The sequence below is a fragment of the Anomalospiza imberbis genome, chromosome 2 (assembly GCF_031753505.1).
Source record: "Anomalospiza imberbis isolate Cuckoo-Finch-1a 21T00152 chromosome 2, ASM3175350v1, whole genome shotgun sequence".
Taxonomy (NCBI): domain Eukaryota; kingdom Metazoa; phylum Chordata; class Aves; order Passeriformes; family Viduidae; genus Anomalospiza; species Anomalospiza imberbis.
This window is the reverse complement of record NC_089682.1, coordinates 8,010,981-8,082,595: the sequence shown is the minus strand read 5'-3', so window position 1 is coordinate 8,082,595 and position 71,615 is coordinate 8,010,981. Positions and strand designations below refer to the sequence as shown.

The window sequence follows — 71,615 nt, the reverse complement described above, 5'->3', positions numbered from 1 at the left end:
TCCAGAAAGGCTGAGTAGTCACAACAGGATATTAGGTTTGTGGGGCTGCAAAACACAAAAGGTCACAGCAGAGAGGGCTCATTAACCAAAAGTGTAAAAGACCACCTTTGTCCTTCTCAGTTGGAGAAGTGATGAAGGCAAATTTCAGAAGCCAGCTCTTAAACCTAATAGCTATGGAGAAAGAGTAAATTAGCTCTACCCTTCACTGAAATGAAGCCAAAGCCCTGCCCTGCTGTCACAGCTGTGTTTGAGTACAGACACAGGCAGTTATTGCTGAGTTTCTGACCTGCTGGAGAGTCACTCCCCCACTTACTGTGTGGCAAGTGGCTGACAGGCCTACACCTACAGGCTCAAGCTGGGTTTTGATGTTAATATTAAGCAGTTGTGCCAGAGAAGGGATAATGTTCTTGGTATTGCTCTTGCATCCAGAGAGGAGATAATGCTCCTGCTCTTCTTTTAACTTTTGGGTGACTAAGGTACCAGCTTCAGTCTTTAACAAGAATTAGGAACAGAGATGTCAGCTAAAGTGTGCTAATCTCCGCACAGTGCAGCTTATGAGGTTTTGCAGATTGTCTGTAAGATGTAGCCTGGCACTACTGAAGGCAAGTTCCCTCATAATAAGCTAGTAAACTGTAGAGAATTGCCTTCTTACCTCTTATGAAAAAATGTAAGCTCAAATGAGTGGGACAGAATAACTTAAATTCTATGCTGATATGGAAGGAAACAGCAAATCCCAGTTTCATCCCAGTTCCCACCAACAATTGGTGGTTCCTTGTTATGATGCTCCTCCCTTAACGGGAAGGGAGCATCCAGGATCTGTAGATGCTTGCGGTCGAACGGAATGACATAAGTCAGAGGGAACCTGCAAAAGCTTACAAAGTTTTTTTTAACAAACTACACACTTGGCATGGAAATTGGTGTGTTAGTCCCAGACCTCCTGGTATAAGCAGTGCGTTTTGGATTAAGGGATAAGGTGAAAGGGAAGAGGGAAAGAGAGATTAATTGAAGAGGGAGAAAGGAGAGGACAAGAGATCACCAGTCCTTGTTCCAGAGCTGATCTAGCTGTGGTGTCCAGGGTCCTGGGATGCAGGTGCAGAGCAAGTGCACTGGGCTTTGTGGGGATACCTATTTATAGGTAAGTTTTTTCTGCCCTAGAGAGAAGTTTCTAGCTTTCCATGCAAATTAATTATTGCTGCCCATTCCTACAGGCTTTTTGGGAAATGAATCAGAGGCTTTGGGGTCTTCAGTGGTCTTGATCACCCCTACAGTTCACACCTGTTTCTCAACCTCATTGCTGTGCTTGCACTGTGGTGGGCTTATCTCCAGGAACCAGAACAAGGGCATTTGTCCAGAAAAACGCTGCCCTGACTCTGCAGGGCCCCTTCTCCAGCCACAACGTATTCCTAGGGAGCTCTTGTCTGCTATTACCAACAACCCTTGGTCGGCTCCACAGCCATCTGGCTATCAGTGTTTGAGACATACACATTAGCCCTTTATCTTCTGGGCTTCTACACTTCTGACTCAATTCCTGTCACCCACTCCGTGCGTGCTCTTAGCCACTGTTTCCCAGAAAGGGTGGGTAGCGGGATACGACGGGCATCTGTGGAGGGACAGCAGATGAAGGGCTCCCAAAAGTTGGAGCTTCCTTTAAGTTTCGGTCCTCGGACGCGACACAAGCGCAGCGAGGCTGCAGGCGCAGCTTAGACCACGCGATGGTGCCAAAGCGCCCAGGTTTGGGATGCGCGTTCCCACCTGCCCGGGCGGCCGGGCCAGCCTCACTGCCAAAACCACCGGGAAAAGGCGAAGGAAAAGGAAACGCACGAATCAACTACTATTCATAAGCACCACACACATGCGGATTTCTCTCCGCAGTTTCAGGAGTTCTTTCTCACAGATTTCGTTCCTCATTAGCGCTACAATGTCAACATAGAGAAGCTGAGTACCTTTAATTATATCAATTACCCTTAAAACCATACTCATCCCCTATCTTAAATGACATTAAAATACATTAAAATGTGTTTTGATTAAGTAGACTTAACAAAAAATAGTGTTTAACCTGACTTTGAAACCACTAAGATTAAGTGAATTACAGATGACCATCTTCCTCAGAACTGTTACACCAACATTACGGTCTCAGCAGACTGCAGTGTTATGTTCTAGAACAAAATGTAAATTATATTTCTAAAAATCGGCTGTGATTACTGAAGGCAGAGAACAGCTGAGAGGGCAGAACAGGCTGAAGTACAGGTCACAGAGGAAAGGTTCTCCTTGTCTTCCCACCGACCTGCTGTAGGACCTCAGGTGAATCAGTCACCTCATCAATACTCTGGTCCAGCCACTGCAAACTCTGCAGGACTGGGACTGCTTATGACAAAACGCGGGTACAGGGGCACTCTCACCTCCAGTGAGCCCACACGTGCAGGCAAAGTCACAAACAAGACCATGGGGAGAACTGTTAGAAAATGCCAGAAGTCTACTGGACCTGCATCAGACGATCACAATTTTGACCTTGTGACATTTGTACTGATACACGAAAAGAGACACACAGTTTTCTTTATATGACGTGCATATAGAACCTAGCAAAAAGGACCCTAAAATGGGCTTCTTGTGCATATTTGGAGGCTTTAACTGTAGCTTAGCTGTACAGAGAGAAAACTGGCAATCCTCTTTAAGACAGCTATTGACTGACTGAAGTAAAAGAGAAAGGCACTTCTTTCAAAAAGGAAAAAAATATAGAAGACAAATCTGCCTTTTAGAGAGGGCAGAACTCACATTTTGCCTATTTTTTGAGTCCTCAGGAAATCAGCTCTGACACAGCCTAAGATTTGGCTCAGTAACAACAGGTTTGATGTGGGTTTTTAATGGTTTTTGAGGGTTGTTTTTGAGTCCTTTAGAAATCAATTGAGCTGTCTTTGATTTATTTAGCCTTGGTATCCACATTTACAAAAAGAACTGTTTCTGCTTACATAGATGGAGTGTGCAAATGGGGATAGGAATGAGGAGATCACAAAGCAATTCAGCAGCAAGGACCAACAACTTTTCACATGAGACCTGTATAAATTCCACCCAGTATAAATCACCAAGTTGGGCTCAATTGTCTCACCTCTCACCTCCCAGGATATCAGCAAACTAACTGCCCCCAAACTAACTGCCCAACACAGTCCCCTTGTCCCATTCCCCCACCACACCAGGACAGGGGTTGCCCAACTAACTGTACTGTTTATTCACATTCAACCAATGTGTCCAGGTCAGAAACATAATAGAAAAAAGAGTTTTGTCTGCTCCATTTTATTTTAAAATCTTTTTCTTAACCTCTGTGTATAAATTTCCTTTGAGACTGTAAAACCTAGTACCAAAAGCGTCATTTCTCACCCTGTGTGCTTCTGGAGCTGGTAACTCCAAGTGGCACCTGGCACTGGGATTTCATTCTTTCCAGTAGGATACAAATGGCTCGGTCATCACAGCAGCCAGAAAAATATTTTCCAGTTAAAGCATCATTCTGGAAATGATGGTTGAGACAACTACTTTGCTAGCAACCAGCCTAGATTTAGTAGTACCACAATGAAATTCAGTGATCACACAGCAGTCCAGTTTAGACCAATGGTGGGCTCTTTGACTCAGCCTTTTCCTCATATTCCCTCTTCTACCATCATTTCACCCATAACGCTGTTGGTACAGACAGGGCTGGAGGCAAAGGCAGCATCCAAGTGCCACGTGAGCAATTCCTGCCGAAGACATTTCTGCACAGCACACTCCTAAAACAGCCAGGGAATGCTGGTATTTTGCCTGCAGCTGGCATGCTGATTTTGTGACTGCTACTAGCACTATATGGCTTTATAAAAATTATTTCTGACCTAATGTGCATGTTGTCTCATTTTTTCGCTTGCCCTGAGCAGAAGCTCAAAATGAAATCAGTTTAATAGAATAATTTTACTGCATGTAGATTTTGTCACAAGTATTGCTTACAGGATTACAAAACTCACTCTCTTCAAAGCACAGCTGGGATCTAAATTAAGCCTAGAGAAAATAGCTAGAACTCTGCCAGCCTACAAAGTGATGGTATTATTCTCTTATATTGGGCTTCACTGACATACAGATATACCCAGTGGGCACTAGAAACCAGTACAGAGTTTGTGAGACTTGACTGTTTCATAATAGAATTTATTGCTTCTATTTATAATTTTCCCAAAGAAGAAACAAAGATGAGAACAGGAAAACATAAGATAGAGAATTCAGAAACCATGTTTGCAGTGTGATTTCAATAAGAACAGCAATTTGAGAAGCAGAGAAGGAATATAAGACTCTTCGAATACAGAACTCTGATTTGTCTTCTATTTCTAGAATAACATTATAGTATTCCTAGCACCACAAGTTCAGAAAAAGAAAATGAGAATGCGAATGCTAAAGTCTCAAAAATACAATTCCTTCTGCAAATGTGAAAAAAAAAAGAAAACATTATACTCTTTTGTTGTGGTATGACTTTTAGAATGAATGCTTTGTGCAAAACAGTGTCAAGAGATTAATTTAAAAAATTGAAATGATTGCTAACACACAGAGATATGAAACACAGAGATAGTGACAGTTATAAGAGAAATAACTTTCTCAAAACAGTCTTATTCACTCTGGCACCTTCTTTTCCACATCACATTTGTAAGAAATCCTTAATTTAGATGAAGAAACTTCTTCCTTCATATGATCCTTTTCCTGTTCTGTGCTTCCAACTACCTTCCCATCTAAGATACAACCACATCCACCCAATGCCCTCTAGTAGTTTCAGAAACTTACTGCTTTGATTCACTCTTCTTGCCTTATTTCTATGCACATTTTGGGTGTAGACACAATCTGAAGGGAAGGGAGGGTAAGGTAAGCATACCTGCAGTTCATCTGTACTTCAGACTACACGGTGCAGGAACCAGGTTTTCCTAGACAGGCAAAACTGTGAAATTATGCTAAAATATACGCAGTAAATGGCACACTACACTTGCAAAGTCAAGTGCCCAAGGGACGGCAAATGCCAAAAATAAGGTAACCCACATAACCTTAATCCATGGGCTTACACGTTGTGGCAGCATTATCAGTTTACAATACAGAATACTATATTTTCAAAATCATCATGCCTTGCTCACTGCACAAACCAGCTGGGCTCACTGTAAAGCAATCATTCAATATCTTTGTTGTTCACTGATCCAGGCCGTTTCTCCCACGTGTTTTTCTAATCCTGTTCTGAAAGCAGAAAAGCCCATCAGGAAACAACTATTTTGATCATATCTTTGCCACAGTATTCAGGTAATCTCACAAACCTTTTTTTTTTGCATTTATTTCACAAAAGCTATTATGTAGTGCAGGTTTTGTGACACACAATACAGAGTAAGAAATGAGTGGGTATTAATTTGAAGTGCTCATAACTTGCTCGGCTGCTGAGTTTTAGAGTACCCTATGCATCTGGCATGATTTTCATATTCAAAGTGTAGTTTCTACCCAGCAGCAGGATGAGCAGGAGCTCCTCCTAATTTATGCAAAACAACTCACTGACAAGGGAAGGATTGTTATTGCCACCTATGAAAAGCTGAGTTTAAGTGATTTGCCAATTGTCACATACTATCATGTGGCAGTGACAAGGATATAACTTTACTCTCTTGAATACTGTTTGCTGTAAACACACTTTCATTTTACTACCTGCATTCCTGTGCCCACTCACTCATTCTTCTAGACAACTTTTTTTTTTCTCAGTACAGAAATGTTGCTCAGGCACATTTTCAAAGTGTTTCTATAGTTGGCTGGAATTTCTAAATACACAGAAGAATAGCTGTGCCCAAATAGTTGCATGGGTAGCAATCCTTGGCATGTTCTGCACATAAATACAGTCTTACCACATGGATGTGACACAGGTGCTGTCTCCCAGCAAAGCAGATAAAACATTCCCTAGCACTGATGCATTTACTGTGACCTCAAATACATTGCTTCCTGAGGAATCCAGGACGAAAAAGCCTACCAGAAAACAACTGTTTTGAATCAGATAATCTCAAGCATTTATTTGCATTTATCTTACAAAAGCTGTTTGTGGTGCTGGTTTTGTGATGCATGGTACAAAGTAAGGAATGAGTGAGTATTAATTTGAAGTGCTCATAACACAATTTTACTTCCAATGCACCGGGAGGCCTTAACCTCCCATCCTACATGGTAATTCACCCTCAAAGCCTGGGTTTGTCTGCTTTTACTTGCAGAGAGCTTCATCAAGATCCTGGAGCCTAAAAATGTAAAAAGACCCTGAGAAATACCTGCAACTTCACAGAATCACAGAATGGGTCAGGCTTGAAGGGACCGCAGTGCACCACCTGGTCCCACCTCCCGGCTCAAGCAGGGTCATCCCAGAGCACACGGCACAGGATTGTGTCCAGATGGTTCTGGAATATCTCCAGTGAGGGAGACTCCAACCCTTCTCTGGACAATCAGTTCCAGTGCTCGGTCACTGCACAGCAAAGAAATTCTTCCTCATGTTCAGGTGGAACTTCCTGGCCATCAGTTCCTGTCCCATTGCTGGACCCCACGGAGCAGAGCCTGGTCCGTCCCCTGGCCCTCCCTGCAGACACTGGCAGACAGGGATGAGGGCCCCTCTCTGCCCTCTCTTCTCGAGGCTGGACAGGCCCAGCTCCCTCAGCCTTTCCTCACTGAGATGCTCCAGTCCCTCCATCATCTTTGTCACCCTGCACTGGACCCACTCCAGCTCCATGTCTGTGCTGTCCTGAGGAGCCCCGAGCTGGACACAGCACTCCAGGTGATCCTGACCACGGCTGAGGAGCAGGACCACCTCCCTTGATTGTGATGATCATGGCATATTACAGGAATATTAAACACACACTGACCGAAGTGCCCCACCAGCCTGTTCCTATCACTGGCAGTGACAGCTGAAGTGAGATGAGCATGGCTGGGGCAGTCACTGAATTTGACACTGTGGATATTCTCAACAAAATTTAAGGAAGAAAGCACTGACAGCGGGGGCACAGACAAGGGGAAGGACGAGGACAGCCCCAGGGCCAGAAGCAGCCCCTGACGGCCCCACGGCCTCATCCAAGACGCCCTCGCCACACGGCTGCCGAGAGGGCGGAGCCGCTGCTTGCTCTCTGAATGGCGCGTTCGCCTGTCAGTCACAGCCTTGCCCCGCCCCATCGCTGGCAGCCTGACGAGCGTGGGCGGAGCAAATCCGCTACTCCTCGCGCTCCGATTGGCTGAGTCGGCTGCCCCTTGGCTCCGCCTCCTCGCCGCTCCCTCTGGGTTTACAGTGCGGGGAGGAAAATGGTGCAGGACCTCTCGCGATCTGATTGGCCAAGTGGGAACGCCACTCAAACCAAGACTCCGCCCCCCAGCTGGGCAGCTGACTGCTCAGCTCCGCGACACGGACGGCGCCGCGCCGGCGATTGGTCAGCTCTGCCGAGTCCCGCCCATCCATGCTGTGTACCGCTCGCCGATTGGCTGCGGCGGCTGTCCGTCAGGCGGCGGGCGGGGCGCTCGGGTGTCTGTCCGCGGCGCGGCCCGGCGGCGGCTGATGGCGGACATGGGGCGGCGCGGCGGGGCCGGCCGGGCCCTGGGGCTGGCAGCGCTGCTGGCTGCGGCCTGTGTCGCCGGTGGGTGAGCGGGGACGGGCCGGCGCGGGGGAGCGCCGGGGGGAGCGGGGAGGGCCGCCTGGCCGCTGCAGGGGGAGATTGCGGGAAGGGGGCCGGGCCGCGGCGCTGGGCACGGGAAGGGGGAAGGGGGAAGGGGAAGGGGGAAGGGGAAGGGGGAAGCTGAGGGGGACTCTCTGCGTCTGTGGGTGCCGGGTTCGGGACCGAGGGCTGGCAGTGAGGGGCTGTCAGCGTGCGGCAGCTCCCTGCCCCCAGCCCCCATCCACCTCCAGAGACGGTGCTCGAACCCCTTTATCCTGTCCCTTTCAGTCCAAGGACTGGTTTATGTTAAATTTTACCTTTCTATAATTGTATTGTGTAAATTCCTTGTATAAAATGATTTTTGTCATTACGTCACAAAATCATTACATGAGTTTAGATAGTATATTGTGTATTTTTATAATGCACATGTATAATCGTGTGTAGTGTGTTACTTTATTAAATTAATTTATATTGTGTACGCATCGTATTAACATTCAGTTCTGTAAGCCGAGACGGAGGGGTTCAGATCAGAGACTAGAAGCACTGTTTCACTGCCAGGGTGAGGCATGGAATAGGTTGCCCAGGGAGGTGATGGGGTCACCACGCCTGGAGGTGTTCAGGAGGCATCTGGACCTGGCACTGGGTGATCTGGTTTAGGGGTTACAGTGGCACTGCTGAGTTGATGGTTGGACTTGATAGTCTTAGAAGTCTCTTCCAACTCTGATGAGTCTGTGATAGACACGCATAATTTTGTTATTTTGTACGAATTTTCACGTTTTGCTGAGCTGTTTCTGTGGTCACTGCAGCCTCTCTGTTACCCGCTGTGAGTCAGGCTCGTGATGGCACTTCCAGGCCCTGTCAATATCTCCCACTCGATGTTCCTTAGCCTTCCAGGTTCACAAAGGCTTTTGAGAACCTGAGGTACAGCTTTGGCAGGGTAGGAATTAGGTTTACTATTCCACAGGCAATTGGAGGGAATCTGCTGATGTTCCTAACTTCAGATTTAGTTTTAATCGTTGTAATCTTGAACAAGTCTAGTGAGGGAAATTCAGTTGTGATGGGTTAATGCTCTGATTTTATCCACCTGAGCAATCTTATCCTAGGTAAGCTAGTTTGCCCTAAATAATGTGACTGTGTAACAGCCTTGTGGAGAGCAGCATGTGAAATTCTATGGATTTGTAGCCATTTTGTAAACTCTTACTTAACGAAATTGGCCTGGAAACATTTCTGCCTTCAAAATGTGGGCTGATCCACCATTAAAATTGGTAGCAGGCCACCCAAGGAACACATCAATTAAAATAAATTCTTCAATTTAAATAAATTCAACTTAAATAAATTCTTGACTCTCCATGAATATCACTTGTTTTGGATTTCCTTCCTTTTGCCCCCCTCCCCAGCCTGCATCTCAGAACTTTGTCCTCTGGTGTGTTTATCATAACATAGCTCAGATTTTACTGTCAACATTTGTATGCATGATCGTGAGCCAGGCTTTGGAACAGCATCTTCAAGGTCACATTAGTTAATTTAATATTAGGGAAGTTTTTAGCGGTACAGCACATCAGTTTACTGTTGCATTGTTTTTGTAAATAGCCTTTAGATTTGTAGATGCCCTGGAAAACTATTTTATATCACTGCTTGGATTGGTAACCAATTTTCAGTGATCATATGAATAAATACTTCTATTTTCTTTAGACAGTTACCTTACTTGTGTAATTTTGAGGTATGCAGTCAGATTTATTGTATAATTCGAATTTGAGCATACAGGCCTACAAATAGTTATTACTCTATTACTTGATTTTCTTGTATCAAATCAGTTTTCTGGTGGCAACCTACTCAGATTGCTCATTGGGGAGCATATGCCTGAAATTTTGTGCATGGTGCATGTTACTGCTTATATACACCAGAGAAGTTTCAAAATGTATTTAGATAAATTTTGGTGCACGCAGTATTGCAGCTGTGCCTGAGTGACTTTAAGATAGGAAGCCAGGTTGGAACAAGCCCTTCTCTAATTTCTGTGGAGTCCTTTCTGACTTTTATGATGCAGTAAATTGCTGTCATCACAGAACAGTTTAGAAATATGCTTTTAGTCAACTTTGCTATTCAAGGTAATGGGGAAAAGAGTGAAGGGGGATCCTAGAGGAGTGGAAACCCAGTGTTGCAGGTTGTGGCTCCACACAGTCTGCAGTCCAGTGCTGCGTGCAAGGAAGACAAACATCTCACGGTGTCATGAGGTGGAGGAGGCAGAGCAGGGACACCAGAGCTGTTCTGCAGGAGCCAGGTTGTCCTGGCACTGCCTGGTTTAAGCCAGCGCTGACAAATTCCACTGGACTTCCTTGCTCTGGGCTCAGTGGCTCTGGCTGTTGCCTGCGTGAGCAGAGGTGGTGTGCCAAGCAGTCGTGGAAGCAAACAGAGCTGTGTTGGTGCTTTGTGAGCTTGACAGGATTTTGGAGTCTGCCTGGCTCCATTGAGTTCACTTTACTGGGTCTGAGCTGTGAGACTGCTTGTAGCTTGTTACACAGAACTGTGTTCTGCTGTTGTTTGAATAATTGTCCTGCTTTTGTTAATATGGATCTGCTCATTCCTAGTCATTGCTGTATAGAAACCTTATTTTGTATTCCAGAGCATTAAAATGAGCAGTTCTCATTCCTGGCTTTCCATAAACTGATAGGCATGGGAGGGAAGAAGGGATGAAAGCTCAAATACGGTGTTTTTCCTGTTATGTAAAGGAAAAGATTGCAGGAGCTCTGACAGCTTCTTATGTCTGTTTTTAGGTGTCTGTGGTGGTGAGTTCAGTATCTTGCGATCCCCTCAGTCGGTTGTTTTCCGAGATGGAAGTTGGCCAATCCCGGGCGAGCGGATCCCAGATGTTGCTGCACTGACCATGGGCTTTTCTGTTGAAGAAGTACGTTCCAGGTCTTGATTGTGAAACGCCTCTAAAACTACAGACCTGCTCACTCAAGATGCAAATCTTCCTGTCATGTGCTGGAATATATAAAATATTGCCCTGTTTGTCTTGAGGAATGCATGACTTGACAGGGTGGTTTCCAGGACAGAGCTGTGTGGGTCATATGAGCAGCCAGAAGCTGTGCTAGCTGGCTAATTTGAGTCACCAGCTGTAGAAGGAAGCCTGCAGAGGCTTTCCAGTGCTGCTGCTCAGTTCCTCTGAGACATAGCTATGTGCTGTATCCCCCCCATCCATGGTCACAAACTGAGAATCTGTGGGACCACTGTCACTTCTTGCACACAAGGTCTCTGTAGGGCTCTGCTCCTGAGTAATCTTGAAGCCTGAGAAATGGCTTGGCAAGGCAGGCATTTTGTCAGGTCAGCAAGCCTCTCTGCTGAGCAGAGTTAGAACAAGTGTGTTGGTTACTTAGGAAATAATCCAAAACCTTGGGAACGTGATTTGTGATGGTGTTTCTCCACATTAAGTATTCAAATACAACTTTAGCAATGTTTAAAGTGGGGCACATGAGCAGGAGCGCTTGGATTGATTCCATCTTGCCTACTGAATTTATTTGCTGGGCTTCAGCAGGGATGAGTGGCTGTTGAAGCAGTAGATGAAAGTGTAATAGCCAGATGTCTTTGGGAGTGTCTCTGTGCAGCCAGATACTGAAATCTGCAGCCTGAGGCATTCTCACAGTGCTGGTGAGGGCAGCTAGTTCTCATTTCTTCCATATATAAACTAGGGAAGAAGTCTGATAAGGCTGGTTTGAATGCAAGGCTGCTTAGCCTATGTCTTGTAATTTGAAAATAACTTGCTGTCAATTAATTCTGCTATTTTTGTCATCAAACTAGTAACAAACTTGTATGAGTAGTATGACTAAAGAGTAAATGTTGATTATTTTATCAGGAAAAACCAATATATTGAATGGTATTGTGTGTGTTGCATATAAAGACACCCAGAAAAATAGTGGAGTTTGGCCTGTCCTATCCATTTGGCATCCTGGTCATTCAGAGATATGTCATGGGTATCGTGGAAGAAAGTGTTTCGGTACTCACTCAGTGCCTTTGCCACAGCTTGGGATTCATTTGTTGCAATGGGTCTGTAGCATCCTTTAGAAATAGTTCTCTGTTACTATTAATTCAAATCCTAGAAGCAGGCAGGGAAGGAAGCGTTTGAATGATGATTCAGTTCAGCCCTGGAACTGAGAGTTCCTGAAAGATGTCCCTAAGGCAGAGGTCACTGTGTGGGCAGCTTCCAGCCCTGGTAAGGAGAGTGCTGCAGGGCCCAGGCACTTCTTGTGTAGCTCACATCAAAGCTGTAGTCCAGGAACATAAACTGACAGTGCAGCAAGGCCACTGGGGAGAATTTGGAATTCTTAGTGCATTACATTGGGAATTATCAGAAAGAGTCATTCAGTATTCTTCCCTTGTTAAAGGAAAACAAAACCAAACCCCATTTTTGTCCCTGATGATGCTTTAAGGGGTTTTTCCTTTGTTTCTGCGAGGTGATACAAATCATAGTGTCAATGACCTTTAATTCTAAAATGCAATTAATTTGGCTTTCAAAAAAAGGGCAGTGATGTCATTTACACAAATGGGGAAATCTGTTTGCTTTTATTCCAGACAGATGAATTTGTATTTTGTGCCTGAATAAACCAGTCAGTAACCTCCACTGTGCTCTTACTGGTTTGTAATTGTAGTAAGCTACTAAGAAATCTTTTTATATTTCTGTGCAAATTTGTACATTTAAGATTAGTTGCCTGTTGTGATTGACACATCCCTCTCTTCCCCTCCCTTTCCACCCTTTTTCTTTCTTGTACTGAAAATATAAAGATATTAGTGGGTTTTTAAAGTTCAGCCTTCACTTGCTAAATACAGACTTAAGTATTTATAATTTAATTACGGGAAGTAACTCCTCATGTATCCATTATATATAATATTTTCTTAGTGTAGACTTTGCTGTGAAGTTACTGGCAGCTTTTAAACTAACAGCATTACTCAAAACGAAAGCAGTGTAGCATTAACTTATTCAGCATGAAATTTCCAGCAGGCTGTCCTGCACAGAGGCATTAACAGGATAAGTTGTTTTGCTTTAATAGTGGGAAGGACTCTTCCTTTGCCTGTGAAATACAACTGTTTTTGTTATTTTGTACTAGGACCTCCCCTGGCCTGGGCTGGGCGTGGGTGATCTGTTTCACCGGCCACAAGCCACTGTGCTGGTGACAGTGAAGGGAGTGGACAAGCTGCCTGTGAAAGGGTTTTCTTACCCCATTGAGAATGTGAGTATCCACATTTGGAACTGTCCCATGATTCCTGGGACTCCTGTGGTCTAATGACAAGTACATGATTCTCTGCTGTGGTCCCTGATGTTCACTTGTTTCCTACTTCACTTGAAGTTTGCATATCCCCTAAACTGACAGATCAGTAACCTAGTCAGGGTTCTGTACAAGGCAGGAGGCCCTTGAGATCACCCAGGCTTCCTGTGTCGAGTTCAGTTCAACATGCTTTGTTTGACCAAAGCATGTTCTTCTTGAAAGACCGCTAACTTTAAAGTTTGTGCCAATCCACTTCTTTCCATGGTAACTTAATATTTTTAAATCAGAATTTTTAAGTTTTTTGCTTCAGCTGAATGTGTAATAACATTTTATATGGAGTTGATTTTTTGATGTACTCTATCGCCCTATAAATGGTCTTTTGAGTTTTCCTCAAGTACTTGACTGTGAAATACAGCACTTAGAAACACCATCCCATTATATTGTATCAAGAAGAAATCAACACACATTACATTTACCTGTCACTGTCTATCTTTGCTAAGGCTTTTCTGGCTTCTTACAGCAACAGAGAATCCTTTAGGTTGGAAGGGAGCTCTGGAGATCGTGTCATCCAACGCCCTGATCAAGCAGGATCAGCCAGAGCAGGCTGACCAGCACTGGGTTCAGTCAGGATATGAGCATCTCCACTAATGGAGACTCCATGACCTCTGGGCTACCTCTGCCAGTATTTTACCACCCTTGGAGTAAAAAACTTTGTTCTTGTGTTAAGTTAAAATTTCCTGGGTTTAAATCTATGCTGTTGCCTTTTCTGTCGTAGGACACTTTAAGTATTGAATGGAAATGTGCCATTCTGTGTCTTTTTTTAATAAAACCCACAAGTAAGTGTTTAAAAAAACTAACAGTTCTATTAGCTTGCCAGTAATGGCACTGTACTGTGCTAGCATTTCTTCTATTTTTAGTACGTTTTTTTATATGTGTCTTTTTCTGTTTCAGCAGTTGGTCTTTCTGCTGGTATATTTTCACCCATCAGTTTTTTGTGGTTCATAACATTCCATTTGCAGTGAGATTATTTCCCTGTATTTGTTGGTCTTGTTTTACTGATAAACAAGGCCATACTCTAAGCCTAAATAATCCTTTTAATTCACAGTCATGGTCCCTTGGAGTTCTTCAGAGTATATTGTGTCTTGCCACATAAATAAAATGTCTGTTCATAGATACACAGGTGATGTTTTGTTTTGCACATAGCTTCTTAGGACTTATTATCACTTTGGGAATGTGCATACCCTTTACTTTTCTTTCTTAGTTAAGATCAGTAGCCCCCGTTTAACTCAGAAATCTGACCAGACTTTGTCTTCCAGGCTGTTCCTTTTAGTCTGGACAGTGTTGCAAATGCCATCCATACTCTGTTTTCTGAGGAGACGCCCGTGGTGTTGCAGCTGGCCCCCAGTGAGGAAGTGAGTATTGCTTCTCTCCTGCTTCCACGTCTCCCAGATAGAGAAACCTCTTTCCACTTGTGTGGCTAGAGGAAACCTAATTGAAATTCTGGACTGGAGATTGCAAAGCATGATTGGTTATTAGCGTGTGGCTGGAGAAACTGAGGAGGAGGCTGTGCTGCCAGTAACCAGTGGCTGTCCCTGCAGAGGGTGTACATGGTGGGCAAGGCCAACGCTGTGTTTGAGGATCTCTCTGTCACGCTGCGCCAGCTGCGGAACCGCCTGTTCCAGGACGGCTCCATCCTCAGCTCCCTCCCTCTCAACTCCCTCAGCAGGAACAATGAGGTAAAACACATTCATCAGTGGGAGCTTCTGTGGGGTTTTTTTCCTAATATTCTTAGTTAGCTTGTGCTTTTCTCCTTTCCTGCTTTTTCTTCCCTCTTTCTTTGCCTAAGAGCCCACTCCTAATTTTTTCTAAACTAAGTTTAAACATTTTTTCCTGAGTAACTTTACTGAAAGAGTTATTTCCTTCTACTATGTTCTGTGTAGCAGACAACTGGTATAAAATACTTGCAACAAAACAAGACTTCCCTAACTTGGGTTTCATCAAAGGAAATACTTGTCTCTGCCTCTTCCCTCAGGTTGACTTGCTTTTTCTGTCAGAACTTCAAGTCCTACATGATATTGCAAGCCTGGTAAGGTGTTTTGAAACATTCTCCTCTGTCCTGTGTCACAAACTTCAGAGATCTTTAAAGTAGAGAAGCCTTAGCCAGGATATATGGCAACCAGTGATAAATATTCTAGTGCGTCATCAGCTGGTTCCATCAGTTTAAATAATGCATTCTATTTGTATCAGCCCCATCAGTGCAATTGTGCATGGGAACCTTAATCATGTGTAGTTTTCTTCTGTGTTGTGTTTGGTCAGAACAGGGGCAATTCTGAAATACTCAGTGAAGAATTTGCTGGGGCTTTCTGGGGTGTCTAACTTGAGAAGTATAACGGTAGTTAAGAACACGTTCTTTGCCCTCTCCATGGTTTTACTTCAAAATATCACTTTATCTGAAAAGACTGGAGGGACTTTTGTGCCATGAATAGTGATGATGGTAGAAATGCTCCAGCGGAGGGGTGAGCTTTTCATTCTGAGGATCTTTTTACTAAGAAGCTGCTGTCTTGTTGATGTGCTTTAGGGTTTGTTTTAGTGGCTCAGTGGTGGGTGGGTCTTTTTGTTTCATATTGGTTTGTTTTTTTCTGTGTGTCCTTTAATCTGCAGCCCTTAACTACTGAATTGAAAGAAAGAGTTGTGGAAAATTCAAAAATTCACATTAGGTAAAGGGCTAGTGGGGAGAAATGGGGCTCTTGAGAAAAAGAGAACAACTTGGGTTTGTTTGGGTTTGTTTTGCAAGCTAGAAATGCTACAGTTTAAGTAGCTGGGAAGATGGGATTAAATTCCTTGTTTTCAGAGGCTGTTGTCTTGTGCAGGCAAATACCAGTGCTGCATCTTCTCACCTGCAGAAGTGCAAGAATGTCACTACTCTTTTTTGAGATAATTTGAATTGTATTGGTTGGATTTTCTGAATATTGGAAGTATTGGATGATACTTCAAATAAACTACTTTTGTACATGGACAACACAAGGTAGCAGTTGCAACCTACTGAGCTTTGTAAGGGCCAGCTTCAAACAAGGAAATGCTGGTATCTAAGTCTTGTAGTTATGTTTTTGTTTTCTTGTGAGTTTTATTTTCATGGCAGTTACAGAATGAAGATTCTGATGTCAGTAAGTATTCTATTTCTTTTTAGTACAACTCTCTATTACGTGGATGTAACCTCATGTTAGGAACAGATGCTACATAATGATCATCTGCTTTCTTTTGTAGAATAAAAAAAATAAACAATTATGAACATCTTCTAGTTAAGTTGTCAAGAATTCAATTTCCTAATTATGGAATATGACTGTAAAAAGTGAGACTGGATTAGTCCAAGTAAATTGATTTTGTGCAATGTGTTTTTAAAAGTAACCTGTATATGAATTAATTTCTTTCTGCTCTCAATGTTGTGCCAAAGCTGTCTCGACACAAGCACTTAGCCAAAGATCACTCTCCAGATCTTTATTCCCTGGAACTGTCTGGTTTGGAAGAGGTTGGGAAACGATACGGGGAAGACTCTCAGCAGTTCAAGGATGCTTCTCAAATTCTTGTAGACTCTTTGCAAAAGGTAAATTGTCTACCTAATGAACAAAACTTATGGTAATACTATAAGAATGGTAATGGTATGGTAATAATATAAGAAAATAGTTTTTATTTTAACTACAAAGAAGTAACTTCATTAGTGCTGGCTTGCCTAATGCTTGTTTTTGTTGTTTGGTTTTTTAAATGGTGTTGTTTAGTTATAAAATTGAATGTTACAGTTTGCCTCTCTGGAAAGTGTTGGCGTGATTCTACAATGTGTTTAGATATTTTGAATAAAGGAGTAGGGGTGTATTGAAACCTTGTATCAACATGACTTGATATGTTTGTTTTTCTTAAACAAACACCTTGCATTTGAAAGCACCAGAATGTCTCACAAAAAGAGGCTCTTGGAAATCTGGAAATATCTTTATCCCAAGATGCAGTTGTTAGTTTACCCTTGCCCACAAAACTATATAAAAGTAAATTTCTAAGACTTCAGAACAACTGCTGTTCATCCATCAGTGTGCTCAAGAAAGTAATTTTTCAGCATGTCTTACATAATCATTAGCTAAATTTTTATTAAGATCAGTCACTTTTGAGAGTTTCCAAAGTGTGATGAAAAAATTCAAAAACATCAATCTGTTAAATCAAATACTTGTTTTCTCTAAGCATTGCTCTTTGGCCTCTTTGACCTTAAGCAAATATATTTAAATATTAGACATACTAGCATTTGGACCAGATTAAAATATTCAGGTTCATAGTTTCCCAGTGGGAGTTTGAGAACCTAAATATTTTGTTGGAACTGACAAGACACACAATTAGGAAATGATGTGGGGATGGGCCTTTTGTAAAAGGGGAAACAGAGTAAGTTTCAGCCCAGAAAGCAGGCAGGCATAAGCCACAGTCTGCTGAACACTGACTGGGGGTTTGAAAAAGGCCCCGTAAACCAGAGGAAGGTTGTCACTTAATGAAATTCTAAAATAGTGTAAACGTCTATAGCTTTCCATAATTATTCCTGAAGCTGACATCTTTTGTTTTGCTACATCTTGCTAACAAAACTCTGCTTAATTCCTGGCTACAGTCTAGGCTTTTAATTAAACCACCTTTTCCAGTTTGCAGATGAGATGTTTAATCTGTATGGTGGGAATGCGGTAGTAGAAGTGGTGGCTGTGAAGGAGTTTAACTCTCCCCTCTCAAGGAAGACTCGCTCTATTCTCCAGGCTTCACAGGTAGTAGAGCCACATTTTTCTACATTTGATTTATTAAAAGTGATCCAAAGTGTATCAGTTCACCTGAGTGTCACCTTTTTTTTAAGGACTAAAATACTGACTGTGACTTGGGTGTGTGTGCAGCTTACTTACTTGTCTTGATCTTCACTTTGTCCTTGAGTAACTTCACTTGAGGAGGGCTCTGGAGGTCATCCAGTCCAACCTACTGCTCAAAGCAGGACTAATTTAGGAGCTAGATCAAGTTGCTCAGGTTCTTGTCCAGCCAAGTTCTTGGAAAGTCCATCCCTGGAAGTCCCACAGCCTCTCTTGCTCCAAAGCATTAACCACTTTCATAGTGAAAACTTTTTCCCTTATGCCTTGTTAGAATTTGCCTTTCTGTGTTGTCTCCCCACACAAGTCCTGCCTCCCAGCTGTGGGAAAGCATCTTTTCCTTGGCTGGACTCCAGACGCAGTCCAGGATGCAGTTGTCCTGTGTTATTCCAGAGGTACTGCTGGCTCCTATGCCCCTTGTCTCCAGGAGCTCCAGTCCCTGTCTGCAGCTGCCCAGCTGCTCAGTGCCCGGCCTGTGCTGTCACCTGGGTTGTTCTCCCCCAGGTTCAGGACTTTGGATTTCATTTTCCTGCCACCTCCTTCTTTTCGATTCCACTGATGTCACTCACATAATCACTTTTTTGCATTCTGTGCCCTTGCATCAGATTTGTCTAGACAAAAGTGCACCTCTCTTATTTAGGTTGCTCAGACTTTGGATGGAGTCAAGATGTTTGGTGTGCAAGCTCACTTTAAAGTAATAAATATTTTCTTTATTGCAGAGTAAAACTGAAAATCCATATAACCTTGCCTATCCATATAACTACGACTACTCTGTAATCTTCAACATTGTTCTGTGGATGATGATAGGTCTTGCTTTAGCTGTGATAGTTATCTCCTACAACCTCTGGAACATGGATCCTGGCTATGACAGCATTATTTATAGGATGACAAATCAGAAGATAAGAATGGATTGAACTGCACCGTATTTCAGCACAGGAAGATAATGAAGAGCAAGGTCTCCTTTAGCCTGTGTGGAAAACAAATGTTCTGACATGGTTAATTGTGGAAAATTTTTAAAGGTGTATTTATTTCTAAGTATTTTTCCCCCTTTCAGGACTATTTTAAATGTTAGTAGTAGCACCAGATGGAATTTAGAAATTGAAATCTGCTTGTTTAAAAAAACCAAAACAACAATCCCTGGAGTAATTGTTATTAAAGTAACATCATTCCATTTTTTTTGCCTTGTAACATGAGTTTTTGAAATGCCCTGTACTGCCTCTGCCTGTGCAAACCAGATAAACTGAAATTACAATAGCAACATGTTGTTTGAAACTTTTGCACTGGAAGATCAAAAATCATAGCTAAAATGTTGTGTTGTATATTATGAACCAGCTGTAAATGTTTGATGTAAATATTTATAATGGTTATATGTAACTTCAGAGAGGATAGTAAATATTCTTCAGTAAAATACTAAATATAGAAATATTTCTCTCAGCCTAGGACTCTAGTAGCATAAATGGCATTTTGATCTCATGTTGATGGCTCAGAGGTGAGCTGTACACAGAAGGATCCTTTCCCCAGAACCTCAGTGGTTGGGAGGTGAATAACACTGGTGTGGCTGGTCTGTACAGTGCAGTCTGTAAATCATGAAGTAGCACCAGTCTGGTCATGGTCTAATATCACTTACAGTTGAAAGTTCCTGTTATGATGCTTCATGTTCCTTCCATTTGTGTTAATGTTATTATTATTTTAAAAAATCAGTTATTTTTGATGATAAGAGTGGACCAACATTTGATTTAAGTATACCTGGATTATAGTCCTGCTTCAACCATTCAATAAAACAAAGAACAGTTGTTCTGGAGTGCATTTATTCCTTGTGGCTTTGTAGGTGTGGCTCCTTCTGTTCAGGATTTGTTCAGCTGACCAGGGTAGGTGTGGCTGCATCTGATGTGTGACTGTGGCCCTGAGGCTGCAGCAGTTTGGTTTAAACTGTCCTTCAAAGGAAAGACAGCCTTGTGTGGATTTTCCTAAACCAGATAGTGTAGTTAAAGCAAGTGGTTGATCTCTGGCTTGGGTCTTTTTTAGAGCTACCTCCTTAGAAACTCATTTGCTCTTGTGGTAAAAGGTGATCTTCCAGACTTACAGCAGCATGAATGGAAACTACTTGTTTTATCATCTTGCCCTCTAATGTGCTGAACTTGCCCTGCTGTTAGGTGATAATTGTTCCACTTTCAGAAAAGATGTTCTCACTGAATTAGTCTCATTTACTGGGAATGTCTGAAATGGGGGCATTGAAATTGTTCTCCAATTGATCTTGGAGATCCTGGACAGTGATTCAGGTTCAAATGAGCAAATTGCAGGTTTACCTGAGTCCAAGAAATCCAGTTCACTATATGTTGCAATCACTTGAAATTACTTTTAATGGCATTTTAAGATAATCTGGATGATTGATACCAGTAGATGGAAAGGAAGAGTTGCACTAGCAGTTTCTCTGACAGGAATGTAATTGCTGAACATTCTGTAATACACCATGTCAGAGTAGTCAAGGGAAGGCTCTCAGCCAGGTGTGAGAAGTAGGACACAGTGATTATGTCAATGATTATGGTTGGATTTATTGCTAATACAGTATCTAAATATTCTCAGTGCAGTATCTAAATAACAATTCTGTCATCTCTAACAGTGGATTCGGAGGTTTGATCAGATTAGCAGTCCACTTCACATACTGGTACAGAGTTTTACAGGAGCTGGTTGTTTAAGGGACTGTGTAATTAATGGCAAGTGTTTAACAGTTGTATTTTAGTCAGTGTGAAGTTGGCAGTGTAGAATTTGTTTAAATGCAGGACCTGCCATTGAGATGGTCTCTTGTGTGTCAGCTCTCTCCCAGCTGCTGCTGTAGGCTCTAATTTTACTTTTTAAACCTGGTCTTACACTACTTTGAAGGGTGAATTGCAATTCCCACTTCTCCTGTTAGTACCACATTTGTTCCTACTCATGGCTGTAGGCCTCCAGCTGGTACTAAAGGTGCTTTTGAGCACTGTCATGTGTGCTATGTCTTAAATACCAAATGCTTTGTGCAGCACAGGCTGCATTTTGAACCACTCCACAGCCCCTGTACTTCAGTTTGAGTTAGGCAAGCCAGACACACTTTATTATACAACAATATTGGTCCATAACTGCTAATTAAACAGGCAGTTACAGGAATACCCTTTTCATACTTAGAATTAAGTTAATTAGAATGAAATGCCATCAACACTACCAGACCTGCTCTTGATTGTTGTCTTTAGATTTAAATCACCCCAAGAATATAAATTGTAAAAAGATTTATGTGATATGGCAAAAATCATAGGTTTTGTGCACAGAACTATGACAAAAGCAGTGAAACTGTCAGGTGAAGGAAGGAAGAAAACACGGAGAGGACAAGGCAAGAAGGGGATGCAAGGAAAATAACAGCTGGTATTGGGATCCTGTGTGCCCAAAGTGAGAGGGCAGGAGGGTTGTTTTGCAGTATCTGGCAGCAAGCAGCTTTCACCAGGGTGGGACCGGCTCCACAGAGTGCTGTCAGTGGGATTTAGGATGCAACTGCTGCCGGAGTAGTGATCTGATCACCAAAGAGAGTTTTTCAGTGGGAGCTTGCCCTCTGGCACAAAGGGTGACGTGTATTTGATTGGGTCTTCTTCAGACCTCGGTCTTATGTTGTCCACTCTTTGGCTGGGGGTGTACCTAAGCTGTTCTCAAGAAGTGCTGAAATCTCTGAAGAAGGAGAGAATCCTGAGTCAGAATTGAAGACTGAGTGTTGCTTTTGATACTTAGGTTAAAAAGAGAAAATAAGATATAAAAAGAAAGGGTTCTTTGGAGAGTCAGTATGCTGCTTTTTCTAGATAATGCCCCAAAGACTAAACCTGGCAGAGGGAGGTACAATCAGCCTTTGTGCCTGCATCAACTTTCCAGACTTCTCTGTGGCAGGAATGGCAACTTTCAGAGTTCTTGCAGCTGTAGCAACACACAGGCAAGGGAAGCCTAAAGCAGATCTGAAATGTGTAAATGTTACGTCTAAAAAAAGGACGTGGAAATGAAGAAACGACATTGAAATGCAAATGTTGAGCAACCTGGCAAGTGATTGCTGAGATTTATAGGTCACCCTTCATGGATCTAAGAAGCACACTGCCAGAGTCTAGGTAAGGAGATAAGCATCCCTCAAAACAAAACAAAAACCCTCCAAAACAACGACATTCTGAATCCTATACTGACACAATTTTTGGCTATGGTGAAATGGGTGCTTTGAGCTAAAAGTCAAAAATGTTCTCTAAAAAAAAATTTGTTTTTTTTTTTCTCAAGTGAGGGTTTGGGACTCTCCTGCATTTTTTTATTTTCCCCTGTGCAGGCCCTGAACCATATTCCTAGGAATTTTCATCTCTGTAGAAGCAGGGACAGCATTTCCACATAAGTATTGAAGGACAGAAATGCAGCGAGTTCAAGGAAGACAGAAAGTGGAACTATCAGATTTCAAATCTGTCAGAACAAAAGAAACTTGAAAAACATGGGGAACACAGAAGTTTATTTCCTGTCCTGTTGTGCCACTAGTGCAGATCATTGCTGTGGAGGAACTGAATGCTAAAGGGCTCCTACAGCTCATGGTGTGAAATCACCACCCTGGTGTTTCTGCCCAGACTTGTGCAACGTGTCCTGCCTGCCCACGGCTGAGGGACAGGGACAGAAAGCCCAGGTGGCCACACTCCTCTCAAATAAACAGAGCAGAAACTGATGGATGGCACAAAGCCAAACATCCAAAGGGTCCAGTTATGCTCCAGTGCCCTCTCCTCCTGAACGGCTGGAAAAGCAGCTGCTACAGATGTATCTTTGTGTGGCAGGCTGGAGATGGGGCTGTCTAGAACCAGGAATGCATGGGACTTCCAGTGCTCTGGAGGTGCAGAGATTCTCCTGGATCTCTGTAACAGATCTCATGAATTATTTTCTAGAATAGGTAAAAAAGGCATGTACTGCATCTGTACTCTACATTGGCTAAGCACAGCACCTAGACCTATTCCCATCCTTAAACAGGGATTTGCCTTGCTTGTGTGCTTTCAGAGTTTAAAGAAATTCCTCTGTTGCTGAAGGATGGATTCACACAAAAGGACTCTGGCAGTCAAATTTAGTATTGTTGTTGATGTCACCCAATATCAACAAAAATACATAGCTGAGGTCTTGGCATGAATACACATCATAAAATGTTTAAAATGTTTCTAAGGGGAACAAAATTGATGGTTGCACAAAATTACAAAGGCAGTCAAATTCTGCTTAATTATGTTCCAATGCATGAATTTGTGATGACAAATTTGCATGTCCTTAATCTAGTGAGCATATGCTTTTCATTGGGTCAGGGACACAGAAGCAGTGGCTAAGATAAATAAATTCACAGTATTTTAGCTGGTAGCTGATGGTCAGCACTGTAGTCAAAGACTTCAATGACTTCAGTGCTGCCAATCTACTCACCTGATCAACCCCTGTGTTTTAAATACTTCTTTACAATGGCATGGTTCAAGTACCAAATCAATTGATATTAAAAAAAAAGTCTGCTGCAACACCTGAGTGATCAGTGAGAGCATTTGGAACACTGGAGAGCTAAATGGGAGCTCCAACCACACCCTCCAGCAGGTGATCAATCAAAATCTTGACTGTGGTACAGCATCAGCTTGGAAAGAAAAAAAACCGGCTCTCAACTATTTCTATCACTTTTAGACACTGCTGTAGAAAAAAAAAAGGGAAAAAATACATAAAAACAGCTGTACCAATTATTTTACATGAGCCCATCCCAACTTTTCTGCAGGCTGCAGAGCCAAGAGGCAGCCACATTCTGCTGCCAGTGCTACCCTTAGCAGAGCTGCCAACTCCAGAGCACCTCTGACTCCTTTGGGATGGATGAGTCTGAACCACCTCTGCCCCACTGGTGAATGTGCAGCTCTCCCCTCTGCAAATCTCCAGGGAGCTGTGTCCTAGGCTGTGGTGGACTCCTTGGGAGCAGGGAGGCTCTGCTCCGTGGCTGAATGGGGTCGTGTTCCCCAGGGAAGCCTGGTGGCACCCAAATGGCAGCAGCTCTGGATAACCTGACACGAAAACAAGCTAGAAATAGGAAGTGCAATCAGCTGTCAGTCATGCAGAGAAGCAGATGGGATGAGGAGGCTTAACTGGAAAAAGCACAAACTAAGATAAGCTATCTCTGTATATGAAATGGTTTTGATCTCCTTCCCGCATGTTTGCATGCACACACACAGTGTTATATGGGTCTTTACAAATGCAGCCTTGGGAGAAGCTTCCTCCCCCCATTAAAAACAGTACTTTTAAGAAAAAGTGAAAATATTTTAAAGCTCTTTCCATATTTTAAAGAAGATTTTTTTTTTAAGTATGCTCAATATTTTGTAAAAATTAGGATTTATAAACTCGGAAGATGAATAGGAATACATCCACCTAAAAAAAGATGTCCAAGAAAAAATCTGCAGGAAAACTGTCCCTATACAACTATCATCCCACAGGTGATGCTGACCACAAGCTGTCTTTGATGTGTGTTACTTCTGGAGAAAAACAAAATAATCCATCAAATAAAAAAAAAAATCCATCAAAACCAAAATAATCCATCAATCCATCAAGCACAAGTGAATTAGGAAAATGAGCAGGACACAAATAGTAGTGTCGGAGTGTAACAGCCCCAGTGCCAGCCTGCAGCACTAGGGTCACTTTAATTTCACCTTTGTCCCTGAAGTAGTGTTTTATCCAAGGGAATGCAAGAGTCAGCACTAAAGGGGAGACACGGGGAGTCAGAGGGGCTGGCTCCTCACACTTCCCCAGGACCCAAACAGCGCTGAAAAGCCTGAAATTCTAGAAAGTGATTTCAGGGCAGTGCTCCCTCTAAGTCTGCCTCCCTGGCCATCCCAGGGCAGAGCTGGAGTCTCCTGTGCTCCTGGTGAGGGGATAGCTGCCAGACAAACCACTCCATCCCGGGAACATTGCTCTGGAAAGCAGCCTCTGACATGTCACAACTGGAGTCATGATCTTGTCATGAGACCAGCTTCCTGTCTGGGACAGACTGTCCAGACTGGAACAGCACAAACAACCAGACTGCAGTTTGCTTCCTCCTCTGCTCCCTTTTCCTCCCTTTTGTTATGTTTTGGTTTGGTTTTATTTTTTATTCTTTTTGCTTTTGTTTTGTTTCTTTGTTTGATTTTTTTTTCTGTTAACCCAGAGGTCCCCAGGAATTCATCAGCACAGGAATCACCTTTATTTTTTATTTCCACCCTGTGTTCAGCCACTTCCATGCCACAGACCTGATTCTTTAAAAATTCCACAGCTGCTGAAATATTCAGATTGTTGGAAGTGGTGAAACAAGTCCTACTTGCCATCATTTCCAGCACTGTGTAGGAGTAATTGGTTACTGTAGCCTAAATTAACTATTTGGCAGAGGAGAAAATAATCTAAAAAGCGGAAGTCTTTAAATACTGACGAATTCCTTTACAAATTTCCCTCTAACATGCAGCTTAATCTTAGCTGGAAAATAAACACATGTGCATTCTTAACTCCATTTTTTTCCTCCTCAAGCTCTTCCTCTCTGGTCTCTGTTAAAATTTGGCTTTGGCCATGTTTCTGTTTTTCAAAGCATTGTAGCCTCTGCACTCCAATCTTTCCAAAAGTCCTTTATAATCTGTACCTCTTGCCAGCGTTACAGTAGCACAAATGGACAAGACTATTCTGATGGAATTAAGTATTCCTACATAGGATTATTCCTCAGGACATCCCTCACTCAGGAGGACACAGGAATGAATGCTCCAGGGCTGACCTGTTCCTGCCCAGCTCAGGTGATCTTCATTTCATCAGCTTTAAGCTGCCCTCTGCCACCCCCTGAACTAGGCTGAGCCTGCATTGGCAACACGGGACACCCTGGCAAGGATCTGGATGGGATGGAGGAGGTTACTTTTATTTATTTATTTGAATGCCCATGGAATTCAGGCGGGGAGGAAAATTTGGAAAAGCGAAGAGAATCATAGTAAGACTTTGATCTCTTTAGTTAAAAATGAAGGTATGGAAGGCACTGAAGGAAAACAGTGATGCAGGAAGGACATTCTGGTTCCCTCTCAGTTGCAGGGAGGATGTGCCAACACCAGGGCTGGGAGAGAGGCCATGGGGAAGGAGGGAAGAAGCAGCCAGGGGCTGACTCTCTCTCCAGCCCTCTGCAGGACACTGGGCACCTCTGGGCAGTCCCTGCTGCTCTCCTCCCCCTGCTCCCTCCACTCCTTAACTTTAACATCAGTCTTCGAAAGAGCTGTGGCTGTGTGGATTTTGTTGTTGTTCTTTGTGCCAAAGAAAGAAGCAAGATGCTTCTAAAATCACAACTTAAGAGCAGCTGCCTAACTCTGGTCCTAACTCTGCCCAAAGGGACTGAAAAAAGATGGGAAAAGGGCAGGAATTTTTTTAGATTCTTACAAATATCACCTCATGCTCACAGCTTTCTCTGGCTGACTTCATCTCTGTAGTGCACCACAAAGGTCAGAGCAGTGAGGATCTCTATGAGCCTCCCTCCCTGGGGGATCAGGGAGGCCTTGGGAGTTTAGGTAAAAGCCTGTAATTAAGTTTATAAACAGCATTTTACAGCACATTTGCCTGTAATGGATCTGGGTTTGGAGACATAGGAGGGCACTGCCAGTCCTACATTTCTTATGGAATGCAAAGCAGAACCTCTTGTTTTATTTTTCTTTTTACAGCTGTATGAGCAGTGGCACCTTCTGCTCTGCACACAGTGAATCTCATGTCTCCCTCCCAAATCCCTTTGGCCATGAGGAAGAAGAAACTCTCATTTCTGAGGAACACTGCAGCTCACTGAGGTCTCCAATCCCCCGGGGAGAAGAGAAGAGCTGCAGCAGTGCCCCTGCAGGGCCATGACTGTGCTGAGCTCAGCTCTGGCACTGCTGCCCACAAACACCCTGCACAGCATGGGGCTGTGTGATGTGAAAGGAAAGAGGACTCTTGGGAAACACTCTGGTCAGGGTCACCTCTCTGACTTTCTGCTGATGTCTGTAGTCCTAAAAGTTCAAAGGATGGAGGAGAGCTGGTGCGCTCCACCAAACTGGCCCAAAAACTTTCATCTGCCCACAAGCCAAGTAAATCTGCACAATAAAACCCACATGGCTGATGGGTCACCTTGGGCCTCAGAAAACTCTGTCTGCAGTCACTACCCCACCGTGAATGCCACTGGAATTTTAAATAAATTAAACAACCTGGAATAATCCTCTTCCAGGATGCCCAGGATGTGCTATTTGCATGCTGCAAACAACAGTGTGTTTGAATAAAAGGTTGATTCCTTCAACATTATCCCTGAAAATCTTCATAAATCTTTCCCTGTTTGAGCAGCTGACTCTTGGGTAAGAGCTGCACATGGATGGTACCACGCTGTGCCAAGCTGTGCAGCAAGCAAGAGGCAGGAGGTGTGTAGGCAAACTCTGGGTTTTTTAAAGGCATCCATCTGCAACAAAACAAAGCAGAAAAACAAATGCAAAAGTGTGTCAAGAAAAGGAACTTACAGACCTGATTCCACAGCTACCAAGCATGTTTTCAAATCTAAAACGAATTCAAGTTGACTATGACCAGCTAGGGATGGATCTGGGCACCTAGAACATGGAAAAGAATTAATTTATCTCTAAAGATTGCCCTGGTCCCTGTCTGTGATATACCACAAAAGGAAAGGCACTACCCAGCTCAATAGTTGCTCCCAAGGTAAATTCCAGCCCACAGAAATCATAAGGAATTTATTGTTTCCAAGTATTCAGAGCTACCCTGAATGTGCATATTAGGCCTGTGCATTCATCAGGGAGCTTTGTGGAAGGGAGGGACTGTGCCTACACTGCAAAGTGAGAGAGACAGGAACCAGTGTGGGCCCTTGGGTCAAAGATCCCTGACTGATGCACACCCAAACACTTCCACACCCACCCTGAGCCATTTCAGATTGCAGAGATCTCACTGGAGCAGTGCCACATGGAGCCAGGGATCTTGCTGTCCTGCAGCTTCTGCACAGCAAGCCCGAGTCCCCTACCTGGCCCACTTTATCTGGCAGAGGAAAACACATCCAAACAGAGACCACCCTTTGGAGACTCCTGCCAAACAGAAAACTTAATGGTGGGACCGCTGTGGGTGCCAAGAGTCACCTGGCAAAAGCCAAGGTCCGAGTTTGGGTTCCCAGCCGACTCCTGCCTGGCTGCTGGAGCTCTGTGATGATGGAGAACACAAGGGGTGTTTCTCCACAGCAGCAGCTGCTGGGCTGGTGCTGCTGGGATAGCCACTCAGCAGCTTCTGGTGTGGTATCCTGGCACCTTAACTGAGAGTTGAACTGGAAAACTTGAACTCTGAGTGCAAAGCAGGTGGAAAGAGTAGAGCTGGGTTCAAACACGGGTTAGGCCTCAGCATGCAGCTGGCAGCTCTCCTCTGGGTACTGAGGTGACAGCCAAGCAGGACTGAGCTAGGCTTAACCAGCTGCTTCAGTGTGGGGGGAGGATGTCTCAGTAGTATTTGGAGTTACACTTCAGTTCTCACACAGCACTGTTGTCAAAATAGCTATTTGCACATAGCTAAATCCCTAGGTATCAGTCAGCTTTACAGGCTGTCCAAGTAGTTAAAGCCTACATCCATTTCTTCTTTTTTTTTTCTTCAAGATCATTGATGGAACATGTACACAAACACCTCTTTTCTTTGCCTTGTCCTTGTCCTCCTTTTGATGGGAGGACAGAGCACAGATGTAAGTAAACAAGATGTATCTGTCCTGCTAGCTGATGTTTACACAGATCAGCAAGTCAAAGTGTTATTCCACAGCACCAGTGGGATAATCCTAGTGTCAGGTTGTGGAGTAGCTTCTGTGGGGGCACATGCACGGTGAACAATGTGGTTTCCCAGCTGGGTGTGGAAACCATGACAAGTTCCTACAACATCTCAGCTCTTCACAAGCAGAGGCCTCATAAGTACAATGGGGAGAAGAGTGGCTGGAGGCAGCCCTGCAGAAATGGACTGGGGGGAGTCAGTGTTGCTCCAGCAGCCAGGAGTGCAGAGCCCATCCCAGGGTGCACCAGACATGGCACAGTGAGGTGCCAGCAGGGATTATCCCACCACACTCTGTGCTGGGCCCGTCTGTTTAACAAGGATGTTGAAATCCTTGACTGTGTCCAGAGGAGGGCAACAAAGCTGATGAAAAGGCTGGAAGGAATGTCCTGTGGGGAGTGGTTGAGGACTCTGGGCGTGTCTCCTTTGGAGAAGAAGAGGCTGAGAGGCGACCTCATTGCTTCCTGCAGCTTCCTGAGGAGGGGAAATGCAGAGGGAGGTGTTGAGCTCTTCCCCTTGGAATCCAGGGACAGGATGCATGGGAATGGTTCAAACCCACACTGGCAGGAGACATTTAGACTGGACATCAGGAAGCATTTCTTTACTGAGAGGATGGTCAAACGCTGGGACAGGCTTCCTGCAGAGGTGGTTGATGCCCCAAGCCTGCCAATGTTTAAGAGGCATTTGGATTATGCCTTTAACAATGTGATTTAAATTTTGGTCAGCCCTGAATTGGTCAGCAGCTAGACTAAAAGATCCTTGCAGGTCCTCTCCAACTGAAATAGTCCCATCCTATCCTATCCTATCCTATCCTATCCTATCCTATCCTATCCTATCCTCTGTAAACTCGAGCAGCAAGGTGGGAGCTCAAGTGCAGAGCAGCACCAGAGGCACCAGCACAGCTCCCAGCCCTGTGCCAGGCTGGCTCTGTCCCTGCTTTTTAGGATCGACATCGCAGAGATCTGTGCCGAAAGCGTAGCAAGGCCCAGCCTGGCCTGCAGCCCCCCAGCCGCCTCCTCCCTCCTTCTGGTGCAAAATCAGCTCCAAAGGACAGGAGTGCTTTTCTCTGTCTTTTTTAAATGCTGCTTTGCCAGCTTGCCGGCTGCTTTCAACAGCATACTCGTCACGGAGGAAGCCTCAGAATGAAGATGCAGAAAGGAGCGCTGTTCGGCCGGGGGAGCAGCGGCTGTGGCAGCAGGCAGGGCCGCAGCACCAGGAGCACCAGGAGCACCAGGAGCAAGGCTGCAGCACCAGGAGCACCAGGAGCACCAGGAGCACCAGGAGCACCAGGAGCAGGGCCGCAGCACCAGGAGCACCAGGAGCACCAGGACCAGGGCCGCAGTGCCAGGAGCACCAGGAGCACCAGGAGCACCAGGAGCACCAGGAGCAGGGCCACAGCACCAGGAGCACCAGGAGCGCCTGGAGCACCAGGGGAACCAGGAGCAGGGCTGCAGTACCAGGAGCGCCAGGAGCACCAGGAGCAGGGCAGCAGCACCAGGAGCACCAGGAGCAGGGCCGCAGCACCAGGAGCACCAGGAGCACCAGGAACACCAGGAGCACCAGGAGCAGGGCAGCAGCACCAGGAGCACCAGGAGCACCAGGAGCACCAGGAGTGCCAGGAGCGCCAGGAGCACCAGGAGCGCCAGGAGCGCCAGGAGCACCAGGAGCGCCAGGAGCAGGGCCGCAGCACCAGGAGCGCCAGGAGCGCCAGGAGCAGGGCAGCAGCACCAGGAGCACCAGGAGCACCAGGAGCACCAGGAGCGCCAGGAGCACCAGGAGCACCAGGAGCACCAGGAGCAGGGCCGCAGCACCAGGAGCACCAGGAGCAGGGCAGCAGCACCAGGAGCACCAGGAGCACCAGGAGCACCAGGAGCAGGGCAGCAGCACCAGGAGCACCAGGAGCACCAGGAGCGCCAGGAGTGCCAGGAGCAGGGCCGCAGCACCAGGAGCGCCAGGAGTGCCAGGAGCACCAGGAGCGCCAGGAGCGCCAGGAGCAGGGCCGCAGCACCAGGAGCGCCTTGGGCGGGCTGCTGGGGGCTGGGGCGGCCCAGGGCTGCAGGTGAGACATGGGGCTCCCTGCCCACACACACCAGGTCATGACAATGTGGAGACTGGAGTGCTTCAAGGCCACGGGCAGGTTTCCCGAGGGTGGGTAGGACTCCTCGTCTGTTTCTGATCAGCTGCAGTGACCCTGAGAGGGGTTAGACATCCATGAGGGAGGCACATCCCCAGGTGGGGCGCAGGAGAGGGAGGGGACCCCTTCTTGTCCGAACCCCCTGAGCCCGGGGAGCTGCCTTCCCTAACACAGGGTAGGGATGTCAGCCACCCCCTTCCCACCCTGGAGCATCCACACCCTCTTTTTTGTAATTTCTGACAAGTTCTCCCTTCAGCCGCTGCTCTCCGAGAGTCCAGGTGCAGGTGACACTCCCGGTGCTCTGACAGCTGGAGCCTCAGTGAAGTCCTCCCAAGGCCCGTGTGGAGCTGGGGCATCGCAGGAGGAGTGAAACCAGTCCGTGGCAAGGCTGAGCACGATGCTTTCCCCGCTGTGGGAGCCCTGTCCCGCGCAGCAGGGACACGTTTTCCCGCAGCATTGGCTGTGAGCCGGAGTTCTCCAGCAGCCCTGCTCCAGGGGCTCTGCCTCCAGCGCCTCCGGAGGCCCCTCCGAGCTCCTTTTGTAGGGCAGGGATTGAAGCTGCCGCATCCGTGCTGCTCTGCACAGCCTCCAGCCAGCCCTTCCCCGCTCAGCATCCCTTATCTCCCGGAGCAGCGGCCGCACGCTTCCTGCCAGACCCTCCTCGCGGGGTCACTTCCCAGAGAATTAAAGACTGCTCTGGAGGAACGTGAGGAGCTGCGAGTACGCGGGAGAGCGGCACGCAGTGAGGGGGCAGCTCTGCACCTGCTTCCCGGGCCTGCGATGCTCCTGGAGCCAAAGTTCAGCCTTAAAAACATTCCCCAAAATAATGGATCCACCCGCTGAGCAGCAAACTCCCGGCGGCTGCTGGAGCACCTCCGGAAAAGCGTCGCATATTTGAAGTCAGCATGATTTAATCTAAATGTGAAAGTCTCAATTACATCGCTATTATGGGGTTACACAGAGTCACAGCTCGGTAATTACAACCTCGATGCTACATATGGTTAATACATTTCAATTACACGTTAATTTATTGAAATTCTTACCTTAAAAACCTCTGCAATTCTGTGGTAGATGGAACATTTGGGCTAGGGGAACAGGTACAACCACTTGAGCTGTGGTTGTAGTGAGAAATGGCCAGTGTAGCACAGCTTCTGAAGTGACACCTTTGACAGACTAATCAAAGATCTGATTAAAATGACCCAAATATTCTCCTAGTAGTCTATTTTTCATACAGAAGATTTTGCTTTAAAATGCCTGCGAACCAGAGTAACTTCCAACTGACAGAGGAAACTGAGCACAGGCCTAAAGACAAACTACAGCTCGTAAAGAAAAACAGCTTCTAGTTTTATGGAGCTTTGTTTTGTCTCAGCAGTTTATCATCAAGAGCTTGCTTCCCTGCAGCCTTTGCAAACTCAGTTAAAAAAAAAAACATCTGCAGACTCAAAGGCGATCTGTGGAACACTCAAACGTGGAAAGATAACAAAGAATTAAAACTTAAGTTTCAAACCAAAACCCCCCAGAACCTCACCTTGATTCCGCTCCTTCTCTGAGTATTTGCAGGGCTCAAAAAAGTCTCTTCCCCTTTTTTCTGTCTTGAGGAAATCTTTAACAGGATCAGTATTTGTTATCTGGAAAGCCACAAAATCTATGGCTGCCATTGGCAATGGCTTTTTGGACACGTAAAATGTGTTTCCATTTGACACTGGCTAACATTTCTAAGCCAGCGCTGTGGATCAGCTCAGAACAACTATTTTTCCTCTCTATAATTCAATCATTCAATAACTCATCCTTGTACCACAGGTGGGTTGATCAGAAACTTAGAAACCTCCAGAAATACTGAATGATGTGGAGTCACTGCAGCACTTTCAGTGAAATAAATGGACAAAGAAATCCACCATAAGGAAGAAATCTACAAATAGTCCCAATGCAGCAGGTGGTCACATCATCTAGCTGCCAGAAAAAGGGACTGAACACATGGAAAATGAAACTTAAAACTGAAGTTGTAAATACACATGAAAAACAAAACCCAAAACTGCAATTGTAAAAACAGTCATTGCTTTGAAAGGAACAAGTGTCTCTGGTGAGTGGGAAATGCTTCCTTTTACTAGTAGTGCTTACCTTAAGAATTTAATTTTTTAGAAGTGTTTAAAATGTGGTGTATGTTATGAGTGCTGTATATAACATTAAACAAAATTCAGCCTTCCCATCATCTGGGATTTGGAGTGTCACTCCATAACCATCTGTCAGTAGTTCCATGTTTTGTTTTCTCTGCCCTGTGGGGAGGCCTCTCCCCTCCCTTTTATTTCCAAGTGCTGAAGCTCTGCTGCCACCACACTCGACATCCCCTGCCCGTTCCCACAACGGGCAGCAGGTACTGGTCATGTGTCAGGAAGCTGATTTTAGGCATGGGAATGCTCCCACCTCAAAACCAAGCCAGTGACCAGAACAACAGCCAGTGTTTTTCAGACATCCTTGTGACAGCTCTCAATTTTAAAACATCAGTTTAGCTGTAAAAAGGCAGAAATATGGGCTCTTTCCAACTGAGCAGCAGCAGCATTTAAAAGCTGCAGGTTTTCACTCCAGGGGATGGGTTTTGTTATTCAGAAGCAGAAGCTGTATAACCATCTGTTAGATACACACGGGTGAGAGCAGCAGTGACACAGAACCCACTCTCATGCCACAGGTCCAAGGCTGAAATCTGAGGTGGGCACCAAGCAAAAGGTAATTTCTAGCAGCAAGAGGTTCAGAGAAAAAAGCACTGTGACAGCTGTAGGGGCAATGGGCAGCCCTGAAGACAGCAAGGCAGGCTGGAATACATTCACTAAAAGATATTTAAAATTAGTTTAAAGCATCCTTCAGCTGAACGGGGAGCTGCCAGAGCTCTGCAAAGGCAGGGAGGCAGCACAGCTGAAAGCTGCTGTTGTAGGAAGTCAGGAAACCAACTTCAACTCCATAAAAATTTGAGAATACTGATCAGGAGGACAAATGGTTAAATGACAGAGTAATGCCTAAGGATGGACATTTGATTCAATTACAAGAGCCTTCAGTCATTACTGACAAAGTTATCTACAAACATCCAATTCAGGCAGTTAAGTGTGAGGTCGTTTCTTTTTTGGATCAGCCTCTCCAATTTTGTGGTAGGAGGTCTAGCTTCTACCTTACCTGCCTCTACAATAAGACAAGAGCCTGTTATTACAGACTCCATGACAGATGACAAAAGGTTCTTTCTTCCACTAAGCTTCCACTAAAAGCTTTGCTTCTGGGCCAGAAAAGATGTAGTTCCTGGTATAAGAAATGAAGCACCATTTTATGTAGTTACTGGTTATTTCTACAACCAGGAAAATGAACAAACTCTGTTCTACTCTGATATGGAACAAATGGAACCCAGAGGATAAATAAATAAAGATTGGTTGGAGTTTTTAAGTTAGCAGCACATGTGTGTGTGTAACCAAGATCACATACAGAGATAGTGCAGGAAGTGTGAACATAAGAGATCTAATCAGTGGCTACAGGGGAGAGGAATAAAGTTTAAGATGATACAACATCCAGTTTAAGATTTTTTAATCCAGTTTATTAAATATTGCTTTTTGGGGACATGTTTACAACAAGCCCAAATAAATTTGTTAAGGATTCAAAGCAGTCATATTAAAATACAGCTTCAATATAAAGTTTGTCACAGTTTTACAGTATTCAAAAATGACAGACCTGCCTTAAAAAAAGACTATTACACCAAAACATAAGAAAAACAGAAAAACAAACAAGTTTGGCATTTTCATAATCTTTATAGTATAAAACAGAATATTAAATCTATTACCAGCAAGCTGATACTTCAATCTATTACCTAGTGTGAAGTGTCTCCCATTAAAACACACTATACAACAGCACTATACAAAAGTCGTGGTGATACTCATGTGATGAAAGTGCATCCCTGAAAGTTTGCCAGTTTATAGTTAGCTCTTAGAAAAAAAGGTAAAATTAAAACGTCCTCTTTTAACTGAAGGCTTTATTATTTTTTAATTTTTTTTGCTGTTTTGTCTCACTTTCAGCCTTCTTTTAAAAGTGTCTAGGGACGCCCCCCAGGGGGCAGCGTAAGATTAACCATCAAATCACGAACGGCTGCAAATATTGTGCATTCACCTGGAACAGGGAAAAGAGACAGGTTAGCACCGCGCCCCGGACAGCCCTTCCTCACTCTGGAGCAGGGAAAAGAGACACGTTAGTCCCACACCCCACAGCCCTTCCTCACTGAGCTCCCTGCGCCCCCCAGGGCAGAGCCCAGGGTGCAGAGGCTGCGACTCCCAAAGCCCAGCAGCCTCCAGGGACACTGGGATTTGTGGGAGTTACCAGCTGAAGTACTCCAGCTTTCCCAGCAGGACTGCTCTTGTTGGTGATGGAATTGCAAGTGGCTTTTAACTTTTAATTGCTTTTGAATGTCAGATTGAATCTATGCTAGAATTGATTGCACATGGACTGTGGTCTGATTTTTTCGGCATGTTATTAATTAAGAGCACCTCATCTTACGAAGAAAATAACCCAACTTTTTCAAGTTTTATTTCTATTGATTGCAAGCAGAAACGAAACATTTTGAAAGACTCAAGTCTGAAATAGCAGGAAGATGTTTTCTTTCCTAAGCTCAGTCTTGGAAATATTTCTAATTCCAAGACTGGGCAACAGTCAGGAATCTGTTTCTTTCAACCAAATTGCTCTGGCTCTCTACCCTTGACATCTAAACTGCAAAATAAAATACAGAGCAGGTGGACTTCTGCTGCCAGCAGCTGAGATTCAATACTGAGAGGAAAAACCAGCCACAGCTACCCCAAGTTTTAAATAGCACTTGTTGACAAAAACACACACATTCTGAATAGCTTAAAGAAGTTAAAACCAACAGAAGCAAAAGCATTAAATAAGAACAACAAAAGATGAAGCAACAGGCAGCTGTGATTTTCATCTACTATTTCCTACTAAGAGAATAAAATTAGTAGCCATTGTTGTACCCTGGTCACTGTGGGCTGAATTTTTCCTGCATATTTAAAGAAATATCAATTAGAAGACATTGAATTTTGCTGCTAAAGGAGCAACAGTGTGAGCAGAGATAAGAGCAGAGCCTGTTGGGATGCATTAATCTTAGCTGCCAGACTAGGGATTCCCAAGATTATTTTGGGCAAGTCATTATCATATCAAAGCTACAAATCTGGGCTAAATACCATCCACTGCATCACTGAAAAACAGACACTGAAACATGTTTGGTTTTGAAGTGCTTTAAGAATCATCACGAGTCCCCTGAGCTCCTCTCTAAGGGTCACCTCCAGCATCAATAGGGACTTTAATTTCCTTACCAGACTGATGTACACTACATACTGTAGGTTTTGGACTTACAGCTCAAGTTTAAACTTATTATTCCAGGGCATTGATTTGTTCTCAGTTCATATAAGTATTTCCCCAAAGTAAAGTATTTTCTCCCACAGAGGCATAGGTAAAGTGGTCTTAGACAACATGTACTCGCAATGAGTCAACACTTTACTGTTAAACACAGCAGAATGTGTTTGCCCACAGATCTGAAAAGAAAACTCTTTCAAAAGAACTTACTTTTCAGGCACTACCATTTTATTAAGAGGAAAATTAAGCTGAATACAAAATACTTTCTCACAAAGAGAGAAAGGTAAAAAAGATACAGCCAGAACAAGGCAACACTGATTCCAGGTTACAATGACAGTGCCAGTAACATCAGCTGTGCACAATGGGAGGCCCTGCTCCTTCCTGACTCAAACAGTGAAAAATTCCCTTAACCAAGCAGATTGCAGTTAGTGCAGCAGAGAGCTAACAGGTAGGAAAGTCAGGAAAATCCTGGGTACAGCGCAGGAGCAGCAGAAGAGAAAGGAGCATCAGACGACAAAGGACACACATCTGGGATCTCCCACGTCCTGCTGTTCTAAGAGAAGTCTCCCAGCTATCTACTTTCATTGGCTGGCTCTCCTATCGCCTTTCAATGGCCAAGAAAAGAAGATATTCTTGCTCTCTTTCATCAGCTCTAATAATGTATGTTTTGACAATAAGAACAGAGGGAATTGCATTTCAAGAGTCCTCAGGGAAGATCCTACTTTTGCTGAGTGATGGTGGAAATAAATAAAATCATACAGACTCATTCTTTCTTTTGGAAGTTAGAGTAAGGACTACTAGAAATTTCCTCTGCTCGGCCAGCTACATTTTCCTTTGTCTGGACAAGGCTCTGCTTGTGGCTCCAATGCTTTTCCTATACTTTTTTTCCCCCCTGTCTATACTTTGCTCCCTGTACTGGATTCCAAAACTGCTTCAAAACTTGCATGACAAGCAAAAATCTTCCATTTTGATCTATCTAGCGACTATCAGGAAACATCTCACCACACATCACTAGAGCAGCTCTGACAGTTACTTGCTCTGCCTGTGGTATTTTGTGGAGGGTTTACTTTAAAGCACAACTCAGGGCAATAACAAACAGCAAAGCAAGAACCTACCCTTCCCCACACCAGGGGAACTCTGTGGGGAAGCACCTTCCAAAAACAACACCTGAACTTCAGTTAATATATTTTGAAAAAAACGATACAAACAACAGCTCTTGTTTTGCTATACAAACAACAGCTCTTTTCCACATACAGAACTCCTACAGGGAACTCCACATGCCCTCAAGGCTATTTTCTCTCCTATTTACCTAAACTATTACTACATGTTAAACAGAAAGTGCATATTAGTTTAAATCCCATCACAAGTTTCAGAAATGTATGCATATCCACACCAATTTAAGGTAAACATTGCTCATGTTCTACCAATTGAAATAATCCATCAAGCATAGTTAAAATTACTGCATAACAACAAGATAATAATTATACAAAAGAGAAGTAAGAGTCAACCTCTGGATTCACAACTTCAATCTATTCACTGGGTTACTGGAAAAAATATGTTCTTCATCAGAACTGAAAGATACTGTTCTTATGAGCCATCTGTGCACTAGGACCCCAAACCACTGCTTACAGAAACATGCTGCCCAAAGAACCTGCTACTGTTCTTCCATGTTTTTGATAATAAAAGAAAAATAAAAGGTATGACAAACAAGAGGGAAAGCAAAGCACAACGCTGCTCATGGTGCACTACCTACAGGCCAATGAACACTCAGAACAACCTAGCTCAAACACTTCACAGCACGCCTGGTGGACAGAACTGTATGCACCTCTGCTAGTGGACACACTGACAAAGGAGTATACAACCACTGCAATTACTTTTAAATCATTCACAGCACGTGGACAAGTTCTGATAACTATTTTAACATCCCTTTATATTCTACTGTTAAGCTGAGTAACTTCATAATTAACCAAGAAAACTGACACTTGGCCATAGCATATTTCTTGTGACTCATTCTAGGCCCATTTGTCAAAAGCATGACTCTTACTGAGCAGCAAGAGTTGGGCCAACAAGAGGTGGGTGCATTCTATCACTTGGGCAGAACAGCAAAACCCAGCCTGAATCATCAGTGCAACCTTCTGCTGTGTTGCCAGTACTTCCTATGAAGTTATGTATTGCCTGTCACGCCAGGAGCTTGTAATCACTAAAGAAGTAAGGTAGAAACCAAGAAGAATTCAGACTTAAGAGAGGTTTAGTTTTACACTGGAGATTTGTCACAGATGTCTGGGTGAAGAGAATATATCTACTGGACATGTACAGTACCTGGTCGTGGTGAATTCAGTTCAGCAAACCTCTTTAGAATATTGCTAACCATCATTGGAGAAGCAACAGAAGAGTTCTGCTGCCTGGGAATGTCAGCCTGTTGCGTTGTACCCGAAGCCATATCATAAATAATTGGGACAATAATACTAACAGCTTCCTGTGGGACTGTTGTTTTCTGTGTTAGCTGAAGCTGTAGGGAAACAACCCAAAAAGAGTGTTAAATGGAATGACCATGTACTTCAGTGCAACTTTTGATACAGTTAAACACTCCAGGCCTACAGACAGCATGTACTTCCACCCCCCAGTTTTCAGACATCAATTCTGTAACAGAGAAATTATCAGTCAGATGGAGACTATTGTCTTCTCAAAAGCACCCCACAGTGAGCATTGCCTCGGGCACAACACTAACATAGATTTGTTCTGAACATCTCATCTCTCTCTCCTCTCCCAGCACCACTAATGTGCATGTCACCCAATCTAGGTGGTTAGTGCCTCAAAGAACTAAACACCCACAAGGGGAGCACTTGAAGATGCAACCCAGAGGGAGCTGAACTTTATATATTGTCAACATCTCTTCAAGAACATAAAACGCGAGGAATTGCTTTAGTAGGAAGGAGAGTAGGAATATGAACTCAACTCATTACAAAAGAGATCCAAGCAAATTGAGGACTCCAAACAGCACAACACTTTTAGCTATTACAGCTGTCAGATACAGTGGGCTTATGTTTTGCTACAAAGTCGTGATGATATCAGAGACATGCAGGGTTAGAATTTTAAAACAGATAGCTTTACTTACAAAAAACAACATTTTGGATTTCAGCACAACAGCAGGTGTTCCTGGAGGCGCAATTGGTGGAGCGCTGGGAGGGATTGTTAAACAAAACTGCACGTTCCATTTCAGCTGACTTGCCTGGTCAGGGAACTGTTCAGAGAGAGCAGCACAGAGAAATAACAGCAAAGTTTTCACATCAGTGACATACACAGCTATGAAACAGGGAAGCACCACAAAGCAGAATGTGCCTCTTTAGCTAAACCTGCAGACGTTGCCAAGTTTAGAGAAACCAGAGTAACACTGAAAGAACTGAGCATAGTAACACAATCGGAAAGATTCCAGTCAGTCTATACGTGTGCCTGTTGTAACATGTCTGCAGTTCCTTAAAGTCATCACTTTAAATGAGAAATTTTGAGCGTTTCCAGGAAAGCTAGTAGTAAAATGAAAACTTCTCCAATAACACTAAATAACTTATGTATAAATTTGGAGTAATTTGTGTGTTTGTAGATAAAAATACATTAGCTTTTTTTCAAAAATATAACAATCAAAGTTGGGTGAACTAAATAAATACAACAGCTGACTTACCAGCTCCAGTTTCATGATGTGTACGCAGTCCCTGAGGATGTGCGTGGGAGCCCCTAGTAACTTTGTGAAGGCTATCAGGGTGTTTGCTTTAAAAGGTGGTCCTGCAACCTAAAGAAAGATACTACTTAGTAGTGCCTATTTAGATAATAAATATATCATTTAATATGCAACTAGCATGCACAGCTGTCAGCTTTATATTTTGCAGCTCTTACACATGCCAGTGAAAGTCAGCAGGACCACTCAAAACAACACCAGACATTAAAAGCAATGCACAAAAACATCAGCTTTATATTTTGCAGCTCTTACACATGCCAGTGAAAGTCAGCAGGACCACTCAAAACAACACCAGACATTAAAAGCAATGCACAAAAACATCAACGTTCTTGATTTCAGTACATACCCTTGTTTCAAAGAACTTCTCCAAAACCTGTAACTCCTCTGATTTCCACTGTCCTGTATTTTCAGGTGTTACTTTCAGCTGCAAGGTCTGGTTGGTTTTGGGATTGAGAGCAACCCTGCATTTCAGTGCCTCAGTCTTAAACATAATGACACCTGGTTCATTGGAGTTTATTAACTGTAGCTGTGTAAAAAGGAGATTCACAGTCAATTAGTCATTCAGCAAATGGAATGAACTCATGCACACGCACTCTCTCACTCTCTCCCCAAAGTGTAGAGATCAACCTCTCTTTCCAGAAAGAAACAAATGATATTTTAATACAGGTAAATTTGCCTTGAGAATTAAGATTTGGCTTCTTTTTCTGTCACTGAATCCATGCCACAGAAGTGAAGAGGCACACTTGTCTGTCCCAAACCCTAAGGTAATATTCCCGACTGAGTAGTTAACATTAACTAGTAACTCACTTCTCTGGCAATCCTGCCAAGGAGTGGTGCTACCCACAGTAACCCTGTGGCTGTTCCAGCAAACTCCCAATGGACATGCCAAACCCAAAGAACCCACAGCATCTGAAACTTAGATCATAGACTTGGTCATAGACTTAGATCTGAAACTTGGTCACAGACTTGCTATTTTAACAGTTACCAAATTTCACCCGACCAAATCTAATTTGTGTGGAAAAGAAGTGGAACTAAATGATTTCTTTAAATTTTGACACTTTAGATGGCAAAAATCAGAAGTACAGCACAAGTCTAACAGCAAACAGTTATTTTATTTGAAGCATTTCAGTTTGTGCCTGATTTGAAAGACACGGAGCAGTCACATACCACAGGTCCATTCAAACTGAAACCGTACCGTTTCCTGTTGAATGATCCTCTGAAGATGCCTCCTCATAATCACTGACCCAAGGAATCGCTCAAGAGGGGAGCACAGATAGCTGCCAGCTAGTCCTGGCACAAGCCCAGGGGTAGGAGAGGGCAAGAGCAGAATATTCAAGGCACTGTGGGTGAGGATTGTAGGAATGGATGCAGCCCAAGAGCGCTGAGGTAGTTTCCGAGGTGGAGGCATGCTTGTTGGCATGACTTGGGAACCTGTGGGGACACAAGGACTTGCAGTTAGGGAGGATTTAAGCTGAAACATAAGATATATATTGACTTCAATTGTCTCTATTCATCAGTAAGTCCTCTGGGACAAAGCTCAGTCCTTCTTATTTAAGAATTTGCCTGCCTAGTGATAGGCATCAGACAGACAAGGAATTAGTTTTGACTCTGAACCCATGCAAAGAGTCTCAGTAACATTAAAATCCTACTCCCTTTTCCTCTTTCTGCAGCATGCCAGCAGACAGCAGGTTTGCACAACAAACTCAATGGGATGTAAAGATGGCTAAATCAGTCGTGCAAGAGCAGCATTACAAACCTATGATGTGAAAAGTTAGTATTTGGGCTGGCAAATGTGCCTATCATTGCTTTCACTCTGAAGACTTTTCTCTTAGTCATGGAGTTTAATAGTTTCAGACTGATTTCTGCACTGCAACAAAAACTATCATCAATCTTGCTGACATTTATGCTGTATGCTCTAGCTCACTTTTATAATTTGTTATTGAAGATTTGAAGTAGGACAGAATCAAGGCTTAATTTCCTTAGACATTTACTGCACAAAGACAATAAGGACTGTTAGACTGCCACAAGAACCACCAAAAAGAACACAACTACAAGTGTTAAACATGAGTGTTTCACAGTTATAAGACTGATAAAGAAGCCTACTTGTTCCAGCTCGTGGGGAATGAGAGGCATCAGGGACAGGTGAATGAAGGGAAGGGTTGGCTGGTGACATTCCAGGCATCCGTGCTGCTGGTGATGGACCAGAGACCTGGGGAGATCCTGGCCAATTCCCTGCACGCTGACTGGGTGACATCATGGTGTATGGTGAGCTTGGGTCTATGGTACCTACAGATGTTACAAGACCATTATTACTTCTTTAAAAAGTAAAAGGCTTTCTAGTAGAGAAATCTAAAAGAGGCTTACCAAAATCTGTAAAACATGAAAATGCCTGCAAAGTTTCAGACTATTTACAACCATACAAAACACACGAGTGGGGGCAGAGAGTAAAAATCAAGATACAGATTTCAAGGGTTTCCAGGTTGTATTTTTTAAAAAGTAGAATGTTAAGGAAAATTGTCATGTTCAACAAGTGATAGGTTCTAAACTAAAAGGAGCTCTTGCCTACAGACTTAGCAAAGGAAGCCTCAGCCAGCCAGTTCCTTATTTATTCAGTATCTTACAGTTATTGCTGCAAAGGTATCTCTGCTATACAGACTGATCAGAACCTTAAACCTACTCTGTGGTACATCTCTCTCACTTTGTTCATCTCAATAGTCAGAACACTGTTCATTCGATGTGATCTATAGAACAGTTTCCAATGTACTGTGATTACACAAAGGATTGTTTTGGCAGCTTTCCAAAAAACCAACCAAATTAATAAAGGAAACAACCACAGGCACGTTGCTCACATACAGATATGTCAAACCAGCCAGACTTTGATAACATTTCCAAATTGCAAGTATGTGAATTTCTAACCTGTTCCACTTATTTTTCCAGGAAATGTAAGCAGTGAAAACCCACTAACTAATCTAACAAAAGGAAATGCTCATTAAAAGCTGCAGCCACTGTTCTGCTACAAGACCATATTGAATTTCCCTACATTAGTAAGCAGAAAGGAGTGACTGAGAGTCAATTTTTAACATGTTAGGAACACCTCAACATGCCATGCAGCTACTTTTGACTGCTGTTAACAATTAACACTCACATATATGAAAACAGCTATTTGAGTCAATTACAAAACATTATTTTTTTCTCAATTAACTTAGGTCTGCTCTGAAAGACTTAATTTTAAGAAGCAAATCTGCCCTCCCTGCCACTACATTTAAACCTGCCAGTAAAGAACTCACCATGTGGGCTGGCAAAGTTAGCTGTTTGTCCCATTGTGATTCCAAGAGAGGAAGGTGAAGGAGTTGGACCAAAGGATGCTGGTGATGGTGCTCTTAAAGCCCCACTAGGTGAGCTTGCAGCATGCAAATTTCCTGATCAAAGACATCACATCACTTGACATACACATTTCCCATCTTTCTGTTCTAATTTTTTTCTATCAACGGCTCCCCTCTTTTTAGGGAGACAGCAAACAAGATTCAAGAAAATTTGTTTTTGTACTCAATGACTTTATTTTGTACATGTGTGACTGTTATATTTCAGGTTGATTTACCACACAAAGGAAACTTCCCATGATATTTGGCTTGAAGAATGGCATTTCCCCCCTGCCCAACCCTTCCCCAAAATTAAATATTTTCAGCTGTCGTTCTACAACAGCTGGGAGCAGAAGGCAGAGCTTTGTGATGAAAAGCTTTTCTGAAAAAGCAGGTATTGAAAATTAGCAGGTTTTTGCCTTAGCAAAACACTACTGTTTTTGTCTTATAAACAGTAATTATGAAATAGCCCCAAATATTACACAGCTAAAGATGAGAGTTTTACTTAATGGGTTTTTTTAGCTTCAAAATGTACTTTCCAAAACATGCTTGGCAAGACCCTGCTTTTTCCCCCCACAGTGTAAAGTGCATTCTCTTGGCTAATGTGGGGCTAAACACAGCTCAAATAATAGAAAAGCACACATGCACAAAGACCTATTTTTCTAGGACAGGACCAGCTCCCAGCCATCCTACCTGGTGACTGTGTGTGCATCATGGATGGGGAGGGTGTCACTGTGTTGTGGTAGGAGGTGGGTGGTGAGGTGAGAGGATACGCTCCCGAGGCTCCTGCCTGTTTTGCAAATGGCTGAAATTGTCAACACAGGACAATGAAAACTTTTGATCATTTTGTACCAAACAAAAGTTAAGTATATGCAGGAGAATACTAATGAGGCTTTAGTCTTACAGGTTCATCCACACAGTTGTTTGATTTTCTATACTATCTTGTTCAGGGCTCACTTTTTTTTCCAGTTTCTTCTAAAGACATAATATCTCTTTACCTCTCTCCCTTTATCTGCCACCCTGTAACAGCAAAGCCTCCTGACTCTCCCTCCCATCTTTTATCTTAAACAGTTGCTTTCCCTCCCTCAGTCCTTTGCTTCTAGGCAGCAGTCTCATGTGACCTTCCAAAGCTGCTGTTCATATGCTATGGGCTGTTTACACTGGAAAGAGAAACGCAAAATAAATTAATACATTTTGCCCAAAGGGGAATTTTACAGCAGAGTGGGTTTATAGTCTCCCTTTCCATTTTGTTACTGCTAATCCCTTTAGAACATGAAGTTCTTAGAAATCTACTGTTGAGGAAGACAATAAGCATTTACTTTGCCTGAAGGGTACCTGTTGTTGTGGCTGCTGTGGTGGCTGCTGGGGCTGGAGCTGTGATATCAAAGAATCCATCATGTCTCCTCCGATAGGAGAAGGTGGGTTATCATCTTCATTTACAGATCGTCTCCGTGCATCCTGATTGCTGTCAACAAACATGTTCAGGAATGTCTGTGGAAAAAGCAGTTTTGTTAGCAGTTTGTCCATTTAAATTTTACTATACAAATGAAGGCAGTATTTGCTAAGCTTTAAAACTACCTTTATCAGCTACAGCACATAGGAGACAGGCAAGTCTCTGGAACTAAATACTAGTGGACATTAATTAATTACAATATAATTAGTCTGTAATATATATCAATTAATAAACAGAAACACTTGGCTCTATAACAATAAATATTTCCAGTAAATTGAAATACCAACATTTTTCTTCTCTCCTTAAAGATAAGGAAAAATCTACACTTGGAAATACCTGTTCCAGAAAAACTCCTGAATATCCAGAACCTACAGGGCTGCTGTATCACACCTACAACTGCCCTGTTTGGTTAAGAACATCTAAGTCATCTGCTCCACAGCATTCTCTTGTACTCAGAGGAACCTGCCAACTTTCATGAATTAATTCCTCCTCTACCTTCCCATTTCCATTCTCTTCTACCACTTTACACTGGTATCTACAATCTCCTTCTTCTTTCCATTAGCCTTTCATTTGGCATTTGTTAAAGAGGCAGATGTTCAGGATCAGTTAAATGCAACACGAGAAAATTAATATTCAGTTGCAACTGTCAGAAAAAAAATTAGCAAATTAACCTGTTTCTCAAAGGCTGCTATTTTACAGTATTTCAGTATAACTAGCACTGGTACAAGCTGCCCTAAGGTATTCTATCAGTGTAGAGAGATTTATTTTTAAGGAAGAGTGAACCAGCACTGCATTTAGAAGGGAAGTCACAAACTCCTGCCCCATGTGGATGGGAACTGTTTTAAAAGAGAAATTTCTGTCTAGAATCATCTGACATGGAGTATTGTTCCACCTGCAACTTCCGAGCACTGTACTGCCACACAAAACAGTTTGTGAGGAGCAGTTGCAGCTAATCCAGGAGCACACATCTAGCCTAGACACAAAGCTTCATCAAGTTTCAACAAAAGGATGCCTGAATACACAGATAAGAAAAAAAAAGCCTAGCACTTGATGTTATTTTTTTTTAAGGAAACATTTTAATTCAAACTAATTAACACATCTACCAATAAATCAAAAACTTCTATGCTCAGAATTTCGGAAGGACCGCAGGTCTCCACAAAGAAAACCTTCACCAAGCTCTTCTCCTCAGACTCACACTTCCAAGTGAGAAGCTCATTTATTGACACGCTGCCAGCAAACACAGGGTGCTCACCTTTAACCCAGGCGCAGGGTAAAAGCCCTCCACTATCTTGCTGTTGTCGAAGAGGCTGTAGGCGCCGTCGCGAATGGCCACCACGCCGCGGCTGCGGCAGTAGATGTCGATGCAGTACATGTTCCTGAAGGCCAGCCTGATGTGCGTGGGGGACTGGGGCAGGATGGAGAAGCACTGGTAGGCAGTGTTGGTGCGCTGGGTCAGCCCCAGCATGGGCACAGTCGGGAGTTTGTTGATGGCGTTTAGTGGAGCCTGAGTGTCAAACAAAACCTGGGAGAGAGCGGAGATTGAGAGGTCAGGTAGCTTATCCAAAAGGAAAGGTCAGGGAAAACGGGGCATAGCAGGGAAAATTAGATACTTTCTGGCAATGAGATTCATAAACAATCATAACACCCTTGAAGAGATTCAGTTTAATCAGAACTCAGCTCCCCAGTGTCTTGCAATTTTCTTGACAAGTTTTTTAGAACATTACCTGTAACAACTGCACCACGTTTGGCGTTTTATTAAACATCTCCTGGAGCTGGTGCAGAATTGTGTTGTGACAGTTACTGCAACCTGAGTTTGGGCCAACTGTTCCCAGTGAAATGTGGAACTTCTGGAGGATGGAGTTCCACTGAATGCTGATCTGCAATGTCACAAACATAAAATGGTCTTGGAAGCTAGAACAAGTAGGTTGTAATAACTTACTTATTCTACTCTTATATTACAGGTTGTAATAACCTTTAATATAAGATGTTAAAGTAAGAGATTATAACAAGAAAGTTGGTTAGATTTAATTTTCCCCCTATTTTCTATCAAACCTCAACAGATTCATAATTCACCCTCCTCAAAAGCTGCTGAGGCTGTGAAGAAAAGAAAAAGCTCTCCCAAGTTTAACACCCATTTAGCTGCCTGGATTGTTGGCAACCACAGAACTGGGCAATTATATATGCAACTCAATCAAAAAGCAAAAGAATCTTTTCTGCCAAAGTGAGAGAGAGAAAATTAAACTTGAGAGATTCACGGTGTGGAAAACTGATTAGTGAGTTGCTGGAGGTGGACTGGTTTTCTAAAGTTACATTACACAAAAATGAGTACTGGATAATATGTAAGGAAGTTAAATGCCAAGTCCATACTGCTGCTCTGGCTACTTACATATATATAACATAGATATGTATGTATGTATACATATATATATATATTTACATACACTTCCCATGAAAATGCACATAAAAACACTTCTAAAAAAATTCAGCTTAGAAAATGAACACACAAAGGTCCCAGGAAGCAAATTTCAAGTGTATCAAGCTACTTCACATCAGTTGCACACAAAATTATATTCTTAATCTGAAATAAACATGCTCTTACTTCTTCCTCTACCCTGCACTTAACACAAAGATGTGAGCAAATACCCAGTTATTTAAGTAATTAATAGGTTGTAAATTCAAATACTACACAGTAAGCTAGAGTTCTGAACAAGAGAACAGCACTGCTACAACACAATCAATGAACACCTCATTGAAAGCACTGTGCTACATTTAAAACTTTATTAGAGTCCTCTCTTTCAAGGCAGAATTAGGCGTTCAGCTTACACATACCCATCCATATATCCCAGTACAACAGTGAGCAGTAACAATACTTACACAAATTTTTTCAGAAAAACGCTGCCACACCAGCTTTCATCAGACAGAAGCACGCAACTGTCCTTCCCACAATATAAAGCATCTAACAGAAATTCTCAAAAATATTGAACTTCTAGCAACCCAGCAAATCAGCAATGCAGCACCCTCTGTCTTTTCTACATTCATCTATATTAATTCCACTACAAAGAAAAATTGTGCAGCAAAATTCTGAGAAGTCTAAGCCTACCCATTCTGTTTTCAATCATACATTTGAAGTCCATTTAGGAGTTACTCACTGAGCTCCCCTTGGTAGTTCCGTAACAAAGGATAAGTTTTCGGTAGTTGTAGATCCGAACTTCTGAAAAAATGTTTAAGTGGTTGGGGATGTCTGTGAAGAGAGGAGGGAAGAGAGTCAGAGTGAGAAAATCACAGTCATCTGTAAGCCCATCACTCTGACAAAAAGGAGGTGATTTCTGTACCTGGTAAGGACCGTGCAAACTCCAGGACACACTCGTACAGCCGAGCAATACTGTTCCAGTCATTGAGGAACATCTCCACCACCTTGCGACCTCCAACTGGTTCAGACAACTGGTTTTCATATGTCAGGTAAACATGTCGGGTTGGTCCTGCAGTGTGAGGAGATGGGAAATACTGATCAACCCAGTGGTTTCTGAGCTGTGGTTTACAGACTAAGAGTCAACTGTGGCAAGTGACCAGGAAGCACATTAAAATAACAAAAATGCATCCATTCAGCAGTCAGAATTTTGATTAAGGTACACTGTAGTTTATTAGAAATCTTAGGGACAGACAGCTGTCCATTTAAACCAAGACATTAAAACTACTGAAATAGACAATGTAAACTACAAAGAAACAAAATTTACCAGTGTTCCTCAATGAAACTTGCCTTGTTCCCTGGATGAAGTGCTGTTCAGCGGGCAGTTTGCAAACACCAGCTCGGCCACCCATGTGCGATTATTTCTACCTTGTAGTCGGAAAGTGCAATCAAGAAGAGATCGGTCCAAAGCCTTCTGCGTTTCCTCGTTTACACCTTTACAGGGAGGAATTCTATACATGACAAAAACAATCTCCATTAGACGTAGTGCAGCTCCACAAGTAACTACACTACCTTCTAGTATTTCCTGAAGGACTCCCAAGTCTGGACATGAAAGGATGAACAAATCAACAGCAGAGGCAGCTGGACTGCACAATGAGATAAACCGTTCCTCTTCAAGGACTGTAATAAGTGTGTCACAAAAGCACTCTGAGCTAAGACCACTTTTTATATGGATTCAACACCTGCAAATTACAGACTGTTAAAGGATCTGCTGAATTGTCCTTATCTCCTGGTGAACTAAGAGCTCACCAATATAAAGCTCTTATCTAGAGAAATAAGCCAAAAAAGATGAAAATAACTAAGTTCTCTGGCAATCTGAATTCATTTGCCTTCTAGAACAAGCTTGCTCTACATGCAATGAACACCCTGGCAGCTCCCTTAGTACTCACTAATTTATTCGAATCCCAATGTGTGAATTGAGCACAGGGGACAGACTAAATAAAGCTTAAGTAAAAACATTTCAAATTCCTTGAGGATCTAGCCAGAAATCCCATGTTCCACCCTTAACTTCAGTTCACAAGTTCTCTGCTCATATGCAAAGTTAAAAAAGGTAGGGCCTGATGCATTTGGACACCAGTGCCTTTATGTCACTGTACATTTCTGCAGCAGAACAGGAGTTACGAAGGTTTTACTCTAGGAGGTGTCTTTGGGGTCTCTGGTTTTTTGCTTTAAACTTTATTTGTTGCAGGTCCAGTTAGTGGCTGGTTGTGGCTGGCATTCCTCAGGGTTAACACAGAGGCAGGTACTATTGGTCTGCTATTAAGAATTTCAATATAACTATTTCAGTAGCCTATATGATACAGAAGAATAGTAAATTTGCAGATGATGACAAACTGAAGGGAGCACTTAAGATGCTGGAGGTCAGGGCTGCCCTTCAGAGAGATCACAAGATGGCTGGAGGAACAAGTTAACAGGAACCTTATGAAGTTCCATGAAAACAAATGCAAAGTCCTGCTTTGGGCCTTAATAACCTATTAAATTACTGTATGATTCTGAGATATTTCCTCTACAACCTCTTTACCATGCAATTGTCTTTTCTGGAAATCCTGGCATTTTCCTCTGCAGTTTCACATAATTGCCAAATAACATATGGAGTATGTAGGCCTCTGATCTGATCTAAAATTGCATGTTCATGAATCATCACCACTTTTCCTTAGCACTGCCTGGATTTAAGGATTGAGGACTGTCAAACTGTTTTCAGAGCCCCCCAATTTAGGCTAATGAAGGAAAAAAATTGTAGTTGGCTCTTAGTCTACTCTAATTTTCCCCTTTCTCTAGCACTGCTTCACATGCAAGTACAAGACACACAGTAGTAACACCCCTCCAAAAAAATGGAAAAAAAAACCCAAAACAAAAATCCTGTCACAGTCCTGATATTCTTATTGTTACTCTCCAAAGAAGCCCTTTTTTTTCCTCTCAAGTGTACATACAGTAACAAAACGAAACACAGAGAATATCCTCTTACTTTAATAAACGTATTGCATGGCTGAAGCCGTCTCCTTCTACTTGTACTCCCTGGTGAGGAATGTCCATATTGGATAACTAGGAGTGAACAAGAAAAATGTTATTCCAAGCAAAAAGTCAAGCAAAAAACTTGTAACATTTTCAAGGATTTTTTTTATTTCCCCCTGAGGGTGACAGATGTTTCGCATCCTCAAGCACTGGAAAGCCAAAAAACAGTCTGTGCAAATCTGGTATAAAGTTGTTTCCCAACCCTTCCCACAAGTATATCTTTCATCCTCATTTTCCCTTTTCCCTCAACTTTTCAAGCTTTTTGTAGTGCTTTGTACTAAGAGAAGCAGCTCTAACAAGTTAGACTAAAGCAACATAGTGCAGAAGACTGAGTCACTCGGGCTCAGCTGGCAGGGGAACTCCAGAGTGAGCACATGACCACAAATTTGCCAGATAGTCACATCTAGATATCAGAATCAGGAGCAGGGGAGGGGAAGAAGGAAAAAAAGTATTTTTTAATACCTACCTCTATCCGAAGCCCTATAAAGGGCATATTTGTATCACACATGGCTACAATATGAGCTAGCACTTTATTGAAGGCACACATTTCTCCCGACCGTTTTGGTTTCTTGGGTTCTATGGAACATGGATCTCCAGATAACTAGAATTAAAATAAAGACAAATGTACTTGCATATTTGGAGTAAACACTTTGAAGAGATGTCAGGGAATAGCCTCATTCATCTAGGTGTTAAACAAATCACACCCTGAGCATAAACTCCTGGAAGGATCCACTGAAACAATTCAGTTAAAGCTTGTCCTTAAAAAAGTACTTGTAGATCACTAAGCCACGTCAGCCTGGCCCCAAGAAATAACTCTTATCAGCCCCTGCTAGTCATTCTAAATCTACACATGGCCCAAAGTGTATCACACAGATACCAGCACTCTGCATGTACTACACACTCCTCCGCACAAAGCTCTGCCTTGGCTCTGAGAGCAGAGGAGAAGGCCTGGCATGAACTGAAGGACAACTGTTACAAAACAGTTTCCCAGCATCTCCCTAAGGAAACAGTCCAAAGAACCACTACAAGTAAGATGCCAGCCATACAAAGATTGGAAACATGGCTGCTAAAGCGGGAATTGATGCTCAGAGCCCGTGATGAGCTTTCATGCACTGTAACCACCCCAATGGCTTTTGGAACACGTACCTTGCGCTTGACACCACTTTTCATTTGTTTGCCACTTTTTGTGTCCAGTACCAACTCTTCAATGTTTGGTTTGAACTGCTGCAGTAAAAGTGCAGTGGCAGGGCTGTCATCTCCTTCAGCATAGCTCACAGACAGAAAATGGTACTTGTACTCTAGTTCTGTGGGGTTGCCAGGAACATCAAACATTTCTACAACCTATATTTAGACAAAACAAATTGAGAAGATTCTCAAGCTAAGAGTAAGTCTAATTCAGTTCCTATCCTCTCCTTTTCAAAGAACAGACATTAGTTTTTTTCAATGTATTAATACTGTGGCTAGGAAAGCTTTCCAAGAAGAGAAGAAAGACCAAACCTTTCAGGAAACACACAGAATGGGAAGGTTACTGAGTAATAAATCTGTATGTGCTTTCTTCTGTACGAGCCCGAGTGCTTAACAAACCCACAGAAGAGAGGGAGCAGAGAATTAAGCATTGCATCAATCACTTGGTTGCTAATATTAAGCGTTAACAGTACAACAAACTGCCTGGGATATCCACGACAGGGAGCAAAAGACAGAAGCATTTTTCAGTTACTTACAATGTAGTACTGGGGAAGGCGAGTGAGTTTGATGAACAGTTTGTGTTTGGAAAGGTTTCCCACTGGATGGCTGGCATAATTAGCTAGTTGAAGAGTTTCACTGCTCACTGTAGGCAGATGTTTTATAGACTGTTTGCAGCGCTGCTGTCCAAGCCAGAACCTTGCATGGATATAAAGGTATTAGTACCATGAGACTGGTTTCATGATTATAATACACTGCAGTGTAGAGCATTAGTGTCAAATTAAAAGTCAGTCATATTCTAAGCCAATATCTATCACTGCAGCACAAGTTAAATAAAGAAAAATCACATAGAAAATTTCATTACTATTTATTTTCTTAGCACTATCTTCACATCTTGTCTTCAGCTTAACAGACAGCTGTTAGTTCAAGAAGAAAAGCCCTGAAATTATTTGCTGAATAAATTTTTATATGCTACAATATGAAATTACAAACATTATAAAACATAGAAGGAAAACATTTAAAAAATGTAGATTGCAGTTATTTGACAATCTGGAATCTTCAATTACGTTTTGGTGTAGAAAGAAAAATCTTTGCTCCCATATGCTGCTAAGCAATACAGTAAAAAAAAAAGTCACTGAAGCTGGATGTCACTCTAAGCTATGTTATAAACAAAATCATTCATCTGAGTAAGTTTGGAGATGAAGAGCTACATGCAACACATCAAATTTATTCTCATGTTTGGAATTAAACTTTCTCCCACTCCAACAGATTTTGCCTATAGTGGCAAGGCCAGGGAGATAAGCTAGGCTTGAAAGGGGCTCAGAAATGCATGGCTTGGGTATTCAGACAAACTTCCACTGACTCCAGCAGTGGGAAGTGCGGGTGCTCAGCACCTCTCCATCACAACACACCACATTTATTGTCACAGATACATGTCAGATACAGCTGTCCTAAAGATAATCTGTGGACTGCTGAGCTTCCTCAGAAACTGCAGCACTACCCAAGCCATTATCTCAAGTACATTATTTATAACAAAGGGAGGTTGATTAGTTTCTCCAGGGTGCCAGTGCTTCATGCATCATCAAGCTTCTTTTAGAAGCAGAATTCCTCAAATAGAGATTTCACCCTGCAATTAACTCAGAGCACTGGGAATTTCCAAAACTCAGAGCAGGTGGAACTCAATTCTCATGCAGATGCAAACTGTGTTTGTATTATTTGCTACAACCTCTTATGGGAGCCAAATGTATCTTGTGTTTAAATCTCAGGGCTTTATGGAAGGAAGATTAGAGACTTAAACCAGCAAGGGCTGAAGTGCTAGAAGATAAACAGGTATTATTTAAATCAACCTAGGCCACTTCCTGGTTTTTCTTCTGTATTGTGATAAGTGAGATCATTCTTGTTGAGAAACAAGCAGAGTTCAGCTGTAGAAACAGACTGGAATAAAGGACACAGAAGATGAACATGAATGGAAAAAGAGATTCTCAGGAAGCAAGTGGTGTGCTACTTAAAAGTGAAAAGACTTCAAGCAAAGTGTGCATACAGCAATGCATAAGGCTACATATAAGGGGGAAAATTAAAGCAGGACTATGGAATCAATTCCAAACAAAACCAGACTTTCCTTCACTGCTTAGAAGAGCTGGCAAATACTCAAGGTTGCTTACAACAGTGAGAAACCCCTATAACCCCTACTGTGGTAAAACAAAAAGCCATGCAAGTGTCCTCATCCAGAATACAAATGCAAACGAAGTGAATTGTTCAAGTCACTCACTTGAGCTGCTGAAGCCAAGGAATGATTCGCTTCATATCATCATTAACAGACTTCTCTATGTCATCGAGAGTCAGCTGATCTGCAAGAACATCAGGTGGGAGAATGATCTTAGCACCAGTCCTTCAGACAAAACTTCAAACTTATACTGAAAGTGTCTCATCTAAATTATCATGTAACAGCCCAGGTTCGGGCTTCAAAGGGGACCTTCTGGTCCAGCCTTTTGTGGGAAAGAGAAGCGAGATGAGATGATCTAACTGCACCTTGAACATCTCCCGAAAGACTCCACCAAAACTCTCAGGAAGTTGTTAGAAGGATTGTTTGATTTCTCTGTAAAGAACTGCTTTCTCATATTGAGATGAAACTTCTGGCGCAAGATATAATTGTTGTCCCTTGTACCAACAGATGATCCATAATGCTTGTAAGACCACAGCAGGATGTTATTAACGAAATAAACTAAAATAACTTCCTTTATTCTCTTAAGCAATGTGAAACCTGAAGCTAAGACTTGAACAGAAGTAACTCAATATATATAAGGTCACATCATACAATTCTCACTCAGGTCCATGTGAAATGATCCCATCCATTAACAGCACAAGCCAGGAATCATGAGTCATAAAGAATATGAACTGCATTGACCCCCAACAATAATTACTCTGTTGTCCTCTTAAAATAATGTTAACTGAACTCTGACATTTAAGCACTAAGATCCTCTTTTCTATTCCTCAAACTCCAGAACCTAGATTTTGACCCAAGTGTGCGGTTCATTTGCTCACAAAACTTTGCAGATCTGACAGAACAGCTCCCACATAATTACTTCATAGCACAGAATTCCTGAAAGATATGAAATACCTCCTGGTTTTGTGCCTACTTACCAACACCATATAGCATCAGCTGAAACATTCCAGAGTGGAGATCAACAAATACATGCAGGCACTCTGATCGACCACATGGTTCCAAAATTGGAATTACAAGAGTTGGGAGAGCAGTCTCAATGAACGCTAAACAAAAAATGGTGTAAATAATTTCACTCAAAACTCAAGCTTATTAGTATTATTACTATTATTCAAGCTTACATTAAAACTCAGCCAATTATAATCAAAAAATCTGTATGTTTTTAGAGAAACAAACTACTTGAACATTATTATAGTGTTGACATAGAGAGGAATCTGAATATAAGAATTTCTCTGTGAAAACAGCGACAAAACAATGAAATAAGGCAGACCAAGTCTGAAGATTACTAATTCTCAAATACCTTTTAACTCACTGCTTCATAATTATCAATCTAAATCCCAAAAGTTTCAACAGCAGTTTAAGGAAAGTCTCATTCAAAACTAGTTCAAAACAGTGAAAGATTTGCTTTCAATTCTGAACATAAACAACTTTTACACTAGGTAAATTTTAACCCTTCAAGCCAGACTACAATGTTCTACCAGCTTCATTTATTACACTGCATTTAGATATATGGGTATTTTACAATTATCAATGCAGAATAATTCAAAGCAAAGTTTTGTTTCAGTTTTGTTTTTTAAATTTAAATTAATGAAAACAAGAAACATCAAGAGAAAAGGAAACCATCCCTAGACACAACTGGAAATGAACTAGAAAAACTTCATTAGACAACACGTACAATTGTCATTAACATTGTAGCTCTTAAGAATGGCTTTCAGCTCCTGGAGTTTTTGATGGGATCTTGCATGGACACTGTCTATTAGGAGTTTTTCTATTGAGAGGTGGTCAATCTGTAAAAAAGAAAAATAATTGAGTAAGCTCATATTTGATGTGTAGAGTTTCTGCATTAGCACACTGGAACAAAGGTACTTAATGAAACAATCACTTCAGAAATAATTTGCTTAGTATTATGGTGGCCACATTGACTCTTAAACTCGAGTATTTGGAGCACTATAAAATACAACAAGCTACCATGAGATCCTATCTGTGCAGCAGGCAGTGGGAGGAGTTTTGAGCTAAGATTAGAAGAAGGTGTAAAAGACATTTCACAAATTATGCTGTTGCCACTCCCTGTGCAGACCTACTTGTTCTGGATCAAGGTTGGTCCATTTTCAGCTTAGCTTTTTTTTCTCAGCCATTGGTAACTAGCTTAAGCTAAAGAAAAAAGACTCCAAACACAAAACACCCCAAAGCAATGTTTCATTAGGATATGGTTGCCTCTACACAAACACACATGCAGCTGTAACACGAAATCCAACAAGTTTAAGTCCTGCTAACAGGGTAACAATGCAGTGACAGACACTGAGTATGGCCAACCCTACTGAACACAGAAGTATCTAGGGGCTTGCATCTACATTCTATTGAACTACCAGTGCTGAAGCTCATGCCACCACTTATATTCACTGTAACTTACTTGTATAATCTAAATTAAAGCATTTGCATTCACATTCATTCACATTCCAGTCACATTATTTACATATTTTGCAAAAGTAAAGCTCCAGATTACAGCAAAACCTTTTTTCTAGGTAACCTCACATTGCTTTGAAAGCTCTTCAAGCTGAATTAAACTCAAATTTTATTCTAGCATAGGAGATAAATGCAGAAAAGGTTCATGCACCACAGAATTATACTATATTCACTGCAAGCTTTTTCATACCAGAATGACCTTCCCCTAAAGACAAGCTTTCCAAGATAAGGCCTTAAAAATCATGTCTTTATCCACAACAGCATTTCACCTCTGCAGCTGCAATGGGTTAAATCTTCCTCACTAAGAAGTGACTGTATGTTCTATAGCTCTATCCAATTTTCTGTTGGTTAATGCAGAGCAACCTGCTCAGACAAACATGTTTGTTTGTGCCACTGTTTTATACAGTATCTTAAACAAACAGAAACCCAGTGTGCCATCTACGTCATTACAGCTGAAATCATTATTCAAACACTACAGCAGCACTGTATTTACCACAGCTGATAATTTTTTAAGCTCAGAGCAAGTCCTCATAAAGGGAGACAGCATTAACTGTGTGTGATACATCTCAAATTTACAGTGGCCTCATATCTTAATCTACAGGCTGCAGACTTGATTCAGTGAGCTTAGACTGTGTCAGCTGTGGATCTTCAGCAGATGCTGAAGATAAAGAGTATGTTCTTAGATTTACACATAAATACGGCACCTTCACTAACTCAACTCTATATTTAGTAGATACATAAGTAAATGTACAATATATTTACTATACTAACAGTAGAATTCCTACTCTAGAAGTAAGAGTAGAAGGCTACCATGCTTCTCTAGGTTTCCCACATCCCTCTGTAGCTGAAACCTTGGTAGTTCTTAATATTCACCATACAGACTTGTCTGTCAGCACGGGTAACATGATGGGCCAAGAGGCTGAAATACAAAGTATGCACAGGAGGTGGAGGACACCATCAGCAGGAAGTTCTGTGAGACAGGTGAAAGATCTGAGCTGGGGAGCTTTTCCCTGTGGAAAAACTGTACTGAAAGTGTGAAGACTACACCATCCACTCCAGTTTACAAACTCTCCTAAACCCAAACACTGAAAGAAATAGACAGACATCCTGATATATCACAGCCACATTTGCTGAGGGACTTACAGAGGATTTATTATAATACCCAGAATACAGTTTTTCTTAACTATCTTTAACCAAGATCTAGAATTATCCCCATTGAAGCATGATCCAAGTAGGAAGTTGACTGCAGTTACTCATTTTGGATCACTGCAACAATCCCACCAATACAGGAATTTGAACATTCAGATAAGCCACATGATATCTGGTTAGGGATAATGTAAAACTAAGTTTCACCTAACACTTGTAACAAACAAACCACATGAGCTCTTCAGCACAAAATTTCCAAATCATAATGTAAGATTTTCTAAAGTGCATAGCACTGCTAGGTAGCCAACTCCAGTGATAAGGGGAAGCTGATTTTCAGAGGAGCTCCAAGACAGGAAAGGGAAGAACTGTGTCTCTATAAAGCATTTCAAACCAAACCCTAATAAAAACTGATATAATGCTGTTGTTTCCCCCCAGCCTCACCATTCCATCTCACAAGTGGTATAATGCACTGTGAAGTAGCTGAAATTTTTAAGATTAAGTCAAGGCCAATAATTTGTAACAACAATTTGAGGTCCTCACATAAACATTACACAACCTACAGCAACTGCTTACTAGAAATCTTAGAAATAGCTCCTTAAATAGTCAAAGTTGAACAAACTGACAGGGTAAAGCACTCGAGTTTTCAAGTCACAAAATTAGATGCCTCCTGCAAAGCAAACCTTTACCTTCATGGCTCTTTCCATCAGTTTGGAATCACAGGCTGGCAGTGGAGGCTCATGAGATATTTGTAAGGGTTTTGAGACGTCAGTTTCATCAATTTTTATAGTGACCTTATGGACAGATGCAGTCCCTGTTTTCCTGCCAAGTACCTGTTGACTTAAAATAGATAGAATAATTAAACCATGCAACTGGAAGAACAGAAAATATGTTTTTCAGTAGCTAAACCTTGACTGTGTGCTCTGGTTAAAAACAACATTATGTCAGCTGAACTGAAAAAAGCATTTGTTTTAGATGACATTTTAAAGGAGAACTGATGATAAACTATAACTACATGAAGAATTCTAGATGACCGCAAATTCAACACAATCAGAAGTGTTCTTGGATTGCTTTTTAAAATTTTATCTAGTGCAAGTCAAGCAATAAATACAGTAGAAGTCTGCCAGAGATCTAATCAAGTTTTAGATATCTGTGTAAATACAAACTCATTTATAACTGCATCCACTGCTCTTCTGTACATTAATGTGCAAATCACGTAACACATATAAGTACTTAATTACAAGAATTTAGGAGTCTCACATCAAAAAAGAAAGCAAAATTCTGAAAATTATGGCTCAAGCTTGGTAAATACAGTCCCTCCTGTTATTTAATGTATTGTTTGCTAACAGTCCTTTTGAAATGAACTTACTTCCAAACAGAGAGTGAGAGACATTTCCCTGCATGGTACCGCTCCACTTGCACAAGGTCACCCCAACGCTCTCGGATCAGCATTAGTGTTTGGGAATGCAAGACTTCCAGCTGAAGAGCCAGGCAGAAGGAGTCTAATGCACGGAGCTAAGGAAATATAAAATGTCCAGGAAGTCTGTGTACTACACAAACCTGTTTCATACTGTATGAACCCTTTTGTCATCTAAGTCACACAAGATGCTGTCTGAAAACACACTAATGTACTAATCCAGAGATAAAGACATATAAACAGCACCAAATATTTCTCAAAGGGGTTTATTTTTGTGGTTTTCTAAACTCTAGCCTAGGACAGGTTGATAGACAAGAGAATCACAGCCCAGTTTTACAGATTTCTGGCTGTCATCATCTTTTCCTGAAAAGATGATTACTAACAAAGAAATTCCACTCACCCTCTAGTTACCACTAACCCCGTCTCCCATGGTGACCCTAAAAAAATCATGACTCTTTTTGCAGAAAGACTTTCACTGAAATCCATTTCACACTGTCAAGCAATTTGCCCTTTCCAAGTGGAAAATCACTGCACATCCTATATCTCCTCTCATTATTCCCACAGATACAACAGAGCTAACACATCCTCATCAACTGCACTTCACTGCTGTTCTTGGTAGCAAGAACTGCCAGCTCCCAGAACTTCCAAGTCAGCTCTGTATTTCATCTCCAAAATTAGCTGCTGCTGCTGCACTGACTTACCACACAACCTGCTGCCTTGAATACCTCACCTTCACCTTTGCTGATTTAGTGTGTAGAATTTAATTTGACATGCACCTGAGAATTACTGCTTCCAAGGCCGTAATTTACTTCAAGGCCACCATAACTTCGTGTTCAGACATTTCCCCCAGGCTTAGCAGGGAATCCATCTTTCCTGACTTCTGGCTACTAAGAGCAAGGCTACACCAGACACCTGATTCAGAAGCCCCTTTCAGAAGGATACGCAGGCAGTTGTACATGTCCTGAAGGGGCTTTTCATCAGCAAACAGCCGGGACTGGACCAACTGATGGATGAAGTTGATCTGCATGCTGTGAACCAAGGCTCGACCATCTTTAGCAAATGAAAAATAACCCACATTAGCCATCAGGAAAGTAGGTATTTGAAATAATTCATTAAATTGATAAATTAAAAATAAAAGAGATTCAACTGTACTGGGCAATTTCCACTCCAGATAATATAACAAAACAACAAAATTCTTGGTTTACTCTGGAAATGTCAGTCATTTTACTACACTGTCACTGTATAGCTTTGTTAAGGTATTAAAAGCCTATAAAGCAAGGTCAAAACAGGACAAGTACACATAACTTCATTCTCTTAAGTGGTGATATGCAGAAAACCCAGCATAAACAAGACTTATACAGTGTCATAGAGGAATATCATGTTAAAAACAAAGTGTAAAGGTTTGATTATTTTCTTTACCACCAGTTTCCTTGTCTTCAACCAAAATTTCCAGCTTGAGAAGGCGCCAGGGGATGTCAGGGTCATCACCCATCACTGTCAAGGTGGCCTCAAACTCACCCTCAACTCGGAACTTCACACGGCCATTGGCTAAGGAAGACAAGAATGTTTTATTTCACTCGGCCTCCTAAGATGCCTAAAAAATAACAGTGTGGTAGCTCCTGGCACTCATAATGGATTACTTCCCTATCATTTCTGCTCTGTTGCTTATGTTTCCATGCACCTGGGAACATTTTACAGTCTGCACCAGACCCAATGTCAATAAGCAGCAAAGAAAGATGTACAAACTGTCCTGAAGCTAACTTGTTAAATCTGATTAACTTGTTAACACTTGTGCTTCTGTAATACAGAGTAACACTGAGCTGACTACCAGCCTGACAAACAAAACATCTGGCTGAAATATTCCTATTCTTTGCTACTATCAACAATGAATGCTTTCAGCAATACTCAAATGACATTCAGAACATGGATCTCAGCCCAGGCTGAAATCCAGCCCTGAAAACACATCTCACTGCAAAGCATTTTTTTAATATTAGAATATTTAAAATCCATTTTCATGTGAGGAAGATAATCCTTTGCAGAATTTATATATACACAACAAGCAAAGTTTATGCACATTATTTATCTAATTGACATGTACATCCTCACATCTGTGAACACTGCTATTTGTTTCAGAAATTGGGAGCAAGGACTTTAAAACTATGCAAGCAAGGTCATAAAAAGAATGAGAGGCAGAGCAAACAAGTAAGTACAAGTCCTTATTCTGACATGCAGGTCAACCTTCTCAATCATTTAACAAACTATGTTATATACCTTTACAATTAAAGACATTTAACAATATTCCTGCAAAAAAAAAATTAACCATTTAACTCAGGAAATTTCTTTTTCAAGAGCACCTCAGACATGCTCTTGAAAACCATGCTCACCAAACCAGAAAATAATAGTAATTGAAATGTTTAGCTAACTGAAAACTCTCGAGAGCTTAGGCATATTATTCATATATCATTCATATATACTTCTGTTAGACAAAAATACCTCTAATACTGATACTGCAAGCACTCACACAGGGACTAGAGAAAACTAGCACTAGGATTCTTCAGGAACATCTTTGATGTAGGTCTGTAGGGAACGGTTTACAAATGGCTAACCTTGTCTTGGTTAAAAGCATGGACTAGGTCCATTCCCACCCCATTCTCTGTGAATCTGCAATAACCTAGTCCAGTTTATAGTCATTCTTCCTGTACAAAAGGTTGTCTTAATGTTTGGGCTAAATAAAAACAGATCCCAAAACAGTTTAAGAGATCTGCACTGTGGTGAGCCACTGAACAAAAGGCATGCATAAATACGAACAAATTCTGTGCCTGAACATGAATAACAAAACAGCTTAAAAAAGCACGATTGAGTGACTTGTTTAAACTCAAGTTCATAGAATTTCTGCAGAACGACCTAACAGTTCAACTAATTTTAAAATCAAATTAAGATGAAGTAGCTCAAAGACTGTTTCACAAAACATTTGCTGAAAGAGCAAGACAATGTCTAAAAGATTTTGGCATTACCTGCAAAGGATTTCTTCTTGAAAATAAATAATATTTCAGCAATTTTATCAGTGCTCTCATTTTTCAAATAGGGGAAAAAAAACCCACATATTTTGATATCATAAAGAGACAGGATCCAGTCTTAATAGATGAAGCATCCCTAATGGTCTCAATCAAGCTATCATTTAGCTGTGCTTAGCATTAAAACAGCAGTTTTGTATCAGCCTGCAATAATGTATCCTTCAAAAAAATAATTGCAGTTCTTACCTACTGTAAGATTTGCCAGCTGTGGAGGGAGATCTGTAGTCACAAGTCGATGGCGAAGGATCTGGTTTAGCTGATGAAGTGTGGTTTGCTTCTCACTCTTTGTTATTGGGTCAGGAGGGATTATTTTATCCTGTTACAATAAACACAAGCAAGTCTACCTATCCCAAACACATATAACAGATTCATAGCAGCAACTGTGAAAACCAGCCAGACTAGAAGTCTGAAAATATAAATGCTACAGGCCATTGCCCAGTGAAGTTTTATATCTTACACTCATATTTGCTTTCCAGCTGATTACATTTTACCTGAGACTGACCACTGAATAAAATCACTAAATTTGGTGGAACTAAATAAATGGAGGGAATGCTTTACTGGGAAAGCATAACTTGTTCAAACAGGAAGTGTTCTGCCTGAGAAACTGACACTGCAGAGATTTGGCATTAGGCCTGTATTGAGCTACAGCTCCATCTGCACACAGACAATTAGTTTGATTACTGTGCATTTGATGCTGTACAGGGGATTCCCACAATCCCCCACACATGGCAGTTACTTACCCTAATGCAGGTGGGCAGCCGAGGGTAGGATCCAGTTGTCAGAACATCAATTGCATATGGGATGGCAAAGCTGGGCAGCCGAGCATGAACCAAAGCATCTCGAGCCAGCGATGCCAGACGATCAGCAGTGTCCACAAACAGGATGGCTTGCTGATCTAGGAAACTTGATATCATCTGTAGATGACAAGGAGTTAAAAAAAAAAAAAAAGGAAAATCAAAAAGTGCACAAATCAATGGCTCTTTATATTCAGTTTATCTGTCACCTCCAATTCAAGTAACTGCATTTACAAAACAAAGAAAGAATGAATACTGTGGCCACTGCTTACATTCACATGCAAGGACACTTTAAATCTACATGCCTTTCCTGCTGCTGTGGGGGATCTGTACAGCACACAGCTCTTTATCTGCTGATTGCTACTGGAATGCAACCATACTTGTTTGTAATCAGCAGGGGCTTGTTTTTCTGCAACATTCTGGACTCTATTCTTATTTATCCAAGATCAGGATGAAAGTGATAGTAAGAACTAACACACTCAGATCACCTTCTTCCATGTCCTGTTATCTTAACCCAAGTCACTCCTGACATTATGTGCAGACAAGCCTTTTATTCTGTGCCACTGATGAGGTTTTGGGAACATGAACTGTTAAAAAGCAAGATTATACAATTTCTAAACAAGAATTTTTTTTAAATTTCTGTAGTAAGAAGTCAGGGTGCAGCAATATCCATATCCCTCAGAGCCTGTTTCATGCCAGACTGTGTCTAACTCACCGCACACTTTTCCACCTTCCCAGCATTATTAGCCCACTTGACCAAGGCTAACAAACGAACAAACAGCTGACGAGTGCGACTTGCAAACTGCACTATCTCTATTTTTCTGGAAAAAAAAATAAATGGCACATTAAGCTAGTGTTCAGATATATAATAAAGCTGTAATTTAACTTTGTACCAATTTAAAAAAAAGAGCTGTAATGATAACTTCCAATTGTGTTAATGCAGGCATCAGTAATATGTGGCTTGTTTGATTAAGAGCACAGGGGAAAAAGTCTCTGTTTCGAATACCTAACAACATACATGGATTCTAACAAATCATGACTGTCTGGGGAAACAAAAAGCATATTCATAGGAATTAATCACTGGCTGTAAGAGAAACAATTCCACAGTCAGCTCAACTAAATTATCTTTACACCTTTTATAGGATTTCCCTGAGGCTTAAGTTTAAAGTAGGCAACATACCCAAGGATTACAGGACCTGACAGTAACAATACACTTATATTCACTACAAATAGATAAATAAATAAATAAATAAATAAATAAGATACTAAACAAAATATTATTCTAGCATTTTTACAATATCTTTACACGGTATGCTACAATATGGAAATAGGTTGGTGGGGAAGACCAAAAAAACCCCATCCTTTAGCTCTGCTTTCCATTCCTTCCTTGCAAAGAAATTAAGGTAAGAACTTACTGACTCGTAGTATTCCTCCCACCATTTTTGTACAAGACAGTCAAAATGAAGGAGTTTATGTCTGCATGTCTCCAGAGCTATGCTTTATAAAAGAGAATGCAATAGGGGCGCAGGCCAATTTTCATGCTTTATTACAGATCTACATTGGAGATGCATCAGACGAGACAGAGATCTACTGTGTAGATCTGTAATACCATACACTCTCAAATACCACTTCATCAACAGTCTACAGAGGTTTTTCTCCCTTTCTATGTGTTCAATTTACTATTTTCACCATGGTGTTCTATTTAGCTTGGAAAAAACCCCAAACCTAAGCTGTTTTCCTGATAGGGTTTTCTGAAGTAACAGAAGCGTTTGGACAAAAAGAACATTAATTAGTGCATAAGATATTGGCCTCTACCAAACAGAAGTTGCATCTCCTTCTGATCCCAATCTGTAAAACACAAACTCATAACACAAAAAGAGCCTGATTCTGCTGAGAGGGCTGGTTGTAATGAGGTTAACTCTTTTGTGCAAGCATTATCTGCTTGTAGCAGATGAACATGTAAGGCCAGAGCACAACTAATACCATCTGGTCCTGTTTCTTCCATTACATACTGTGAACCTCATCCAAGAACTTGGGCATTAAGCCAGTAACGTCTCTGTGTTCTAGCGCACGTGTTTTGGAATGGCATCCAGCCTGATATTAAGATTTCAAGTGGTGGACAAGCTGCTATACATACACACTGCTCTAACAGTAACCACACCATGAAAACAAGATGTTGAGAATTTTGAAAGATTCAGGAAAACTTTATGAGATTTGAAAGATGAGCATAGTGAGACTTTAGAAAGCCAGCAATCTAATCTCTCAGACGAGCTCCACATAGAAGATGGTAAAATCCAGTAGTTAGGTCAAACATCTATGGTGAAAGAAGCACAATAGCAGGAAAAATTCAAACTGACGTTCTGTGACTGAAAATAAATAAAAAAAACAGCTCCCAAAAAGCACAACGATTTAATAATGAAAATGATTGACAAATCTAGACAGAGTATTCTGGCAACTGTTCCATTAATACCACTTAAATGAAGTTAGAGAAGACTTGTTACTTTGATTTGACACAACCCTGCTTCCAGAACCACCTCCAGCACCCCTGAATGACAACTGCATTGGGAATCTACTTCACTAATAAAACATAAAGGCCTTCGAATTTGCTACATTGCCTTTCATTGCAAGTACATGACCTCAAGCTGGGCTACACAAAAAATAAATATCCAAGGTAGATAAAACTTCAGGAAAGAAGAACAAGAAACAAAAATTAAAAATCTTTCTAACAACCATGTTGCTCAGTGCATTTTGTACCCTTGGTCTTCACTGCTAAATTTGGATCTCAGGTTTAAGATCCTTCAGTCTAATGGCTGAGTCTGGGGAGTAAAGCATTAGCTACAGTAGAATTAAATCAAGTTAAGGACCACTTAAACAAGCTTGACATAAAAAAGTCCATTGGGGTAGATGGGTTGCATCCAAAGACTCTTAGGGAGCCGATCCATGCCACTGTAAAGTTGCTCTCTATCATTTTCAAAACCCACAGTGATCAAAGGTCTTGATGACAGCAAAAAGGCAAACACCCTGTCCTTCTTCAGCAAGGCAAAGGAGGATCTTGGGACCTATAGGTCACTTGGCCTAAGTTCAGTTAAGAAAAAATTTCATAGGGCACATCTTTCTCTAAGCTATGTCCCGCTAAATACCAAGCATAAAATTAGTCTGGAAACAATAATCAGAAATTGGCCAAGGGCAAACCATCCCTGATCAACAAATTGCCTTCTATAGCATGAACTGCTCTGTGATCAAGGGGAGATCAGAAGATGGATTTACATTTGCAGGAAACACGTGGAATACAAGGATGGGCTGGGGAAGCTGAATTTGCTCCTGCTTAAGAAGAAAAGACTGTAGCAAGATCCTACTGACATCTTCAAGTATCTAAAGGGGTATTGTAGGGAAGATGGAACCAGATACTTTTCAGAAGAGCAAAAGGCCAAGGTACAACAGCTACAAACTAAACCAGTGAAAAACTAGCTAGACGTGAGAAAACAAACAAACATAGTGATGTGGCCAAAGACTGAAGTAGGTCACCAGAAAAAGACAACAATACTGTGCAAAACTCAGTCTCCATAACCAAGAAGAAAGCCCCTGGATTTTCCCTGAAACCCAGCACTAGTAATTTTCCACCACAGTACTAATGTTTTTTTAATCCAACCACTTTCATGTAAGAGTTATTTATTCCTACAACTGATAACTAATAAATGACTCTGAAAAAAAAGCACTATATTATACTATGATGAATAATTTCTCATCAGTTTTTCTTACCCCAGCATCTTTTAAATAGGCATTGTAGTACAGCAGTTATATTTTATGTGAACTTTATTAGAGGATAACACCATCACATCTTCACCAAAGTATATGTTTCATGTGACCAGGCTCTAGCTCCAAGAAACAGAGCTTGAAGCCCAACTACAGAATCCATCAGTCTCAAAGCTACAGAAAATACAGATAATTAAGCCACATTCCTTCAGATGAGCTCCTCCCAGAGCAAGAGGAGTTCTAAGTCAAAGCTAACAAGGATGTGAACATTTAATTTCAAGACCATTTCAGTCATAGGACATTCTTTGTACATTGAAGGTTGTTTTTTTTTTTTTTCTTTTCTCTAATCCATTAGGATTTTTATTTGCCCCACACCCATGTGCCCAACAAAGTAGAATCCAACTTTACCTAGAAATGCTAAATATCTAGATGAGAAAAGCCTGCCCATGAATACAAGGGAGCTCTGGACCCAGGTCAGAAGTAATTTCTTCAGTAAATACTGTGATAATTTAAAACCCAAACTAAACCAAATCAAAACCCACACTGTATCTCTTAATAAAACACTATGCAGAATGAAAAGGGGTACAAGTAATCATTCCAGGTTATGATTCCATGAAAATGGGATTAATTCCACATGTTATGAGAGTTTTGGAAGGTTTGAGATAACAATTAATGATCACCCTGGTACACAGAATTCTTTATTCTTAGAAATATCATAGCTCCTGTCTCTCTCTAAAGAAATTTAAGTCAATTAACATATCAACACAAATAATGGGAACAATATTCTGACAAGTTTCATTATATTTATTAAGAGAAACAGAAAAGTAAATGGATTTTTTTCATCTTAGCAGGATGCTGTTCTGGTCTCTTACATTTGGCTCTCTAATAATTTTCACACTTCAAAACCACATAGAACAGGAGCACAAAACAGTGTTCATGATAAGAAAGACCAGGTAACATGGAAAAATGCAGAAAAGATGTTTTTACCTTGTTGTCAATGTTGGACTGTTTCTTCTGAACAAAATATTTCTTTATCACACTAACTAGAATCTATTTAAATTCTAAAGTTCCCTTTCACATCAGCTTTACTGTCAATTAATTGCTTCAAGATTCATGAAGAGAAAAATACCCTTAACAGAGTTCACCTACTATAACAGCAACAAAAAAAGCCCAAAAAACCACAAACACCAACAAAACCCAATATTGTCGCTGATGCTGAAAAAAAATCTTGAAACTGTGAAGGCACAGCAAGACAGACAAAGCTTAATTTCCTGAGTAAAATCTAAACTTAGGTGAAAAAGATTTTATTTAAACAACAGTATATCAATATTAACATCCTAAACAAGTTCTACATTGTAACATGTATTACAGATTCTCTTATCACAACTCACCTTTCCATATCAGTCTTTCTTGGTAATCTATATGAAAGAGGGGGGAAAAAAGAAGATGTATTATATATCATATATATATTACATTCCAGACAGCTAGAAATTTTGCTAGACACCTTCAGTTGCAGGAACTTCTACACAACTACAAAGTATATAAAAAATAGCACCATGGGTCACGGATCACTGCTCTGTACCAGGCAAAGTGGAACTGGTCAAACTAACTGAAGAGTTTGATGAAGGCTGCTGAGATCAATTACTCTACACATGCCATAAACATACAGGAATGACTTCTTGACTGATATTTTGGAAGTTTTTTCCACAGAGAACTAAAACTCTAAAATTCCTTGTCCCTTCCAGAGTTTGAACCTTCTTTAACTCATGTCAGGCAAACTTCTGTTTGCACCCTTACCAGACATGTACAAGAGCCATACCTATCTTTTCCCATTTGTTCTGTATGTCACTTCTTGAAACACACATCTTCCCCACAAGAACCTCTATGGTTAAACAAAGTAAGAGGGAAACAGGTTTATTCAGAGTCCAAATGCTTTCAGGAAAGTTTTTCTTGGCCCAAAAACATCCCTTTGTTTTGCCACTTCAAACGCAACAATGTCAGCACAGCAAATCATTAAGTAAATGTAAATAACTTATTTCCCAAAAATAATCAAATGGTGTTTTTAAAACCACAGAGATAAGTCAAGGAGTTGCAGCATCTGAAAATATCTCCGTTTCAGACATTCCAGTTTCATATATTCTGCTATCAGTACCAGCACTCCAGTTGGGGTTTTTTGGCAATAATTTGGGGGCAAAGTTAAGCATTTAAGCAGCCAATCTGCAGCTCCTCTCAGTTCTCAAGAATAATTTTCTCTGTTTAGGACAGATCTCTCAGCAGCTTTTGCTGTGCCCCTGGACACAGCCTGATGCAGAAACCAACCGACCTGCCACAGGCATCTGCTCGGGTGGGAGGATGGACAAGGGTATTTATGAGAGTAGGACAACGGGGACCGGGTTCAAATGGAAGAAGAGTAAGTTTAGGTTAGGTATCAGGAAAAAATTCTTCCCTGTTCGGCTGGTGAGGCACTGGCACAGGTTGCCCAAAGAAGCTGTGGATGCCCCATCCCTGGCAGTGTTCAGGGCCAGCTTGGATGGGGCTGCAAACAACCTGGTCTAGGGGAAGGTGTCCCTGCCCATGGCAGGGGGCTGGAACCGGGTGATCTTTATGGTTCCTTCAAAACCAAACCACTTTATGAACGGGAAATCGCGACCACCTCCCCCCACTCCAGCCCCGGATGAGCTCCGGGACAGATCCCTGGCGAGGCCGCCGCATCCTCCCGGGATGCTGCGAGGCGGCACGGCCAGCCGGGCAGGAGAGATCCGCGGCACTCACAGGTCGGCCAGCACGGTGAGCTCGGCGTAGGTGCGGTGCAGGAGGAACTCGATGAGGGTGCTGAGGCGGTAGCCGGGGCTGGCGGCGGCTGTCACGGCGCCGGGGGCCGGCGGGGCCGGGGCTGACGCGGGGCCGGCCGGCACCAGCTGGGCGCTCTCCAGCTGCACCGGCGCCATGGCGGCGGCGGCGCCTCGGCCCCGGGCAGGAGCCGCGCGGCAGCCCGGGAACGGCTCCCGGCGGCGCCGGCACCGCGCCCGGCTCGCCCCGCACGGACGGAGCGGGGAAGGGGCGGCGGGAGCGGGGCGGCTCCGCAGCGCTCAGAGCCCGCCGGGCGCAGGGGCCGCCGCCATGATGGGGCACGGAACCGGAAGCGAACGGGGAACCTTTCCGGGAAGAGCGGGCGGGGCGGGGGCAGCGGGACAGGGGACAGGGACACTCGGACACGGGCAGGGACACACGGACACACGGACACGTGGGGATGCGCTGCCCTTGTGCCACGGGACCGCGGGATCCCGGGCTGGGTCAGCCTGGAAGGGACCACAGTGCGCCATCTGGTCCCACCTCCCTGGTGAAGCGGGGCCATCCCAGAGCACATGGCCCAGGACCGTGTCCAGGCCGTTCTGGAATATCTCCAGTGAGGGAGACTCCAGAAGCTCTCTGCGCAGTCTGTCCCAGTGCTCGGTCACTGCACAGTGAAGCAATTCCTCCTCATGTTCAGGTGGAACTTCTGTGCGTCAATCTGCCTGTTGCCTCTTGTCCCACCGCCCCATGGAGCAGAGCCTGGTCCGTCCCCTGGCCCTCCCTGCAGACACTGGCAGACAGGGATGAGGGCCCCTCTCTGCCCTCTCTTCTCGAGGCTGGACAGGCCCAGCTCCCTCAGCCTTTCCTCACTGAGATGCTCCAGTCCCTCCATCATCTTTGCACCCTGCACTGGACCCACTCCAGCTCCGTGTCTGTGCTGTCCTGAGGAGCCCAGAGCTGGACACAGCACTCCAGGTGATCCTCACAGGGCTCAGCAGAGGGGCAGGATCCTCCCTGCCCCCGTATTTGCTGATGTTACTGAAATCCAGGGTAAAGGAGAACCAGATTATAGATTGGTGCCTCAAAAGTGCCTTTGATGCAGTTCGTGGGGCTGTCAAGGAGCAGTGGGCTCTGCTGGACACCAGGCTGGCCAGTCCCTTCCTAATGACTCAGGAAGTGCAGGACATTTGAGGGACATCCAGATGAGAAGCACTCATCATCCTTTGAGGTCACTGTTAAAGAGGGGAAGGGGAGCCATGGGCAGCAGAGCATCCAGTGGGATTCGGGGATAAACACAAAGCATTGAGAACTTTATCATACTTCTGTCTCACAGATCAATGGCACTGCTGAAGGGAGGGAGAGGGGAGGTCTGTAAACAGCTGAAGATTGATGTGTTGTGTACTGGTTACCAAAGGGGACTGTGTGGGGAAACTATAAATCCTGGGTGTTTTGTGTCATGATTCAGTCAAGTGTTAAATCATAAATTCTTACCTTGCGATTACAAAGAAATTTCTGAAATAAACACAATAAACACTCAAACTCCTCCAAGTTTTATAAAAAGAAGGAGAGGTCCTATTTGTTTTGTATGAAATGCAGACTTTAAAAAACCTCTCCTCTTACACATATCTTTCCAGGAAAGTTAAATATTAAAGGAAACATTTTTCAACCTGATAAGTGTGAATCAGTTTAATAATAATAACAATAGCAATCACCCATCCAGGTAGAAAGGGCAGTATTGCTGCAGCTGTGAGCCATGTGAAGTTTGTGGGCTGCTTCAGCCACAGTAAGATGAACCTTTGAGCTGGGGGTGGATGATGATTGTTGGCTGGGAATTTTTTTACTCCTAAAATCACTAAGATACATTTATACCTAACCTTTGCTGGTTTTTTGATTATGGTTTTTTTTTTTTATTAGTTGAGAGGTTTTTTTTCAATTCAGATGAAAGAAATATTTGTTCTGATTATATAAATTAATAACTTAAGGATCTGTAAGGGATAGAATGATAAATACTCTCTGGATGATGTTGTGATATAAGTTATTGGCTTAAGTATTCTAAGTTCTTCTCTGCCCATTTCAAATTTTTTTCCAAATGTATGAAATATTTTAATTTTTTTCACTCTAGATGCATGAATAAATGCAGTGTACTCATTTTATGGCCAACTAGCTGCACTAATGAAGAAAATACTGACTTACATGCACAGGAATCTGATTAGGCTCTTTATAAGAACTGTAACTTAGAAATACAGGATTTTTAATTGTTTCCCTCCCTTCTTTCCATCTCTTCTGATTTAGTCTGTAAAAAAGTTCCCATTGATTTCAGTGGTACAAGCTCAGACTTTGTTGATGAAAAAGCAAGTGGGAAATTCTGATGCAGTTTAACTTTGCTGCTGTTAGAATCCTTCCTCATTAAAGCTCTGCTCTTGGTGAAGTTTTCAGCATTGGTTGGGGGGCGGATGTCCTCAGTGTGTCTGCCTTGCTCCACACCTCTTGGAGAGAAGTTAATCAGCGCTGTGGCACAGATTGTGCTGAGCTCTCCTTTCACACGGCTGCATGGGAGAGGAGCTCTTGATACTGTTTTCAAAGAAAGGAGGAGCAGCTACAGAGAAATTTCAGAAGGTCAAGGCTTCCAGATTGCCCCCACAGCAATTGTGCTGTTGGGAGACTTGGCAAGATCAGTTGTTTTA

General features: G+C 42.4%; 2 protein-coding genes across 2 annotated transcripts; one reads left to right on the top strand and one right to left on the bottom strand.

Moving 5' to 3' along the window:
* The first annotated feature begins 7,479 nt into the window (after positions 1-7,479).
* On the top strand, positions 7,480-19,457 carry ATP6AP2 (ATPase H+ transporting accessory protein 2). The gene is made up of 9 exons (XM_068179739.1): positions 7,480-7,622; positions 10,412-10,542; positions 12,740-12,862; positions 14,215-14,310; positions 14,497-14,634; positions 14,931-14,984; positions 16,350-16,499; positions 17,566-17,682; positions 18,492-19,457. The coding sequence occupies exons 1-9, from the start codon at positions 7,544-7,546 to the stop codon at positions 18,684-18,686; spliced, it is 1,083 nt and encodes a 360-aa protein (XP_068035840.1). The 5' UTR covers positions 7,480-7,543; the 3' UTR covers positions 18,687-19,457.
* Positions 19,458-34,700: 15,243 nt separating this feature from the next.
* MED14 (mediator complex subunit 14) lies at positions 34,701-69,273 on the bottom strand. The gene is made up of 31 exons (XM_068179738.1): positions 68,911-69,273; positions 67,530-67,556; positions 63,101-63,206; positions 62,332-62,505; positions 61,778-61,907; positions 59,937-60,065; positions 59,460-59,567; positions 58,470-58,602; positions 57,790-57,940; positions 55,170-55,281; positions 54,415-54,540; positions 53,543-53,621; positions 51,813-51,972; positions 51,238-51,432; positions 50,558-50,692; positions 50,045-50,121; positions 48,370-48,530; positions 47,945-48,091; positions 47,762-47,853; positions 46,337-46,489; positions 45,865-46,134; positions 44,495-44,650; positions 43,853-43,964; positions 43,088-43,219; positions 41,904-42,086; positions 40,996-41,231; positions 40,147-40,326; positions 39,747-39,854; positions 39,186-39,311; positions 38,390-38,579; positions 34,701-34,831 (listed from the first exon to the last, which is right to left on the bottom strand). Exons 1-31 carry the CDS (start codon positions 69,084-69,086, stop codon positions 34,758-34,760), a joined length of 4,338 nt encoding a protein of 1,445 aa, XP_068035839.1. The 5' UTR covers positions 69,087-69,273; the 3' UTR covers positions 34,701-34,757.
* Between the last annotated feature and the right edge of the window lie 2,342 nt (positions 69,274-71,615).

What these genes read in the sequence shown, in the direction of transcription:
- ATP6AP2 (XM_068179739.1), top strand. Translation starts at nt 7,544, where the DNA reads ATGGCGGACATGGGGCGGCGCGGCGGGGCCGGCCGGGCCCTGGGGCTG. An exon ending in GGCTGCGGCCTGTGTCGCCG is followed by an intron (nt 7,623 to 10,411) that starts GTGGGTGAGCGG and finishes GTCTGTTTTTAG; the next exon opens with GTGTCTGTGGTGGTGAGTTC. An exon ending in TTTCTTACCCCATTGAGAAT is followed by an intron (nt 12,863 to 14,214) that starts GTGAGTATCCAC and finishes TTTGTCTTCCAG; the next exon opens with GCTGTTCCTTTTAGTCTGGA.
- MED14 (XM_068179738.1), bottom strand. Translation starts at nt 69,086, where the DNA reads ATGGCGCCGGTGCAGCTGGAGAGCGCCCAGCTGGTGCCGGCCGGCCCC. An exon ending in TGAAGACAAGGAAACTGGTG is followed by an intron (nt 59,568 to 59,936) that starts GTAAAGAAAATA and finishes CATTTGCTAAAG; the next exon opens with ATGGTCGAGCCTTGGTTCAC. An exon ending in GAACTACCAAGGGGAGCTCA is followed by an intron (nt 46,490 to 47,761) that starts GTGAGTAACTCC and finishes GTGACATTGCAG; the next exon opens with ATCAGCATTCAGTGGAACTC.